Raw genomic sequence first — 60948 nt, forward strand, 5'->3', positions numbered from 1 at the left:
TGGTTTTACAGCTGCAAAGAAGACAATAATACAAAACTGGTTTACTCATGTGTGTGAAAACATTTTGGATTCACAGGCTCTTTAAAATAGTGACTTGTGAATATACAACAGCACAAATGAACAAGGCTAAACCCAGTACCATCGTTTTTATCATCGTTATTATGTTTTTCTTTTTTAAAATTTTTGATTATATAAAGGAATGACCATAAAAAGGTTTTTCTTCTTCTTCTTCTTCTTTCAAATTGTAGAAATATTGATATGTCTGTTGCTGCCCCTTCCCTGTTTTGTTTGTTTGAATGGATGTTGTTTTGTTGAATCAAAAACAATAATAAAAAATAAAAAAACATTAGGGTAACACTTTATAATAACATTCAGTTGTAAGTCATTTATAATTGATTAGTTAATGATGAACTAATCATTTACAAAACATGACTATGTGTTCATAAATTATTAATAAGTGATATGTTAATATTTTTATCTATGTTTTGTATAAGTTATAAATAATGTTCAAGTGATTAGATGATATTAAATTATCTTTTAATTTACATGACTTTACTTTAAGTTATGAATTTTTTGTGTAATATGTTTGCTGTTTATTTACTATTATAATTTGTTTTATTAAAAAATATCATGAAATAATCAAACAGATCCTTGGTAAAAGGTTAATACACTGAAAAAAAAATATTCTATTTTTTGGTTTTAAGGTAGGTTGTTTACAAACAATATATTTTAGCTTTTTTCCAGTACAGTTACTAGTTAAGTTGCTAATTAATATATTATTAATCACTTATAAATAAATGTCAACAGTGTACTATTATCTCACAGTGTTAAAAATACTCCACGTGTCAGAAAAGACAACTGTCTACACCAGGCATGGGCAAACTCGGTCCTGGAGGGCTGGTGTCCCTGCAGAGTTTAGCTCCAACCCTGATAAAACTCACCTGCCTGTAGCATTCGAGCAGAGGTGGGACTTTCAAGTCACAAGCAAGTCTTCAAGTCATATCCCAAATCATCAGAGTTAAAGTTAATGAGATAATTAAGTGACTAATTAAATGATGTCTGTGCATTAGTGCTGAACACCTGCTGTTAACAATCAACATCATTGAAGAAAAGAGAAACACAAGAACTACAACTGACAGATGAAATAAACTAAAAAAAAAAAAAAACATCAACACTCGATGCCACCATAATTGTGGTCAAGGTTTGCTTTAGCTGGTTTCTTGCCCCATTTACTTATTCAAAGTTATTTGATTCTAAATAATTGCAATGTTGTTTCAAAACTAATATTTGTACATTGCCAAATTAAAGCTTGAAGTAGCAAGTGAGCTTACTCTTTGTGATTATAATACATGATGAATGAACATCATGAAATGGTCTTTCTCTTTTTAGATTTTTGACTGACACTCAGCTATTACTGGATTGGATTAAAAAAGTCTCATTAAACAAATGCCTCTGTAATGCTTTGGTATATAGATATATATACATAAAAAGAGAATTATAGCAGTTCAGGCTTTTAGACGTGAACACTTATCATATAATCCTCAACAGTGGTGACAATAATTTTTCATGTTTTATAAATGATCAGTTAATCATCATCTAGTCACTTGTAAATGATTTATAATGCAATCTACAAAACATTGATACAAATATTAACCTATCACTTATTGATCATTCATGAATACATAGTTAAGTTTTGTAAATGATTAGTTCATCATTAACTAATCACTTATAAATGCCTTACAACTGAACTTTATTATAAAGTGTTACCAGCATGACAATAATCCGACCTTGAGGTCATAAACGCATGAATTAACATTTCTGCATTTGACAATTAGAGCATAGTCAGTCAATTCAAAGTTTAGAAAATATATTTTTGTCCCATTACCACTTACATAACGTGTGATGGCCAACCCCAAATTGTGGACCAACAGCATGTTTGATCTGTTTTTCACATTTGATATTTCAACCAGAACACTCTACACCATTGCTTCAAAAAAATCTGATTTTTTCTACAAACACTTTGTAGCAAAAACACCACCCTCAAAGACACATCACACCAATACCACACAGATCATACCCCTTTCTTCAACATTGCCAAAAGCAATATGAACGCTCATCAATGACAGAGCTTCTAACAAAAATCACAGTTCTGCTCTTGTCACTACTGCTTCATGAAGCTTGGTGACCATTGCGAGTCATTTATTTCGAGCCAGTGAATTGGAGTATGTATCAAATGGCCAAAGTCACATGATTTTAGTAATCAAGGCTTTGTTGAATTATAACAGTTCTGCAATTTAAATTATCCACCAATAGGGGTGATCTCTATAAACACATGAACCAGTGTCCATATGGGCTTTACCCAGGGCCTGTTCTTGGTACCTCTGTACATCTGAGATCATTTGAAAGATGCCAGATCTTCTAATCGTGATAACTCATCTCTGGCTAATTTGGTTCTTCAAATGAATTTGTGGTTTTGATTAAAATATCTGGATTAAGTTGTCTAATGCTGGCTGGACACTAGAGGATTTTAAGGTCGATTTTAAACCCGATTTGCATTTCTGAAAGATCGGGGTGTGGCCCTATTTGCGGCTCGTCCCAAATTATTTTTTGTCCAAAAAATCCTCTTTTGTGTGGTGTCATTACGATTATTTAACTGCTCCTGATCGAGACGGAGCGTCGCCGAGCTCAAATCGTAAATATTAAACATGTTTCTGGTCCAAAAGCAAGCCATAGCAATGGCACATATCAGCCAAGAGCAAAGAAATAAACCACACTAGACTTTTTCTGAGACAAAAAATCTTCATATATTATTTATAGAGTCCTCTCAGCTTGTCTAAGCTTGTTAACAAGCAAAATCACTGAAGAAAAGAAGAGAACAGAAAAAAAGTACAAACAGAAACTAAAGAACTACAACTGACAAGCCACAGCCTTAGATTAATTCAAGATTAATGAAGATAAAATACATTAAATCTCTGAAGATCTCAGCAGAGGAGGATTAAACAACTCCACAAACAGCATTACCAGCTTCACTTATTACTAACCAGACTGACTTTATTTCTGTTAGAGGACTACATGATTTCTTATTAAGAATTAACAGGTGTTTAAATTTGTTTGTTTCATTCGAAGTCACCATAATCATGATTTGTGTCATTAATTGGGCTCATAACTCTTATTGCAATTAGTTTATCTTCACTGGTTCTTGTAATGGTGTGTTTATCAAACCAGCAAATAAAGACAAAATGCGATCAGGTGATGATAATAAGCCATTGGGCCACATGTGACTTACTTATGTCATTTGATTCTAACATTTGTGTTGCACCAATAATTTGCAGCGTAACATCAACAGTATTGCAGAACCAGATAAAGATTTTTAAAAAAAAAGACCACAAAATGTAACAACAATGGTGACGATAAAAAGTGTAATGTTGCAATGCATGTTAGGTACCATTGTACAAAACTCCTAAATAAATGAATGAATAAATTATGCAGTTGAACTGTCCTATTATTTTTCTTTAATTCTAACGATCGTTCATGTATTTATTTTGTGTTTGTCTTAGTCATTTGCCAGATTCATTTGCTGGTTCTTGGTGTGTGTTTGTGTATAAATAGCACTGAAATTGAAAATGTTACATATATTACATAGATTACATACATTTGTTGTGAAATCCAATTCCCTAAAATAATTTAAATTTTTGGATTTTTCACTGCTGTGATAGTGTGTAAACATTTGGTTAACATATTTCATTTGAGTCCACTGAGAAGGAATATTTCTTAGTATAAAACTGCAAACACTTGATGTATAATAGTAAAGTATAGTATGACTAACTCAAATCGCTGTAGTTCATCATCAGCTACAGCACACATGTATGTCCTGAAGTACTTAACAAAAATATCATCACTGCATGAATTCCAGCATTTACAGTGATAGCTGTAAAAAAAAAACAGTTTGCTGTATTTTTACAGTACAATTGTATTTATTGATTTACAGTACTTTTGTAAATTTACACTTGAACACTTGGGCCAAATACAGGAAATACATCATATAAGTACACTGTAAAAAATGTACTGTAAATTTACAGTAACTTACTGGCAATTTTGGTTGATAGTTACTGTAAATTTACAGTACATTTTTTACAGTGTACTTATATGACGTATTTCCTGTATTTGGCCCAAGTGTTCAAGTGAGCATGAAGACCACAAGTGTGTGTACAACTTTTCATTACATAATGGGAAACTTATAGTGTTGTAAAAATGCAAGTGTTTACAGAGTTTTAATTTTTATTTTCAATACTTTGCATTTTAAAATAAACTTCTAAATATCTGTTCAGTAGTCCCTATAACAGATGGCACAATTTAATTTCTGGTGCTTCTAATTAAGTGATAAAAAGCAGTTGCAAATGATGTACAAAATAAATATACTCACCTTTGCACCAATTAAACGTGTAGGACTTCGTTTTACTAGCAAATTATATGTAATATCTAATTATTATTAATATTTAACTTACATTGGAAAGGATTTATTTCCAGAACATGATGCATGATGGGATACACTCAGCCTTGGATACCGCTCCGGAGCGGTATTTGAGATAGTGTGGATTTAGTGTGCATTAAGGGCACGGCGCTTCGGCATTTTTGAGACCTGGGACAGTCTTGCACACTTACTTCTGTAGCGCACACACTTTCAAGTGGCCAAGACCTCAAGTGTGGGTATTTGGACAAATCATGAAGCTTTCCTCTGACGGTTTCGGGAAAAACATTCAAATCTTCGCGCGTGTCAAAACAAAAAATAAAGCAGACAAAAGCCTGTGAAAGACACTCCGTAGGATGAAACAGCAACCACAAATTCCAAAGATCGATTCATGTTACGTGCACAAATAAAAGCCTGACAGTGTGTGTGCATGTGTTTGTTTGTTGAATTTCTCTCTCTGTAAGAATACTTTACCCATTAAACTGTGGCATTAAATGCCAATATGATGTAATAGAAGAATAATGTACACACATATATGAATTGCATATGGCAAATTATTTTTTTTTTTTTCCTAAAACAATGTTTATTCTTCATTTTACTTTTATGACTGGGTATTTAAAAATGTAATTAAATAAGTCTGAACGAAAACATACTCATAAAGAAAGACCTGGGGTTTTCGAACATTCCGACACACGCATGTGATTGGACAGAAATTGAGGCTTTGTTTTTCGTTGATCATGTGATTCTCTGAAAACAATATGCGCTCAGGCACAGAGCTTCGTGAGAAATTGTGCTGCTTACTTGATACTCGCTTTGAAGCTTCAGTGTCATATGTAACATCACTAGTAAACACACCAAGACAGCCCAGGGAGCTGCTAAGTTTTATCAGGTCGCGTAAATCAGTGGAAAATTTATAGAAACTATGATTCTGTCTGAAGAAATATCAAGTAAACGTGTAAATATGTATGTGTGTTTATATGTATATGCATCTTTGGACTATAAGTCCTTATTGACGCTGTTCAGTGAAGCTGGGTGGGAGACACAAATGGACGAACCACTGGCGGCGTGTGATGGGGCACACTGAAATGGAATGCGTGGTACCGCCGCTGTGCGTGGTAAATTTCTATTCCAAATATGACACATATGGATTAGTTATTTTGCACTCCTGACATAAATTACTAAATTAGTCACTGCAACAATGTTTTATCAAGATGGTGGTCAAAAATCGAAGCTAGAGTCTTTTCTACTGATTCACAGTTTTGTCCAGGTCAAGTAAGAGTGTAATGTTTTAACGTGCTGTGAAAATGAAACAACAATAATCTGGGGCCATCGCTGATCTTTGACCGTTAAGGAGAAAGCAATAACTCACAGCAGTGTCTAACTACCTCTCATAAAAACATGAATACGTTCATGGCTTTCTGGGGAGAATACAAATTACATAGGTATATTTTCGGATGATATTTGTGAGAATACATTTAAGATCATACTGAAAAACACAACAGAGTACACTTTTGTGCTGTTGTCTGGATATACCCTGACAGTAGGCTCCTGACTGTAAATTTAGGAAGGGCAGATTCTGGGTCTTATCGATAGTTTATGATGAACATTTTTAGGCTTTATATTCTAATCACTGAACACAAGCAAAACTTTTTTGGCAAAGGTTGAAATAGTGTTATTCAGCCTGAGGGTGGCACTCTAATGTTGCTTGACAGGCATTTAGTATACACACGCATAGAATGCTATTTTAAAATTATTTTAATGTAGTATTTATTACCTCCGAATATTGTTTTAGAATATTACAAGTTGTTGAGGAATTCCATTGAGGAATGTCTACGACACAACAGAACTATATAAAGGCTATTCATGTAAGCATGTTTCAAATAAAGAATTTATACTTCATTCGTTTTATTAATGTACACATAGCTGAATTTATATTGTCTTGATCTGTAGTGAGGTTTATTTAACATGAAAATAAGTGGGGCGGTCTCATATCTGAGCACACTGTAGTTCCATTTCTCAACACAGATTTACATTGGAAAATTGTGGGGTGCTGTAGAGCTATATATTTTTTTTATTTTGATATTTACAATATTTCTGAAGGTCTTTATTTCTGTTTTTTTCTGAAATTTTGTTGTCATATTCTAAAGGTTAATCTGGTGTACAGGATGGAATCTTGGGATTGATAGAGGAGCCGGTAGTTTGTGTGGAACCAGTAGAGATGAAGGAGCTTGGAGGCTGAACAGGACCAGCAGGGGAGGAAGGACTCGGGACAGAGCTGGGACATCCAACCAAACAAATGAGTGGACATGAATAGGACTCCATGCCAGGATGTCAAACTGAGTGAGTGCTAATTAAATTATGCTTATCATTGTTTGACCCATTACTTGAGCACAAGATTTACACTAAAGCAGTGGTTACCAATCCTTCTACTGGAGTACCCACAGCAGTACACATTTTTAATGTCTCTCTCATCTGACACAACCATTTCTGGTCTTGAAGTCACTACTAAAGAGCTGATGAGTTCAGGGACGCAGATAGGATTTTTTAACTGGGGGGTCCATCTGTCCAGCAGTCAATTTTTTTTCAGTCCAGAAAAGTCACCAGCTCAGTCATAGATGATAGTACAGGTGCATCTCAAAAAATTAGAATATCATAGAAAGGGTCTTTATTTTTTGTAATTTAATTCAAAAAAGCTTTTTTTGCTTTAATTCTGATGGTTACGACTTACAGCTTAGGAAAATTAAAAATTCAGTATCTCAAAAAAAATTAGAATATTCCATTTGAGCTTGATTAGTTTGATTATTAGTTTGGGGAAGTCGTGGCCTAGTGGTTAGAGAGTTTGACTCCTAACCTTAAGATTGTGGGTTCGAGTCTTGGGCCGGCAATACCACGACTGAGGTGGCCTTGAACAAGGCACTAAACCCCCAACTGCTCCCCGGGCACCGCAGCATTAATGGCTGCCCACTGCTCCGGGTGTGTGTTCGTGTTCACTGCTGTGTGTGTGCACTTTGGATGGGTTAAATGCAGAGCACGAATTCTGAGTATGGGTCACCATACTTGGCTGTATGTCACGTCACTTTTTTCATTTTCACCATACTTGGCTGTATGTCACGTCACTTTTTTCATTTTAAAAGGGAGCCTTTTATTGCATTTTTGTTAGTGATTAATGTATTGTTATTTGTCCAGAAGACAATAATCAACACCCTCCACAAGGAGGGTCAGTCACAGAAGGTCATTGCTGAAAGGGTTGGTTGTTCACAGAGTGCTGTATCAAAATATATTCAAAGAAAGTTGACTGGAAGGAAAAAGTGTGGTAGGAAAAGGTGCACAAGCAACATGGAGGACCACAGCCTTGGGAAGATTGTTAGGAAAAGCAGATTCAAGAACTTGGGAGAGCTTCACAAGGATTGGACTGAAGCCAGACTCCGCACATCAAGAGTCACCTCGCTCAGACGTCTTCAAGAAAAGAGCTACAGCTGTCACATTCCTGAACCAGAAAAAACCTTAGAAGCGTCTCACCTGGGGTAAGGAGAAAAAGAACTGGACTGTTGTTCAGTGGTCCACAGTCCTCTTCAGATGAAAGTAAATTTAGCATTTCATTTGGAAATCAAGGTCTAGCGCACTGGAGAGGCACATAATCCAAAGTCTAGTGTGAAGTTTCTGAAGTTATTGATGATTTGGGTGCCGTGACGTCTGCTGGTGTTGGTTCATTGTGTTTTATCAAGTCCAAAGTCAATGCAGCCATCTACCAGGAGATTTTGGAGCACTTTATGCTTCCATATGCTGACAAGCTTTATGGAGATGTTGATTTAATTTTGCAGCAGGACTTTAGCACCTTCCCACAGTGCCAAAACCACTTCCAAGTGGTTTGATGACATGATATTACTGTGCTTGATTGGCCAGCCAACATGCGTGACCTGAACCTTACAGAGAATCTATGGGGTATTGTGAAGAGGAAGATAAGAAACATCTGACAAACAATACAGGGGAGCTGAAGCCCACTATCAAAGCAACCTGGCTTCAATAACACCTCAGCAGTGACACAGGCTGATCACCTTCATTCCACGCCACACTGAAGCAGTAATTCCTGCAAAAGGAGCCCCAACCAAGTATTGAGTGCATAATTAAACCTGCTTTGGAGATCTTGAACATTTCTGTCTTGTAAACCTTTTTTTGATTGATCTTTGAGAAAATATTCAAATTTTTTGAGATACTGAATTTTTAATTTTTCTAAACTGTAAGTTGTAACCATCAGAATTAAAACAAAAAACTCTTGAAATATTTCAGTTTGTGTGCAATCAATCTAGAACTAAATTACAAAAAATAAAGAACTTTTCCATGATATTCAAATTTTTGGAGATGCACCTGTATATGATCACAGGCACAATTGAGGCAGCTACCAGCTCCTCATAGGACCCCGGGGTCAGGAGTCGTAGCACATACACACACAAGAGAACGTAATCGTTGAAACGTCAAACAAAAAATGGTTACTGTAATCATGCACAAATTAACCATGGATTTACTACTCTAACCATAGTTTAACCATGGTATTTGTACAGCTGTGGTTATACAAATGGTTCACGAGTTCACACTTACATATAATTAGCTGAAGTATTATAATGCATATTTGGCGTGCTGTCCGGGGAAGGGCTCCGAGCTCGGGAATGGCCCAAACCTAGAGTACCCCCCCCCACACACACACACACATAAAAGTGTAAAATGAACTCTAAGTGGAGGAGATGGGGTGGAGGGGGGATGCTGATAAACCATCAATGGATAGGGGTAAGTCAGTTGTATTTATACCCTAGTGTTGATTATCTTAAGTGAGCTCCACCTGTGCTAATTAGGCTAAGTATCTGACGTGCTCCTCCCGAACCTTGTTAATAAAACATCATTTCACGAGTTCACACTTACATATAATTAGCTGAAGTATTATAATGCATATTTGGCGTGCTGTCTGGGGAAGGGCTCCGAGCTCGGGAATGGCCCGAACCTAGAGTACCCCCCAAAAAGGCAATAGGAAAAGGACAGCCGCCAGACTAAGGACCCCCTCACAATAGCATTGAGATCTGGCGGGGGCTGATATTTGGAAAGTCAGCTGGTTGGCAGGCCGGAAGAGCCTATGTACTCCGGTGGGAGCGACTTATACATTTGGTAGGGGTAGGTAGGGCCTACCTTATACAAAGGTAGGCCCTACCGGCTGCTGGTATCGGACTACGTGATTTGGGGCGCCCGGCCGGGAGGGCTCGAGCCGTTGCGCAACCGGAGCACCTCACTGCATTGGAACGGATGAGCCCTACCGGCCCATGAAGGAGAAGCAGCGTGATTGAATAGCCTGACTAGGAGGGCCCGAGTTGCCTCGACTGGAATAGGTCACAGTGTTGGCGTTCGGGCCCTACTGGCTGATGAGCCCCTGCTAATCAGTGGGCAACCAGGGCAGATAACTGACAGAGAGGGCCCATGAAGCCTCCGACTGGAGATCAAGACTCAGGACGACGGACGTGTAGGTCCTCTCAGTTGATCAGATTAACAGGCTTTGGGCCGCCGGCAAAGAGGACTGACAGGAGATCAATACTCATGGCATCAGATGGATAAGACCTGTTTGTGGGCAGCAAGTAAAGAAACCCAACCGGGAGCACTCTCCCCGACATCTGACACGAGCACAATACTCAACGGCATCAGACGGGTAAGCCTCACCGGCCGGGGAGCAGGGCAAGGAAAACCCGACTGCGCAGGCTCTCGCGGCATACGATGGGAGATCAGGACTCAGGACATCGAACGGGTAAGCCTCAACAGGCGGGGGGAAAAGATTTGGACAGCGCTTGGCAGGAGGTCGAGACTCTTAACGTCGTACGGCTGAGCATCGCCACCCATCAAACAGGAACGAAAAGTTAGGTGGCCGTAAGACTCTCGCCGACGTCCGATGGGAGCTCAATACTCAAGGCATCGAACGGATAAGCCTCTCTGACTGTAGCATGGAAAAAGTAAAGTTTATGTGGATGGGAGACTCTCGGTGACGTCCGATGGGAGCTCAATACTCAAGGCATCGAACGGGTAAGCCTCTCTGACTGTAGCATGGAAAAAGTAAAGTTTATGTGGATGGGAGACTCTCGGTGACGTCCGATGGGAGCTCAATACTCAAGGCATCGAACGGGTAAGCCTCGCCGACCGTAGAAAGGAAAAGGTAAGGTTGTCTAGCTGGGAGGCTCTCGCCGACATCCGATGGGAGCTCAATACTCAAGGCATCGAACGGATAAGCCTCTCCAGACACAAGACGGAAAGGTAAAGTTGTGTTGCCAGGAGGCTCTCGCCGGCGTCTGATGGGAGCTCAATACTCAAGGCATCGAACGGGTAAGCCTTGCTGACCGAAGGAGGAAAAGGTAAGGGTATGTGGCCAGGAGGCTCTCACCGGCGTCTGATGGGAGCTCAATACTCACAGCATCAGACAGGTAAGCCTTTGTTGACCATAGGATGAAAATGTAAGTTGTCTAGCCGGGAGACCTTAGCCGACATCCGAGGGGAGCTCAATACTCGCAGCGCCGAACGGGTAAGCCTCGCTGACCGTAGAAAGGAAAAAGTAATGTTGTCTAGACGGGAGGCTCTCGCCGACGTCTGATGGGAGGTAAATACTCACGACATCAAACGGGTAAGCCTCTCCGAACATAAGACGGAAAGGTAAAGTTGACTGGCCAGTATTTGGCCAGACAGTAAAGGTTTTTTTTTTTTTTTTTAAGTAAGGGAGTGTAGCTGGGAGGCTCTTGACGGCATCTAGTGGGAGCTCAATACTCACGACACGGACTGGTCATGTTCGCCGGTAGTCGGATGGAAAGGCCAAGATCGCTTGACCGGGAGGGCTCTTGCAGCATTCGACGGGAGTTCAATACTCATTGCGCGGACGGCTAAGCAACACCGATAGTTGAAAGAAAAACATTCACTCGACCGGGAAAGCTCTTGCAGCACCTGACAGGTAGTTCAATGCTAAGAACAATTTGGGTTTTTTGGGTCTAAATGGGAAGATGCTATGAGGATTACTTTGTGTAACTGTTTAAAAATCCGATGAGCTGCTTCCGATAACGTGTCAGAAAATCTTGGAAAATCTTGGCATTCGAAAGTTAAATGTACAAAAAATAAAATAAATAGAATTTCCTGTGCCAGTGTACCCCAAATAAGTGCTATGAATCTGGATGCATAAGCATAACTCTGAAATCTGAGGTGATGTCGACTTTTGCCAGCATAGTGCTAAGACCCATGAAATATATGTTTTTTTTTTGTTTTTTTTTGAATTTCAGAAATCATCAAGAGTAATCGAGGTGATTATGTTTATACGGAGCTGATGGATCTTTCTTACCCCAGTATTTTCCAAGTAGCCACTCCAGTGGCTAATGCAAAACTGAGAAGGCGGGGCATCAGAAGGGCTGATCGTTAATGGGTATGGACCGGTATGATAGCCTTAAGCCAAAAAATATCACTGTTTTACAGTATTTTATTATTATTATTTTTTTGTTTGTTTTGGTTTGTTTTGTTTTGTTTATATTATATATATATATATATATATATATAATATATATATATATATATATATATATATATATATATATATATAAATGACTGGGTAAGTTATTTGATTTGTTTCCTAAAAAGGAGAAGAAAAAGAAATAAATGAAGACTGACATCTTTATTTAACCTAAATATGTAATTACAGTTAACTTTAGTTATATAATTCATGTACATATCATTTCATATCATTTAGTTATATAACAATAATCATACACATAATTTGATTTAATAACCCAATTTGAAGCAAAAACAGAATGTTCTCACAAGCTTTGTGAAATTATACCGCATAAACTTTTTAGAAGACAGTCAGCTCCCCTCAGAAACACGTTCATATAAACCCCCAAATCAGTATTGGGGATTTCCTCCAATAGTTCGTGCATCATGAACAGTGAGTGATCTGCCTGCTACAGTAAGTCAAAAATTATTATTATTATTATTTGTTTTACATCAAGAGGGCTCGCATGAAAAATGGCAACTTGATGTCCTCATTCAAGGATTTATGATTGCCGTAGCACCTCTGTCGTAAAGAATTGTTTAAAAATTCAAGATTAAGTGTACATTTGAATCAAATGTTTAGCCAAACAAGGATTAAATTACACAGTGACATGGAGAAACAATCATCAGGAAAGTTAGTGCCCTTTGAAGGCTTTTGACAATGCATGTACATTATATTGTTTAAAATGCGTTGTTTGTTCAGTAGAACAGTATTGTTAATTGCTTTTCATACCGCATTTAAACCGATCACCAAGGCCTTATTGCTATTATATGCATTTCAGGTAATTTTAAAGGCTATTGTTTGATAAGGGTGGGGGTTTTTTTCTCTCTCTTCTTCCCCTTGGCTTCTGTGAAAGCGTTCGCTGCTGCAGCAGTGGAGAAATATAGATAGAGGCTCCTGCGGGAGCGGACACTGCAGCGGCAGTGGATAAAATAGGGAAAAGCTCCTGAGGGAGCAGAGAAATATAGATAGAGGCTCCTGCGGGAGCGGACACTGCAGCGGCAGTGGAGAAAATAGGGAAAAGCTCCTGAAGGAGCGGAGGGATATAGATAGAGGCTCCTGCGGGAGCAGACACTGCAGCGGCAGTAGAGAAATATAGATAGAGGCTCCTGCGGGAGCAGACACTGCAGCGGCAGTAGAGAAATATAGATAGAGGATTTTTTTTTTTTTTTTTGCGCGTGCAGCTTTAAGGCTATTAGGTTTAAAAACACATTCATTTCCTCTTAATCACGCGAAGAAAAAAGTATTGAAAAACTAGCCGATGCGCACGTTGGCTTGACTTGGAGAGAGGTGCCTAGTAATACTCACGTCACATGTGAATTAGGTTGCACTTGTTGATTGTTTCTTTGTGGTAAACCTTATTTTTAGATGTACAAAACAGTTCATTTTGCTGCTTGATATTGACAATTGATGTGTCCTATCATATTATTTTAATCTGTTATCTTTGTTAAGAACACTCTAGTTTGTACTGAAGACAGTTTTACTGTTTATTGCACGTTGTTATTCTTCTCGTTATTTACCAATAGCGGCTAATGAAATGGAAGTCTCACCCATAGGCTCGCTTCCGCGTTGAGGAAAAAGGTGGATAATCGATAGTCGTTTAGGTACATAGCCGAAATCATTTTCTCTCAAATCAATCATTTTATCCGTTTATCTGAGTGGAGTGTAATTTAAAATACAGGAAAATAAACTCGCGAAATTAAGAAAATTGTAGAAATTTATTTGGATTCTACACCGTTTGCAACGTGGCTAAAAATAATATCAAGATCCTTGTGTTACAACGTCTTTAACAACTTTCAGCAACCAATAACACCTTTTAGCGACTTACCTAAAAATGTATTTGCAACACGGCCTGTGCTGCTAGCGCGAGCTTGAGGTCCGACTGCTTGATGACGCTGCGGCCGGATGAGCCACGGTAAAAGGTTGAGTTGAAGCGGGAAGCCAGTGAGGCTTTGCTGCGGTGAGATCGGTGGCGCAGCCAAGGCTCGCTGGAAGCCTGCTGCTGTGAGCCAGCGCTTAAGGAAAGCTGGGTTTTGTGTGCCGCGGGGCAATGGAGGTGTCGAGCGAGGCAAGTTCGGGGCCTTGCGAGTTTTGCCCGATATATTGGCTGCCCTGTTGTTGTGGATTTAGGAGTGAGGTTTGGCGGATTGCTGGGAGACTAATAACTTAGATCGTACAGATCCGCATTGTTTACCTTCGCGAGGACAGAGCATCGGAATTAATTGCAGTTTGCCTCAGGATTACATGCGGTCCACTTCCCGATTGGAGGAATTGTAGGCACAGCCTAAAGATAAAAGGACGCCGGGGAAAAATTGGACGTGACGCCGGTAGATGCTGAGGTTAAGCCTCAGCGTCGTGGGTAGCGAGTGGCTGGTCGAGCAGAGCAGCGGCCGCGATGGAGCACTGAGGTGGTGCCTGGCAGAGAAGGAGCGATCCTGGGCCCAGCAGATTGGCCAGAGAACTGAAAAATCCCTAATATAGACCTTGTCTTCTAAATGGGAGTAGCTGAGTCTGCCATATAATGGCAAAAGGTGCAAACCGAATGCTGATAAACCATCAATGGATAGTGTCAGTTGTATTTATACCCTAGTGTTGATTATCTTAAGTGAGCTCCACCTGTGCTAATTAGGCTAAGTATCTGAGGTGCTCCTCCTTGTTAATAAAACATCATTAATCAATACACCAAAAAAAAAGTAAATTTTCGTTTTGTTGTGAGCATTTGCAGCTTGTTTTTGTATTCCGTTGTGTTGTGAGTATTTGGAGCATGTGTGCTGTTAAACTGATGAAGATGTTTTCTTAATTTGCTGGTGCTTTTTCTATTTGAATGTGTTTTGTGAAGTTGCAGGGCGTTGAGCTCTCTCAGCCACCGTGCTACCTTGCCCCTATTTTGAAATCTTAGCCCCACTCGTACATAAGCAACCATGGCAACGACGATCGCGGAAACAAGTGAAGATGACACACAAGCATATTCAAACAAAAGCCAACATGGATAAGTTTTGTGAAACAAAGCAAAATCAACGTTACTCACCTATCAAAAAGAAACAAAGACACCTCGGCGTCCGATTCAAGCCCTTTCTACTCCTTGAGTTTCTCTCCACCGTTGGAAAGCTGCTCCGATATTTATGCGGGTCCTACCTCTTGCCTGATTGTAACCCTTCTTTTTAATGTTTTGTTTCTCTGATATTTTCCTCTTCTTTATCTGCCATCTCTCTCAATCTACAGTCAGTCTGCTAATATGCTAATTTTGAATAAAAGCGTCTGCTAAATGACTACATGTAAATGTAATGTAATATGCGTCCTGTGCACTCAAATTGAGCGCTCTCTTCTCGCTATCAGGACAAGTCACGCCCCCTTACTGCTGATTGGCTACAAGTGTGTTTTGGGACTTTGTCAGACACTGCGGTCAAAAGCGTGTTTCAAAAATCACTTAGTACACGTTTAAGGAGCGGGGGGAGCAGGGTCGCTAGACTCGCCACTACTTAGGCTAATGTACATAGCAGAAATCCTTATTAATCCTCTGTTTACCAATAGAGCCTTTCATTGATACAGTGAGGGGGATGGATCGGATCACTATGAATCTGGGGGGGTCATGTCCCCACCGCCCCTAGTGCCATCTGCGTGCCTGGATGAGTTGAAATCAGGTGTGTTTGATTTAGGGCTGCACGATAAATCGAAATTTAATTTAAATCATGATTAGACAGTAGCTGAGATTGTCATGCGTACACTTGTAAAAAATTTACTGTAAAATTTACAGTAACTTACTAGCAATTTTGACTGCCAATAAGACTGTAAATTTACAAAAGTACTGTAAATCAATAAATACAATTGTACTGTAAAAATACAGTAGAAACGTTTATAAAAATGAGTGAAATTATAAGAGCAACTGTGAACTTGTAATGCTATACATAAATTTTACAGTAAATTAGAAAATGTGTTGTGAAATTCAATTCACTAAATTAACTACAATTGAGATTTTTCACTGCTGTGATAGTGTGTAAATATTTGTTTAACTTATTTCATTTGAGTCCACTGAGAAGGAATATTTCTTAGTATAAAACTGCAAACACTTAATGTGTAATAGTAAAGTAACTAAAAACATGACTTTAACCCAATCACTGCAGTTCATCGTCAGCTATAGCACACATGTATGTGCTGAAGTACTTAATAAAGAGAACATCACTGCATCAACTCCACAGTTACTGCCTTTAAATAAAACAGCTGAACAGCAGTTTGTGGGTCATCACTGACTGAAGCACAGGCTCTACTCTCCAGCACAATGGTGACCCACAAAATTACATTAAACTATTGTCTACTATGGTTTACTAATAACTGGTGAAGCTACAAACCTAAATGTGGCACAAAAGCAGCATGTACATGTACTTGATATTGTTTAATCTCTACTTGAAACAATCATGCTTGTTGCACACAAAATATTCATTTTCTTTGAGCTTTTTTCTTATCAGTAAAGAAGGTATCCATCACCATGCTCGCCTTTAGTCAACCCTCTCTGCTTCTGACAACTGAGGTAGCACTTTTGAATAGCCAAACGGAGTTCTCTTTCTCGTCAATGAGCTCCGCCGTCGATTAGACATACAGAATCGGCTTAAAAACAGCTGTCTGTATCGAAACGGAGGCTATTGCAGACAGTTCTCAGGGACTGCAATGCTCTGTCTGGTTAGAACCAACTCCACCAAGATCATGGTGGGCTTGGGTGAATGGGATGTCTATTCAGAACATTTGCATGGCAGCAGACTGGTCTTCTCCAAATACTTTTGCCCTGTTCTATAATCTGAATGAATTTCAGCTCACATTGCATGTCTATTCTGAGCAAGAGTACCTATAACAATTGTGTCTTGGCACCAGCCTCATGTTATTAACTTGTATTACTGTAGGATTTGCAGTGAACAACTGCTTATGCAATGTTGGCTATTATTTCACTGAGCTCATTCATGTCTTTCCCTTGTGTGAAGCACCTATAGCAAAGTCAGCAGCTCTGATAGTGGCCTGACTGTACCTTTACTGTAGCACCGTGTGATTTTATATGGTCTAAATAATGTCAGCTACTTATGCAATGTTGGGTGCTTAAAAATCAAAAGGGAACATTGCCACACCACACACTGTAAAACCCGACAAGTAACTTAACTCAAACCGTTTGAGTAAACAGATTGTCTTTACTTAAACCATGTAAGCTTTATAAACTTTGCAATTACTATATATTTATATATATATATATATATATATATATATATATATATATATATATATATATATATATATAGATAGATAGATAGATAGATAGATAGATAGATATGTCTTGTCATGCCACTACTTTTATTCTTATATGGATAATTTTGTTTATGTGACAGGATCATTGATGTGATAGAATAAGCCTGCACTGTAAAACCTGACAAGTCACAGTAACTCAAACCGTTTGAGTAAACAGATTGTCTTTACTTAAACCATGTAAGTTTTAAAACTTTGCAATTATGTAATCAAGTGATTAATTAAGTGCTGATTGAGCTTTAGTGATGAACAGCTGCTATTAACAAACAGAATCACCAGCTCCACTTATTAATAACCAGACTGACTTTATTTCTGTCAGACGTCTACAGAAAATCTGATTGAGCATTAACTAAGGTTTAGATGTTGATTTATTGTTTCATTTGAAGTAACCACACTGTAAAACCTGACAAGTCACAGTAACTCAAACCGTTTGAGTAAACAGATTGTCTTTACTTAAACCATGTAAGTTTTAAAACTTTGCAATTATGTAATCAAGCACTGTAAAACCCGACAAGTAACTTAACTCAAACCGTTTGAGTAAACAGATATCCTTAAAAACCTGACAAGTTAGGGTTTACTCAAAACCGTTTGAGGAAACCGATTTGCCTTAAACCATTTAAGTTTTAAAACTAACACACTGTAAAACCCGACAAGTAACTTTAACCCAAACCTTTTGTGTAAACAAATATCCTTAAAAACATGACAAGTTGGGTTTACTCAAACCGTTTGAGGAAACCAATTGCCTTAAACCATTTAAGTTTTAAAACTTAACAGTTATGAGTACTCTGAACTTAATTCCGCTGAGTTCACTGAAAGAAGATATACATTGCAATTAAGTAATTAAGTGATTAATTGAGTGATAATTGAGCATTAGTGATGAACACCTGCTGTTAACAAACAGAATTACTGAAAGAAAAGAGAGAAAGGAACTACAACTGGCTTCAGACACAGCCTCACTAAAACCTGACAAGTTATGTTAACTCAAACTGTTTGAGGAAACCGATTGCCTTAAACCATTTAAGTTTTAAAACTTATAGTTGTGAGTACTCTGAACTTAATTCAGTTGAGTTCACTGAAAGAAGATATACATTGCAATTAAATAATTAAGTGATTAATTGAGTGATAATTGTGAATTAGTGATGAACAGCTGCTGTTAACAAACAGAATTGCTGAAGAAAAGAGAAACACAAGAACTACAACTGACTTCAGACACAGCCTTAGATAAAATAAACTGAAATAAAATACATTAAATCTCTCAAGATCTGATTAAACAACCCCACAAACAGCATCACCAGCTCCACTTATTAATAACCAGACTGACTTTATTTCTGTCAGACGTCTACAGAAGATCTTATTGAGAATGAACTAAGGTTTAGATGTTGATTTACTGTTTCATTTAAAGTAACCATGTTAGAGATCAGTGTTTGCTTTAGTTGGGCTCTTGACCCTTGATTTCTGTCTTAGTTTTTTCTTTGGCTGTTGTAAACATTTGTTTGTAACTCAAAAGCCCAGAGAAAATATCATCAGGTGTTAAACACACACTCACACTCTTAGAAGCTGCTTTTATCCAAAGCAACTTACAATGCATTCAGGTTAACATTTTTTTTAAATCTAACCTGTACCTAGATGTTGGTGTTATACTGTGTATATTGGTGATGATAATCATTGATTATTGAACTGTTTGGAGTAGGTGTTGTGTAATTAGTTGGATTGATTACAGTAAAAATGATTCTAAGAGCCAGTGGTTCTATGATAATCAGTTAATATAAAGAATTTTCCAAACAGTTTGGTTTTCTGTGGTGTTACTTGGTCACACACAGACATCAAAAATCAGCATATGAACCTCAACAATGGTGACCATAAAAAAAAACAACAAAAAAACAATGCAGCAGAGCATGCTGGGAGCCATGGATGAGTTGGAGAGATGGACTACAATAGTACCCAACATGCATTGCAGCATGTTTTTTTTTTTTTTTTTTCGTAACCATTGTTGAGGTTCATATTCTGATTATTGATGTCTGTGTGTGACTAATTGCCGCCATAGAAGACCAAACTGTTTGGAAAGTCCTTTATATTAACTGATTATGAAAGAACCACTGACTTTACGAATGGCTTTCATTGTAATCAACTGAACTAACTATAGAACATCTATTTAGTAAGATTTTGAACTCTGAACAGCTCCATAATTGATGATTATCATCACCAATATGGTGTATAAAAACCAATACCTAATCATATTTTCTCTGGGTTTTCTGAGTTATAACAAACATGTTTCAAAAACACATGGTTACAACGTCCAAAAAAAAAAATAATCAAAGACAGAAATCAAGCGTCAAGAGCCCAACTTAAGCAAACACTGATCTCTAACATGGTTACTTCAAATGAAACAATAAATCAACATCTAAACCTTAGTTAATGCTCAATCAGATTTTCTGTAGACGTCTGACAGAAATAAAGTCAGTCTGGTTATTAATAAGTGGAGCTGGTGATTCTGTTTGTTTAATAGCAGCTGTTCATCACTAAAGCTCAATCAGCACTTAATTAATCACTCACTAAAAGCTTGTAACACTCCAAAGAGAAAGGAAAAATTGAAATCGCATCATATGACCCTTTTAAATCAACATCAAGTAGCAATGAGTAGTAGTTTGACAGAACAACATATTGTCATCTGCCTTTTTTTATGTCAAACATGTCTTGGAAATTGGTAAAAGATTTTTAATATAATACACACACACACACACATAAAGAAGATTTGTAAAGTTGCAAAGACTAAAGTCTCAAATCCAAAGAGATATTCTTTATAAAAGTTAAGAGTCAACCACGCCCTCTTAAAATGGCTCATTCTAACACGCCCCCACATATCTACGTCACGATGTGGGAAGATTTGCATGATGCCACCCAAATGTTGTGGAGGCGCTGTGTGTTTCATTGTGAAAGTGAAACTACTTTGTTTGGCCTTCCAAAAGAGGACACAGCTATAAATCAGTGGTTAAGTTGTATTTACAACACTGTTCCAGAACAGTTCAACCCAAATATTCAGATGTGTGCAACACATTTTATGGAGAATGAGGACTGTTTCCTGAACCAGTAGCCTACAATACATCCGTTGCACAAAGGCTGCTTCTATAAATTGGGGCAGTTCCAACTTTTCAAGGACTGTCTGGCGCTTCTGACTCACAGCCTGTAAGTACGTTTTCATATTTAAAGAATTTGCCACTGACTATTCAAATGCAAGTTTTGAGCTGTAGAGTAGAGCTTGTTGTTTGTTGTTTCTCCGACCACAAATGCAGACATGGTTTTATGTTTTCGCAATGCGATACGCAACACAACACGTAAAAAGACAGTATAAGTCATTATAATCAGAAATTATGTCCCCACTGGATGCAACAAATTTCTCATTTGTAATGGGTTTTTTTTTTGGTTTTGTCTCATCATGCCGGGAGATGGAATCACAGTATGTTAAGGGGCGTAACATTTCCGTCACACGCTTGAGGCATTCAGCCAATCACAACGCACTGGATAGCTGGCCAATCAGCGTATACCACGATTTTCAGAACGATGAGCTTTGTAAAAATCAACGTGTTTCAGAAAGGCGGGGCACAGAGGAGCAACAATAATGTACATAAACTCATTGCATTACACCAAATACACAATATAATGTTCTTTTTAGCAACGTCATATGACCCCTTTAAGATACAACAGCGAGCGGGTCAGCTATAAAGGCCAAGAAGGTGCACTTGCAATTACTTGATGGTGATCCTGATTTGACACCCAACTGAAAATCTCAGGTTTTTAGTGCCCCCATGTCGTTGAGATATAAATCATAATCAATGGTCATTGTTAAGTATTAAAGTTTATTTCACTATTTGAGTACACATGATATGCAAATACATTATTTACTTAGACTCTGAATTACAAAAATATATTAAAAATATATTTCAACCTACAATTATGCAAATACAGACTAAGAATTATGTATTTTACATACAGTACTTTTTTTATCTGTATTTTTATAAATGCACACTGAACTTCACCAAGGCTGCATTTATTAGATTAAAAATACAGTAAAAACAGTATTATTGTTGTATTAAAATAACTTTTCTATTTTAATATATTTAAAATGTTAATGCTGAATTTTCCTTTACTTCATTCTTCAGTGTCACATGATCCTTCAGAAATCATTCTAATATGCCGATTTTCTTTTTCTTTTTTGTTTAAAGCATGGCTTATCACAATCATATTATCTTATTATTATCTATTTTGTGATAGACTTATTGTTTTTTATGAATATAAAGTTCAATAGAATTTTTAAAAGTCTCGAACATTTTAATGTGTCCTTTTTGAAGATTTTTTTTTTTTTCTTTCCAAAAAAAAAAAGCAAATATTACTGACCACACACTTTTAAATGGTAGTGTATATTTTAAACTTCTTACAAGAGACGAAGAGAAGAATCACAGTTTGTAAATTATCCTCAAAGCTGTATTTAAACCCAAAATGTATTTAAAAATCACTGTGTATTTAAAAATCACTGTGACTGTACAATAGTATTGTACACTGTGACTGTACAATACTAAGGCTGGAATGAGAATCTAGTCTGTGTATGATTTTGCATATTGCTTAATACTGTGAGCAAATGTATGTAGTGGATTCTGAGCATTCCTGTCTTTAAACAAGTAATGCTGTTAGTCTGACAGGCAGTGACTTATTCACTACTTAACCTAAAACTGGTTAATCCGGATACACTGTACGCTCAGGCTCTTTATATTTATTCCTCAGTAGTTTCGGTTTCATGGCACCTTGCAAGTCAAGTGACACTAAACCACCATGATATTGATGGCATACAGCATTCACACAGTAGCAAATACAGACAGACCTATACCTCCATAGACTGAATGGAAGAATGCAAAAAGGAAATAAACAGAAGGCTCAGAATATATTTGATTTAAAGCTGAATTGTGCTGTGAACTATGCAAAATCTGTGTCAGTAGAGTCACATGTGTAGTGCATTCACGCATAATTACATGCTTGAGCATTGCCTTTTGCAGTTTTTACATATGAAACTCTTGATGAGTACATTGAGCATACTATATGTGTATACACTGAGAGCACATAAAGGCTTTTGGTTCATTTGATACTAAAACAGCATCTCAGACTTGTTCATTGAAACTCTGCTCTTGGCTCATTTGCAGTTACATTACATTTATAACTAGTGGTGTCTTTTAGTAGCGGTTTGCATCATCGTAAGAGCTGGCATCCATTTCAAAGAATTCCTCAAGTTTCCACTGTAGAGTTTCAAAGGTGGGTCTGTCTGCAGGGGAGTCCTTCCAGCATTCGGACATGATGTCATACAAATATTTTGGGCAGTTAAGAGGGCATGGCATCCTGTAGCCTTTGGGCAACTGTTGTACCACCTGATAGTTTGTCATGGCTGGAGAAAGAGTGAAAAGCAACATTAAAATTCTTCAATGCTTTGACGATGTCAAAAATGATTGTAGTATGCAACAGTGGAAAAGACACTGAATATTAAATGCAGTTCAGTGAGGAAGAGCCATAGTTCTGATAATAATTAACTGATATTAATATGTTTTATAATTTTAAATTGAACACATTTGTTTATTTTTGTACAATTTTGTACAATGAACATCAACTGGCCCTATATGATTAACAGAAGGTTTATGTCAGACACACTAAAGGGCTTTTTTTCCTTTTTAAAAGAGTCAATAGCCTTTAGTTTACGTCACAAGATGATTTCCTAGTTGCTATTTCTATTGGATTTGTGCCCCTGAAGGCTAGACAAATCATCAGTATTTTTTTATCTCTTTTTCTCTATGAGAAAGATGGGTATAATAAGTGCAATTATGACGTACTTGGGTAAGGCATCTGTCCAAACGTCACAATTTCATACAGTAGGATCCCAAAAGACCAGACGTCAGATTTGATGGTGAATTTGTTCTCGTGGATGGCCTCAAGAGCAGTCCATTTCACTGGAAACTTGGTTCCTTCTTTGGCCTCATAAACATTCTCATTTTCCAGCTAAAGAAATTATGCAGTGAGATTAAAAGTACTGTTTTAAAATACAGTTTTTGTATTTTTTTTATACAAAATCAGTGCATACATTATAGTAGTGGTTCTCAGCTGGTTTGCTTCAGAACATGGTGATTTATCGTACAAAAGTAAAGAAAATGTCCTTAAAATTAAATAATACAATGTAGCCTATTAATATTACAATGGATTGAATAGACCCGACAGCATGCAAATTTATTTATGTGACAAAGACTGAATAAGGAAATTGTAAATTTTGTAAATGAAAAAACAATAGAAGTTAGGATAAACACCGGGCAAATATTAAAAACACTGACCGAATACACAACCTTTGATGTTGCTAAGGTTATGAATTTTCGTTGCATTTTATTCTTTGCATTTACCATACATTTTATTTTCTCTACTCTCTGTGACACTATTGTGACAGATCTGTGACTCATTTTTGGGTTGCGACCCATTTGAGAACCACTGCCTCATAGCTGAGGGGTCAAGCCTTTTTATAAAAATGGAGAATATTTCTCACCTGAAATACTCGTGCCAAGCCAAAGTCGGCCACCTTGCACACGTTGTTATCTCCCACCAGAACGTTTCTTGCCGCAAGATCTCTGTGAATGTAGTTCTGCAACTCAAGGTATGCCATGCCAGATGCCACTTGTGCTCCCATTTCTATCTGATCAGACATTTGCAGAAAAGCACCTTTGTCTTCTGTATGAGTGAGACAGAGACAGAATATAGGGAATACATATTATTAAAACATGTAAGATGTGTCATTTCAGATGCACTGATAATTAAGTGGGCTACAGACCCTCCATCAACAGGTTTGTCTTGAATATGTGTAAATCAGTTATGGTCATTAATGTGGGCCATAACTTCAGCAGCACTGTCAGAGACAACAGCCACACAAAATTCCACACAAACTTTGCATGCTTCTGTAGTCAGTTATTTAAACACATTAAAATGTAAATATTTGATTGTGCAAAAGATATGACACGATAAGGTATGATATGACATGACATGTAGACTATGTAAAATCGATATTTTGTTACAGTTTCAGAATAAGCTAACCTCAAAAACCTACGGTTTATGTGGTAAATAACCTACAAAATATTTACCTAATAAGGTGCTACATTTTTGGAACTGATGAAGGATACTGTGGGGGAATGGGATCTTGCACAACACTGGCCCTGATTATCTGTCCAAATAAGCTGCTGACACCAGGAGGAAAAGGTTCTGGGAAATGAGGCAGTTGAAGCGTTCTTTCCAGGTCCTTATTGACCTGCTCATTCTGCCCATTAGTCTATGTGTGAAAGCCTTAAAGCGTTTGGGTGAATGTCCGACAGAAGTGGCAACAGAAATCCCTCCAGAATTGGAAACTTTTAATCACCCTGTTGGGCAATGATTTTAAACACAAATAAGCTGATTGATTTATGCCTTTTAAACTCCCTATTTCTTAATCATGAAGCTCACTGAAATCTTAACGATGGTATTCCAGACTCCTGTTCAAACAGTTTTTACACCTTTTGACTTGAACATCATCAGCTGACAGATAGAGTACGTCACTTCTCAGACGTTCCAAGACCAACAAACACAGATTCAACATGTTTAACATGGCAAAAACAAGCACCGATCAATGTCAATGACAACAGACACACACAGACAAAACCAGATGAACGTTGTTGGTGCAGAGTAAACTGGCATTTACAGTTGCGGTCATAACCCTTCAGCAAATCTGCAAAATGTTAATATTATTAAAAATGTTAAAAATAATTTTACTAAATAAGAGGGCTCATAGAAATTGCATGTGTGTTTTTTTTTTTTTTTAGTACTTCCCTGAATAATATATTTCACATAACAAATGTTCATATATACAGAAGGCCACAAGACAAAATAATAGCTGGATTTTGTGTAAACTTCTGAAAAGAATGAAGAATGTGTAAATCTTTCTTATTTTATTTAAAGATCATATTTTTTCATTTACTACAGCCCTTCAGAAGCTAATGCATTTTTATGATCCCTCTTATTTTAAAAAAAAAATATGAACATTTTGCACATTCTGCAAGGTGTACTGTACTGGATATTAACCTTTACTGTAATGACCACAACTGCATGATACCTGCTACTAAGTGCATTTATGATTGATTTTTAAAATGTGGCAATAATGAAGCATCATAGCCTGTGTAAATAAGGCTCTCTACCTCCCTCTCTCCATCTCTTTTTGTCCCTGTCCAGAAATGACCCCATATGCAATGAAAGCAGTGATTTACAGTAATTTTATCACAGGTAGTTAAGATATTTAGAGGCTGATTTCCCAGAGAAGGATCTGTGGTCCTATTAAAACATCGGGCCCTATCATACACCCAACCCAATGCAGCACAAGGCCCAACGCAGTTCTCATCTTCCCGTCCTGTGCCCATTTGTGCGCCCATGGGCGTGCTGGTCTAAAAAAGAGGTGTATTCAGGCACATTGTTGGTGCGTTGCTATTTTGAGGAACTGAAAATAGACTCAAGCCTGGTGTAAAGTCTGGCTCAATATTTTTTCTTTGTTATTTAAAGAGCTAGTTAGTAACCTATAGGTGGGTGCACAACGCGAATACACTTTGCTTATTACACACACAGGGACACGCAGCAGCACACAAATATTTTTAATAATGAAAAATTACATTCTGCCATGTAAATAGCGAACTCGCCATGGCGCAAGAACAACTGGCTTTTAAAGGGGATGAGAGATGAGACGCCACGCCCAAAAAACACCCATTACTCATTAAGAGATTTAAATGACTGCAACAGCAAAGATTAATAATAAATAATTATTAAATGTAATATCTATAATGAATAATTCTCCCATGTAATCAACGTCACAGCTGCTGCCATTAACTAACTGTGAAAACTATTGATTTCAACCTTTCATTTTGCTCTGCTACAGTTTTGGATGTGAACTGTACAAGAATCTGGTATACAGATGCCCCACATAAAATATATTTTTTAATTATATTCTCTTAATCAAAATGAATAATCTTGATTACAGTGTCAAAGGAAATACCTGGCATAATTGTGTTTGAGAGTTGTGTGAGTGTGTCTTACTTTGCAGATATTCTAGAAGGCTCCCGTGGCTCATGAGCTCTGTGACGATGTAGATGGGTTCTTCCGTAGTGCAGACAGCATAGAGCTGGATCAGTTTGGCATGACGGAGTTTCTTCATGATCTGAGCTTCTCGCAGGAAGTCTTTTGGATCCATAGTTCCTATCAAACATACAACAGACGTACAGTATAACATGCCATGTGCATGTATGTTTGGATTTGTATGTCTTTCATATGTGTATCCATCTTGTCTCTGTTTGTGTGTGTACCTGGCTTGAGTGTTTTGACAGCGACGGCTGTTCTGTCATTCCATATGCCTTCAAAGACCTCGCCAAACTGCCCTGCTCCCAACTTCTTCAAGAGTTTTAAAGAGGAACGCGGGATCTCCCACTGATCCACAGTGTTGTAAGATAGACCATGTGTCTCTGGAGCCATTGACTAAAACACACAAGGAAATATGTATTGGATTGAATATTTGATCAAATCTTGTACAACTCTGTTGAATCAGTCAGTTGCTGTATTCTGCTGTCAAAGATTTTTCTATAATTTCAACATTGTCTCACATTCTTTGAACAAAATAAAATAGATAAAATAAAACAAAACAAAAAACAGAAAATGTTACACACTTTTTTGCAGGGTTCTGCCAAACAAACACAGAGGCCATCCTCTTTTCTGGAGTAGTGCTCCACTAGATCTCTCAGTGTGAAAAAACTACGAGCCTTTGACACGAAGTAGCCACCACTGTCCAGCTTTCTGATCTTATAATGCTTCACTTTTCCGTTGTCCAGCACTGCAATACAGACAGACAGAACATCAAGGACCTCAATCATGATGCAAGATGGGCTAATAAATAAGAAAACAAAGCCATAAAAAATTAAAATATGCTTCATGTGGTAACAAATGTAATAAAGTGATTTTATTAAAAAAAAAAAAGTACTTCGGCATTACTGAATCAACCTAAACATATTAGGTTACACCAAAAAAAAAACTAAATGTTAGAGTAAGATCAGGTAAAAATAGCTCTTTAATGCAGGTTACCACTTTTTACAGTGTAATGGAATGGCTTTATAGTGACCTAAGATTGGTCACATACATTCTGATTTTGATGAACAACAACAGAAAAAAAAACAAACAAAAAAAAACAATCGTGTCAGCAATCCTGGATCGGTACAGAAATGTACAACAACTGTGGGGGGGGGGGGGGGTGAAATATGTATCAACTTACATTTTATACACAAATTCTGTCTATTTCAAATTCTGTCTATTTCACAATTTTGTTCTATTTCACCAACGAAAATTCTAAACAAAGCCACAACAAAACTGTTGTGCATCTCCAAGCAACATATAGTGATGCTTTTCTTGAATCAGATGCTTTTTTTGAATATTCAATAATCCATTCATAAAGACAGTCCCTTGCTTCGTTCATGAATTAATCAGCCGTTTGAATGAATCAGTTGAATGAATGGTTGAGAGACTCACTCAATCAAGACATGCTGCCACCTACTGCCTACTAGTTTTGGTTTCATATTTAAAGTAATTTGTCATCTTTTTTATTTAAAATTAGGGGAAAAAAAGGTTAGAAAAAATTGCATATACAGTATAAAGGTAAAAATGCCTCTTGAAATAAATTCAAGGTGGCCAATATGGACCCTTATTGAAAACATTAATTTTTGTCACTGCTGTAAATGAACCATTGCAGATTCAGAATATGAAGATTACGAAAACCTCTGGGAGTCAGGCTGTCCACAACAGGTCTAAAATCAAGGTACCAGCACAAAAACACACTCAACAAAATATTGTCTAATTATCATTACTGCCAAAATCCCAGAAAATATATCAATATACTGTAGCACACCCCTAACAGTGGAAAAGTTAGCACTCAGCCTGATAATGAAAAAGCACTTTTGGACTTGGATTAGTAATAATTACCTTTATTTTATAACCACAGTAGGCCAGTTCTAAACCACATAAAGCAGGGCAGAATACTAGTAGGCCTAGTTCTCCAACTTTTATGGATGGCAAACAACTTAAAAAAGTACCAAATAAGAACCAAATACCTTAAAACAATTGCCTACAGTTTTAAGTGGTATTCAAACCACGCTTAGTCTATTTCTTTGAAATGTTCTATTTTACTGCCGCTTTCTGAGAATGCCCCACAGCATAAGATTTTGTATTCATCCTTTCCAAAATGTATCCAAGAACAAAGTACAAACTATCAAATTTGGAAAAACAGTGACAATATTTTATTGCTGGACTGAGGAATTAGGCTGAGTCTGTGCTCTTGTGTAGTTTAATTATCTGTCATACAGGGAGTGGCACTGAAATCTTAGGGCACAGTCTAGTGTCAATAAGCTGGTGAGTAATCAACTACTCTCAGTCACATGTTGGCTGACGACAGTGGCTGTTGCTATAAACAGGCACCCTGGCCAGAGTCCTCATCGAGAGTTTACTTCTCATGATCTTCAAATGTCAGTCATGACTCTAAGACTCTGGAATGAGGAAACATGTGTATCTTTCTTTTTTACTAATCGGGAAGCTGACACACCAGCCTTGGTTTCCAAAAAAAAAAAAAAAAAACTTTCTTTAACATTTTCTTTAACTTCAATTTGTGCTTTTGATGACAGCTAAATGTAACGTCACATCCGCATTTTAGCATTAAAAATGCAAACCACTGACTGTGAAACTCCAGTTCAATTACTGGTTACATGAATGAAAATAATGCCAAACAAATGATAATGAGTCCTTACATAGCAAGAAAATACAACAGATCATGTGACCTTAACCAACAAGTTCTGCAAGTTTCAGTGCTGAGAAACACAAAAGTATGTTGTATATACTTAAATTGCATAGTAGATAAAGATACCAATATTTCAAGTCTCTTTACTTGTGACGTAAGCCATAGGATGTCAAACTTAACAAAACATCTGATCTGAGAGCAATAGACCTCTTTAGAGTTTTTTTTTTTTTAATTGACGTCAAATGTAGCTACCTGAGAGTGAAAGCTCCCCTTGCTGGCTTTCACAGTTTCTGATTAGAAAAGCTCCATTCTTGTTCTCTTGAGACGTCAACATCTTCTCAGCCTCCAAGCACTTTGTTTCTGGAAAATACCATCTGTAGTGGAAGAGCAGCACAATGTTATTTGATCTAAATATTAACCAGTATTAGAGGTCAGACTAAAGTTTGTTTCATAGGTCATTTACAAATTTTTTATTTTTCCTATTCAGCAAATGTCATGTTAAGAATTTTGCATATTGTTCGGCCCTTGCAGTTCATAATAATGCTAATACATTTCAGTGTTTGGTTTTAAAGGCGTTTTTTTACTTCTGTTGAATTTAGTAAGGAATTGGTTACCACCTTATTATATCAGTGGTAACACCAGCACATATCATGTGTTCTAAACTTCTGAAACAAAAACAGCTGAGAACCACCCGGGTAATCTAGGGTCCATGTCTGGATAACAAATGAGTATGTTCAAACAAAGACTACTAAATTTATATATAATAAACTAACCTTTGGTTTCCTCAGTGTTTATAATTGTTGACACATACACACTGCAAATGCAGAGATCTTGTGTCCACTAGGTTTTGTCTAAATCTTTCAACACAGAGATCATACAGGTACAGATGAAGGTTTGCTGACACATGATGCCGTCACACCAGCAATACAATGAACTGTAATAAAGTCTTGACAAATTTCTACATCTGACTACAAAGTATGTCAGATTGCTACAAAACATTCACACTCAAGCACATTGTGCACTGTAGTTGGTGACAGGCCTGGAAAAACTGGAAAGTTTTCTCTAACAAAGTCCATTCGTCAGAAACTATTCAGCGCGCCAAAGTGACACTCAAAGCATAGTGGCTTTAAGTCAGAGATAATATCACACATGACAGCTGCTGATCATCATCAGAGTTACCGGGTCTGCCTCTGACCCCTTTACTTAACTACACTTAAAATCAAACAATTTATTTGATTTTATTTTTTTAAGAACTGATTTTATATTTTTATACTAGGTATTATTATTAGTACTTTTTTATCGATTTATGGCACCTATTGTGCACAAAGCCTAGGAATCATTAACAGGCTCATACTGTACTTCCTGGTTTACCAATGAACATTAACTAGCTTCCCTTAAGAAACAACAGATAATACAGAGAAAGAATCTGTTGCCAACTGCTGCCAGGAATCCTCATAATATCCATCTTGCTGAATGCAGAGGGTCAAAATTAGGGTCTGTCTATGCACACAGTACAATACATTGTTAAACATTACAATATGGGTAATACAGTTAAGAGGACTTTATTCAGTGTCAGGTGTCTACTGTACTGGTGATATAAATTCAAAAGTAATGACTTTATCTCTGTTATCTCTGTCTGATGTGATGACTACCTGTGATTTTCATGAAGAGCAGGGGTTCTGGTAAATAGCCCATAATTTTCAAGGTGTGTTGAGAAAAAGGGATGCTGGTAGATCATTCTGACCACAACATAGGCCTATTCTGGGAAAATCTTTCTAACCAAACCACATAAATGCGAACCTCTGTTCCCAACTAATCCCATCTTTAATATATATATATATATATATATATATATATATATATATATATATATATTATATATATATATATATATATATATATATATATTATTTGCATACCATCACTACTGATATAGCCTACATACAAAATTAATTTAATGATTTACTTTTAATGGTACTTTTCAGGGCACAGAAACTTACGGTTCAGCGTCGAGGCTTTCTATGGGTGCAACATAATTCGCAGGAATGTAGCCCTCTTTGTTCGCTGAAATCCCGGTGATTCCTCTCGCGTACCACCAGTCTTCCTCTTTGCGAAGTGGTTCCAGTTTATCCCCTGCGTTAAAGCTCAAATCATGCTCCGTGCGCGCCGTGTAGTCGTACAGCGCAACATAAACGTAGCCGGGTTTCTCCCCAGGTGTCGGAGGTAATGCCATATTGGCCCTTTTCAGAGCATCTTCGTTTACAATCACTTTAATATCCCGTTTCTCGGTGCCAGATGAGGTGTTGTTCGCTGGGTCTCTGAAACACGGGAAAGTATTTTGACAGCACAGTATGAACCTCTCTCTGAAATCCCCCATCCTTAAGTTGTTCACCAGTCTATATCTATATCAGGTTAAAATGAAGCAGTATATAGCATTTCATTGATCCATAGGGTTTATTTCATTCCAGTGAATTTTGCGTGAACCCGAAACGAAGCGTGTCGTCCATTCTGTGAGCTTGTTAAAACCCTTGGACCGGTGAAACAAGATAGCACAGCCCTGTCGACAGTAAAGCAGGCGATTTATTGCTTGCAGTCAAAATCTGTTCGTATTTCCTGGTCACATTCCCCTGACAAAGTTCAAGATCATTTCCCGCTTCTCGGTCCAGTCAGTGCCGTTTTACAGAAACATTCTCTATGTTCAATGTTTTAGACGAGCTCGTAACTGCAACAGCATAAACAAATACTGGATTCTGAGACAGGTTTGTCTCTTCAATACGCCCTCAGGCTAGGACACCCTAATGCTGGTCACATATACAGTGATTAAATCCAGTTTACAGTCGAGCTGTTTGGGGTTTTATAAACAGTAAGGTAAGTTGGGGCACTGGGTAGTGTTGGGGAGTGGATTTGGGATCTTTAATTATTTTTTAATTTTTCTCTTTTTTCTTTACTGTAAAATATCAGCATTTCTTGTAACACAAACAAGGAAGAGAATTAGATATAGGGAAAACATTTTAGGGAACAACATCAACTTGTTGAGTCATCCTTATGGAACAAAAATGTGGGAAGACTATACTGCAAAATATAATGTGATATAATAGCCTACATATTAGTACATTTCCATATAGCTATGGGAAACTAATGCTAATATTTTTCAGTATACTGCAATATATGTATTGATCATGTATGGCTATATATTGTTAGAAATACAAATATTTAGAAATGAAGACAAAAATACAAAAAAACAAAACAAAAAAAAAACTAACCAATGCTCCCGAATGCAACGCTGCCGTATGCCTCGAGTTTGAGCTCTGTCACGTTAATTATTTATCGTCTATTTTTTAATCTTGAAATCTATTTTTTATACAATATTTTTTTTTTTTATATAGTGTGTGTATATATCCTATATTGTTTTTTTACAAAACAATCAGAGCGCCTTGTTATCACTAGTTTTATTTTGATTTCCTTAGTCCGCTAGTAGCTTATAACCCGTTAGCATCGCCAGCGCGGTTGCCGCTAATACTCTATTCACACACATTACCATTGTTACTTGCTTTAATGGCGGATGTATGTCTACCTTTGAGTGCAGGTGATGACACGTTTGAGCTGCATTAGGTGCAGGTTGAGCTGGAGGCCTTGGAGAAGCAGATTCGGGTCCTGGAGCAGAGGCAGGCCCAGCTGAGAGAGCTGCGCTGGAAACCTCCCGAGCTGACGCTCACAAGTCCGTGGTAAGTATACAGTGCGCTACTAACAGTAACACCACCTCTACCCCGTGTGTTTCTTTGCACAGGCCCGGTGCACCCAGGACGCGATCTTTCCAGATGTCCTTCACTCCGGCACCGGGACACCACGGACCCTGGGTGTATCCGCAGTGGAGGACGAGAGCCAGGCCCCGGGCGACAACCTCTCCCCCTCCGGTCTTCGAGATCTCCACACGGAACCACTTCGCTCCCCTCTGCAAGACAGAACACGACGCTGTGATCGTCGGAGACTCCATCGTCCGACATGTCCATGCTACGTTAGCCGAAGGTAAAGTGCACACTCACTGTTTCCCTGGTGCTCGTGTTCTCGATGTTTCTGCGTAGATACCCGCAATCCTGAAGGCTGACGACAGCCCCGGAGGGGTCGTGCTTCATGCCGGGGTTAACGACACCACGCTGTGGGAGAGTAAGACACTGAAGGGGGACTTCAGGAGCCTGATCGAGATGGTGCACAGCACAATGCCCGCGGCCACGATCATCATGTCAGGACCATTTCCCACGTATCGACAAGGACACGAAAGGTTCTGTAGACTTTTTGCATTAAATTAATGGTTATTGTCATGGTGTAAAGAACAGAGACTGCTCTTTGTTAATAATTGGAATCTTTTCTGGGAGCGTCCTAGGCTTTTTCGCGCTGATGGCCTGCACCCCAGCAGAGTCGGAGCAGAACTCCTCTCCGACAACATCTCCATGACTCTACACTCCATATGACTAGTAAGCCAATTCTCAAAGAACTGCTATGATGGCTTTTGTTTTCTACCCGCTTAAATGTTAGAAGTACCTGCGCTGTCCAATCTATTAAGACTGTGTCTGTTCCCCGAATAGTGAGGTCAAAATATAAATGTAATGTAGGATCTAGAAAAAATCTTATTGTGATTAAACCAGAAAAAAAAAAAAAAAAAAAAAAAAAAAAAAAAAAATTAAGTTTAGGCTCATAAACATTAGATCACTCACACCCAAAGCAGTTATTGTAAGTGAAATGATCACAGATAATAGTTTTGATGTACTCTGCTTGACTGAAACCTGGCTAAAAAACCAAATGATTATATTGGTCTAAATGAGTCTACTCCACCAAACTACTGTTATAAACATGAGCCCCGTCAGACTGGTCGTGGGGGAGGTGTTGCACACAATATATAGTGATATTCTCAATGTTACCCAGAAAAACAGGGTACAGGTTTAAATCATTCGAATACTTTTGCTTAATGTTACACTGTCAGATATGCAAAAGAAATCTATCGTATCTCTTGCTCTGGCTACTGTGTATAGACCACCAGGGCCGTATACAGAATTCCTAAAAGAAAAAGAGATTTCCTCTCAAACCTGTTGGTTACCGCTGATAAAGTGCTAATTTTCGGAGATTTTAACATTCATGTTGATAATACTAATGATGCATTAGGAATTGTGTTTACTGACTTAATAAACTGTTTTGGAGTAAAGCAAAATGTCACCGGGCCCACTCATCGTTTTAATCATACACTAGATTTAATTATATCGCATGGAATCGATGTTTCTGATACAGATATCGTACCTCAAAGTGATGATGTTACTGACCATTTGTATCGTGCATTCTGCGTATTGATGATATTAACTATATGGCTTCGCGTTATCGTCCGGGCAGAACTATTGTTCCAGCCAACAACAGGTTTATTAGATCCTGTACCCACTAAATTACTGAAAGAGTTGTTAGCTGTAGTCGAAGAACCGCTTCTCAATATTATTAACTCGTCGTTATCTTTAGGTCACGTCCCAAAACCATTCAAGCTGGTGGTTATTAAGCCTTTTATTAAGAAACCACAACTAGATCCTTGTGAACTGGCAAATTACAGACCCATTTCAAATCTTCCATTTATGTCAAAAATTATTGAAAAAGTTGTGTCTGCTCAATTGTGCCCCTTCCTGCAAAAAAAAATGATCCCTATGAAGAATTTTAGTCGGGTTTCAGGCCCCATCATAGCACAGAAACTGCACTTGTTAAAATTACAAATGACTTGCTTCTTGCGTCAGACCAAAGCTGCATCTCATTGCTAGTCTTACTTGATCTTAGTGCTGCATTCGACACCATAGATCACGACATACTCATAGATCGATTACAAAATTATACAGGTATCCAAGGGCAGGCTTTTTAAGATGGTTTAGATCCTACCTGTCCGATCGCTACCACCTTTGTTTATTTAAATGGGGAGTAATCTCATTTATCACCAGTAAAATATGGGAGTGCCACAAGGATCTGTCCTAGGTCCTCTGCTATTTTCAATATACATGTTGCCTGTTGGTAATATTATTACAACATACGGGATTAGTTTCCACTGTTATGCTGATGATACTCAACTATGTATATATATCAACGAGACCAGATGAAATTTCTAAATTATCTAAGCAAACAGAGTGTGTTAAAAATGTAAAAGATTGGATGACCAATAAAGTTCTCCTATTAAATTCAGATAAGACAGAGATATTACTTATTGGACGAAAAAACATTACACAGAATCTCTTGGATTAAAATTTACAACTAGACGGATGTAGTGTTACTTCCTCTACAGTCAAAAATCTGGGTGTTATAGACAGCAACTTGTGTTTTGAAAATCATATTTCCCATGTTACAAAAACAGCATTCTTCCATCTTAGAAACATTGCCAAGCTACGAAACATGTTACCTGTTTCTGATGCAGAAAAGTTAGTTCATGCATTCATGACCTCTAGACTGGACTATTGTAATGCACTTCTAGGTGGTTGTCCTACATTTTCAATAAACAAGCTACAGGTAGTCCAAAATGCAGCGGCTAACCAGGTCAAGAAAATATGATCATATTACCCCAATTTTACAGTCTCTGCACTGGCTACCTATTAAGTTCCGTATCAGTTACAAAATATTTTTACTTACTTATAAGGCCTTTAATGGTTTAGCTCCTGCGTACCTAACTAGTCTTCTACCACGCTACAATCCATCACGCTCCCTAAGGTCACAAAATGCTGGACCTTTGGTAGTACCAAGATAGCAAAGTCCACACAGCAAAAAATCCAGAGTGAAATCAACTCTGCTGGGAGTACATGTGAGACCATACTCAAGAGTGTGAAAGTGTTAAAATAGGAGTGTTAAATTAACACTGAAGCAGAGTTAAAGTTAATGAGATAATTAAGTGATTAACTGAGTGATGATTGACCATTATTGACGAGACCTGATGTTAACAAGCAAAATCAACAAAGACAAAAATAAAAAAAATTTATGTCACCATTATAGTGGTCAGTGTTTGCTTTAGTTGGGCTCTTGACCCTTACATTTTTAAAATTAGATTTGGTTTGGCTGTTATAACTCAGTTGTAATAGAGAGACGAAAATAAAAACATGATTATGTGATATTAGTTATGTTTTTACATAATAATTATTTGATCTGAATCACCAAACTTATTTAAAGCCTAAAACATAAAGGACATTACTAAGACAATTCAGGTAATAATTTATTCATGCCACAGTGCATCATGGGAGCCATGGACGAATTTTGATAGGTGGCACCCAGAATACACTGCAACACAAGTCTCTTGCAACATGCTTTTTTGATTGTCACCGTCGTTGAGGTTCACAGGTTGATTCTTGATGTTTGCATGTCTAAATGAAAGACTCTTTTGAAGATTTTTGAACAAACAACTTTTAAGAAATTCCACAGATTGTATTTAAAATGCTGGTAATCCTATGCTGAAGAATCATTAGGCCGCAATAATCAACAATGAAAGTTTAACTCAGTGATTCAGGAAAACCAATACTTTTTGTTTGCCCGTCTGTTTTATAACTCCATTACAACAGCCAAGCAAAATCTGACTTTAAAATATTAAGGGTCAAGAGCCCAACTAAAGCAAACATTGGCCACTATAATGGTGACATTAAAATAGTGATTTTCGTCTTTGTTGATTCTGCTCGTTAACATCAGGTCTCGACAATAATGGTCAATCATCACTCAATTAATCACTTAATTACCTCATTAACTTTAACTCTGCTTCAGTGTTAATTTAACACTCATATTTTAACACTTTCACACTCTTGAGTGTGGTCTCACATGTACTCCCAGCAGAGTTAATTTCACTCTGAATTTTTTGCTGTGCACTAAAGGTGGTAGAGCTTTTTCGCATTTGGCTCCCAAAATCCGGAATAGCCTTCCTGATAATGTTCGGGGTTCAGACACACTCTCTCTGTTTAAATCTAGATTTAAAACACACCTCTTTGGCCAAGCATTATTATTCTTTAGCTTGGGTAAAACTAATTAATTTTACTTGGCTGGAACAGCAGCTAAGCTAATTATGTCTCTATTTGTTTCTCTGTTTTGCCACAGGATTTACACAAGCTCCAGTCTGGATCCAGATCCAGGGTGGGGGGGGTTATGGTTTGCGGCACGATGTATGTTAAAATACATCGTGTATACACTCACTAAACAAAGAGTGACAGCTTTTTAAGTGGTAATGAGCACTCTTTGCAAGCTTTCTAGTCTATGATCCATTTAAAATGTAGAACTTTTTAGAACTGCCCTCGGCAGCTACACATGCCAGGATCTGCCACTGCCAGATGCAATTAGAAATTTAAAAAGTTAAAAAGTCTATCGCAAAACATCACGTAGACACGCCTCTGTAAATATTGTAGAAACTTAATTTTCTGTAAAGTTGCTTTGCAATGATTTGTATTGTAAAAAGCACTATACAAATAAACTGAATTGAATTGAATAGCATTACATGTAGTATTCATAAAGTTTTTTTATAAAGTTTTTTTTATTTTTTTTATTATTGTTGTAAAATAATTAATTTTAAGAGTGTGTTTTAGAGGTGTCTTTCTTAACTTTCTAGTAAAGGAGAGTAAATGTTAAAATTAAATGTTATTTTATGTGTTTTGCTCAATATTAATATAGGTGGAGATCTTTTAGTATTAAATATTCTATTATTTTGGTATTTAAAAGGTTTTTTTTTTCCTGATGTCACATTATTCAATGACGTTTCTCAGTAGTTGCTTCACTATTGTGACAGATCCATCCACAAACAGTAATGAATATGAAATAAGTTATTGATTAATTTTCATGCTTAAATAATGCTAAAACAAAATATTCATGTTAATGTTAAGAATGTTTCGACTAACTTAAAGTCAGGTAATTCGTTTATTTCATATTTTAGCTTGCCATCATTTTGACAAATGCTTTCTTTTGTCACACTTCTGACATTGCTAGATCAGAAATTTTAATATGAATATGCAAGGTCCAAGATCCCAAACAAATACTAATCACTAATCACCATTATGGTGACTTCAAAACAATTACAGTAGTAAACAACTAAATTTCTCACAGTGGTACAGTTAAAGATAAATTTTATAATGTGAATTATAAAGCAGTACATTACTGTGATGTTAGCATCATTCTGCTGTTCATTCACAGTCATTTGTAAGAAAATGATCCAGCATGCATTGTTTTTACATGCATTGTTATTTCTGAATACAGCAATTTATTGTAAAATAATAGGCTACATTTTTTTCCCTGTGAATTCCTGGCACAGTGTGTATGTTATTTAATTTGAAAAGTAATGGCTGTGCACTCTTCAGCATAATGATGGTCTTTTTGCTTTAGCACAAGTGTGCTTGACTTGTGCTATTACTGACTAGCTATATATTAAATATATATATAATGTAAATAATTATAAAATGTAAGAAATGTATTAAATTATCTGTGTGTATACTGCAAGTGTTAATATATGTTTAATATAGTTATACACACACACATTACCATCTCTTATACCATGCACATTGTGTATTACTGAATATAAAATTGCATACATTATAAGTATTGTCACATGTTTTTTAATATATGAAGAGCGGCAATTCCTTATATATTATTCAATATATTGTAATATATTAACAAAATATTTTATTCTGTATATAATATATTATTCTCTTTTCAATATAAATCATTAAATATATTGATCATTCATATATAAGGAAATATATTTTCTTTGCATAAGGGAATATATTGATCATAAATATATGGAAATATATTTTTGTTCTGTAAGGGCAACTTCTTTGATGTTTTCCCAAAAATGTCAGTTGTTTTGCCAATTTAAAAAGCACGAGTTTGGAAAATGAGTGAAGGAAACCAAAGAGGACAATAACTGCAGAAGTAGGTGGAATGAATAATAATTCTATTAAGACTGCCCCACCTCAGTGGTAATGACACATCTTATTTAGGGTTTTCTGAGTAACAAAAGCATAGTAGCTTACAAATCAGTTATTTGTGCTCTCAGAGGAATAGTATACAAAGTAATATAAATGGGCTGCTTTTACAAAAAGATCTGGCTACTGTCACAGAGTCACCAGCAACACCAGATCCTCCAGCTCTACCTACACGTTCTACCATCCTGTTCGTCGAATCCATCCCAGTCATCTGCCATCATCTTCTGTCTTCCTCCCAGCACGTCGTGCCTCAGCCTCACCCTGCAAAGAAACCTCAGTGATTGTTCAGCTAAGTCTTTCTAGATTATCAGCTCATTATCTCACCTGTGATCATCACTTGCTTCTCTTCTGAAGCCTGTAACAAAGCTCTGTGAGTCCGTCAGTTACTTGTGTTAGCTTCTGTTTGCTGACAGCTAGATTTTTAAGCCCCACTTGATGTGGCAATTATTACTTATTAGATATATTAAACTAACACCTATATTATAAATATCATACTATTATTATTATTACCAATATTTTGTTTAACAAAACAGATTGCTAATACTGACAACAAAGCAAAACAAAGAAACGGCATAATTTTTCATGCCACAATGCACTCTGAGAGTCAGTGGCAGGTCTACTTGTGACTGAGAGTAAGTAAAGAGAATAACTAAAGACTACTCAAAAGATTTTTTAATTTATACTAATGCTCACATTTTCTGGTTTCCTATACAAACACAAGTTATCTATACAAAGTTGTATCAAACTTTATTAACTCAGAAATTATTAACTACAAATTTTAAGGCTATCAGTTCAAATAAATGTATTACAATTTATAGTGATATTGTAGAGACTTTATGGAGAAGTAACAGCATGTTAAGCACACAAACATACAATGTTGACATGTGGCACAGTAGGCAACAGATGAGTTCCCTTATCTGCCCTTGTTTAACACAGGTGGCTATATGTATGACTCTTTATGTTCTCATACGTTCCCCTACTTGTGACACTTCACTTCACTTGATACTTTCAAATTTGCAATAAATAGCTGTTTGCTTCATTTGTGGCTCACCAGTGCCCTCTATTGGAACTTATTCTCTGCAGCATTCTCAGTTTTGTCACGTTCTTTGACATCTTCACCCCAGTGACACATTCTGAAGTTGAACCAAAATCCTTTTCAAGGAAAGTCTGTTCACTCTGTTCAGCTCATCCAAGACCAAGTCCTATCTAAATGAATGGAGGAATCCTGAAATCTCAAAAACTGCCCTATGAACTCACAAATACATTTTCAAATCAGCAACAAAATCGGAAATTAACTGCCCCATGAATTTTGTTTATTATGCTCAAATAGAATTAAAAAAGCTTATTTTTCAGGCTAGACCAGCCAATGCACATGCGATTATAACTGCACTTAGAAACCTCAGGTTTCTATGGGATCAGCATTTGGCTCTTTCATTTAGAAGTCAGGACTGTTCCGCCATATTGCGCATTGCAGTTTCTCCCATTCATAAGTTACAGGAGTGAACCCTCTTTGTATTTGTGTAGTCTTTGGTTGGACTTGAACCTCAGTACTGTTTTATTAGAGTAGCCTTTAAAATCTACTTTAATTAGTAATTGCTAATTTGACAGCAACTGATGTCTGATATTTCTGTTTCTGTCTGAATTCAGTAACCACATCAATTATTGGTTAATTAACTTTACCATATTAATGACCATATTGACCCAGTTCAACACTGCATTTGCTCTCTATTAACCATTGACACTTATTTTTTACAGTGCTGATTACTTAAAGGCCTGAATGGTTTAGCTTCTCAGTGATTGAGTGAGCTCCTTTTGCATTATTGTCCTTCACATCTATTGAGGTCTCAAAATTCTGGCCAGTTGATAATACCTAGAATATTAAAATCGACTGTGGGCAGTAGATCCTTTTCCTATTTAATGCTCAAACTCTGGAGCAGACTTCCTAACATTGTTTGGGAGGCAGACACACTCTGCCAGTCATCTGCTACTGGCTTAACAGCAGCTCTACCTTCATGTTTCATGGACAGACTACAACTCTTCCTTCCCATCTAAAATGCCGGTGTGATGTATCCTGATCAATATAAAACTTACTTCCTGGTTTTAGATAAGCCAGCTCAGTCATTTCCGGTCAACTGTCAAAATCAGCTGCGGAGAGCCTTTTGCACTGTTTCTCTATATCATTTTTTGTTGGTCTGAAAGGACCAAACGTGCAGGTATACTGTTAAAGAAATGACAAATCCGAGTGCAAAAAATTGCACAAGTGAATTCGCTAAATTGTTCCACGACTCATTGCTAGGATTGACAGTGATAACGGAACAAAACATCCAACAAGCCGATGTCAAAAATAGAGCTGTGCATTAAGCGATTCAGACTAAATTCAGAGTAACAAAACTACAACAGTAACAAGTCTGTGTTGGCTGAATATTTATATAATGAGTGATCCTCTGCTATTGGTTTTAATGATAATTTAATGTCATTTTCATCTAAAAGTCCTAGATTTAGGCACATTTTTTTCATGTCATCTTCATGAATGAAAAGTATATCTTTAAAGTGATTTTTACTGCACTGCTGTAAAAATTGAGATATAATAAAGTCTCAAAAATAGCATAAGTGGTTAAAAAATGAAGGTAAGTTATTAATATCAAGAATACAGTTATGATGTCGTTTAATAGATAGCATCGCTAGCTAGCTTAAACAGTTATGGTGTTTAGATGTATAATTACGTGTACTCTCCTGGGATTACCAGGCCTGACATATAAAACTAGCCTATATGTTGTTAAATAACAGGAAACTTTATTGGAATATACTAAATACAATGAAAGAGCATTATTAATAAATCTATACATTCAATTTTTCTATTAACAATTACTAAGGGTGGACACAAACCTGAACAGTCACACCCCTCAGTAAACCCAAACCCCACCCACCCCAAAGGAGGAGAATAAAACTTAAGTACATTTTCAATAAATAAATAAAAATGGACAATTATACAGAATTAAATAGGACAGAAAGAAGAGACTACACAGAAAATAAAAATACATGTTACACATCAGTAAAGATAAGTGTTGTATTTTTGACAAAATCAAGTAGAGGACCCCAGTTTTTATAAAATCTGTCTTTGGAACCTATTAAAGCAAACCTTTTTTTTTCAATGTATAGAAAAGACAACAAATCTTCTAACCATGAGATTTAGAAGACTTCCAGTGCAATTCGTCTGTGAGCTATCAGTGAGGCAAAGGCAAGAACATCAATATACTTTGAGTATTTATTCAAATCCAATGGGAGACCAAAAATAGCAATTTGGGGACATGGTTCAAGGGAAATATTCAAAACTTTAGATAAAGTATCAAAAAAGAAATACCAAAAATCTTCCAGCATTGAACAAGAAAAAAAAACATGTGGGTATGATCAGCAGGAGCCATTGAATGCTTATTGCAAGTGGCATCCACACTCGGAAATAGCTTACTTAATTTGACGTTTGTAAAATGAATTCTATGAAAAACCTTAAATTGAATCAGATTTAATTCCCACCAATCCGAATCCAAAATACATCTGAGTTCTTCTTCCCACTGATGTTTAAAACAAAAAAAAATGAAGGGAGAACGTAAGGGAGAATTAAATTATATAAAGAGGATATAGACTTGTTTCTGTATTAGACACTTATCATATAAGGAGGATTCAGGCAAGACTGGAAAAGAAGGACAATGAGAATGAACAAAGTTACGTACTTGAAGGAAATATTGAATATTGAGTGGTATATTGAATTTTACTGAAAGATCAGAAAAAGTTGTGAAAACGCCATTAATAAATAAATCAGAAAAATATACAAGCCCTTTGTTTTCCCATGAAGCATAAGCAGAATCTAGAGTTGAAGGAATAAATAAATGATTCTTGTAAATAGGGCCATAAAGAGAAAGAGCAGCAAGTTTAAAATGTTATCTGAATTGCCTCTGTTAATGCCGCTATCATTATTTATGGTGTTGCAATTATTTTGTTTCTCAGTTTCTGACAAGAACAAGATAGGAGAGGTTTCTGTAAGGGTCTCAAGAGTCTCTACCTATAGTGTATATACCACAACATCAAATGAGCTTCACCGGAAGTTTACGAGTTGGCTTATCTATATGCAGAAGTTCTAAAGAATGCTCCGTGCATATGGTCACTTAGGCCAGAGGAGACCTGGTCCCCTGACTGAGCCTGCTTCTCCCAAGGATTTTTTCCCCTCCATTTCTGTCACTAGATGGTGTTTGGGTTCCTTGTCATTGTCGTCTTTGGCTTGTTTAGTTTGGTTTGAAAGACACTTATTATTCAGCACTATTATTGATTTGACAGCACTGACAGTATCGGATGACGACAAAAAAAAAAAAAAAAAAAAAAAAAAACAACACTTTGTGACAGTCCACTTAAGACATTCTACTAAATATAATTAACTTTGCAACTACATATAAACTACCAGTCATTATTAGTAGAGGATGTCTGCTTAAAGGGAAAATTCACTCCCAAAAAAAAATGAAAATCACCCCATGATTTACTCACCCTCAAGCTATCCTAAGTGTATATTTTCTTTCAGATGAAATACAATCAGAGTAATATTTACCCTAAAATACCCTGGCTCTTCCGAGCTTTATAATGGCAGATGGTAGTCAAGATTCTGAAGCAAAATAAAGTGCATAAATCCATCATAATCAAAAAGTACTCCAGCTCCAGGGGGTTAATAAAGGCCTTCTGAAGCGAATCAATGCATTTGTGTAAAAATAATAGTCATATTCAAACTTTCTAAACCGTAATCTCTAGCTTCCGCTAACTGGAACGGCACTCTCTCATGTTTCGCGCGTACGACAGTTAGAAGAAGCTAGAGATTGCGGTTTTTGAATGTGCCTGAAAAGGATTCGCTGTTTTCACAGCATTGACGTTTGCTTCTAAATGCAAGTTTACAATCAGCTCAAACGTGCCTAAAAACACAATTGCAAAGCGCAAGATCTTACATTTTACTAAATTAAATTTCATAAAACATATCATTACTCCTTATTTTGAAATGAAGAAATCATCATGTGCTCCGAGACGCAAAAGCGTTGTCTGATTCATGAACGAACTGATTCAATGAACTTGTTAAATCTTATTTATTATTGATTTTTTGACAGCACTGACAGTATCGATGACGACGAAAAAAAAAAAAAAAAAAAAAAAAAAAAAACCCCTTTGTGACAGTCCACTTAAGACATTCTACTAAATATAATTAACTTTGCAACTACATATAAACTACCAGTCATTATTAGTAGACTGTCTGCTTAAAGGGAAATTCACCCAAAAATGAAAATCACCCCATGATTTACTCACCCTCAAGCTATCCTAAGTGTATATTTTCTTTCAGATGAATACAATCAGAGTAATATTTACCCTAAAATTACCCTGGCTCTTCCGAGCTTTATAATGGCAGATGGTAGTCAAGATTCTGAAGCAAAATAAAGTGCATAAATCCATCATAAAAAGTACTCCAGCTCCAGGGGGTTAACAAAGGACTTCTGTAGCGAATCAATGCATTTGTGTAAAAATAATATTCATATTCAAAACTTTCTAAACCGTAATCTCTAGCTTCCGCTAACTGGAACGGCACTCTCTCATGTTCGCGCGTACGACAGTTAGCAGAAGCTAGAGATTGCGGTTTTGAATGTGCCTGAAAAGGATTCGCTGTTTCACAGCATTGACGTTTGCTTCTAAATGCAACTTACAATCAGCTCAAACGTGCCTAAAAACACAATTGCAAAGCGCAAGATCTTACATTTTACTAAATTAAATTTCATAAAACATATCATTACTCCTTATTTTGAAATGAAGAAATCATCATGTGCTCTGAGACGCAAAAGCGTTGTCTGATTCATGAACGAACTGATTCAATGAACTTGTTAAATCAATGAACTTGTTAAATCAGTTCGCAAATCGCACCAAACAATTCATTTGAGAATTGGACTGATCCAAATGTAGTTATCTTTTCTCGAGTTATCAACTTACTGATTCAAATGATTAATTCAAGCGAGTCTCCAGTGAACTAAACTCACAAGTCTGACAAGAACCGGGTATCCCCTGAGTGGACGTGTGACTGTTGCTGCGAAAAATTAACCATGTTTTAAAAAAAAAAAAATATGATTACTGCACTTTTACTACGATATAACCATGATTCTTTTTCATAAGTTACTAATGTAAAATTTAGGGGTTAAATATTGTAACTGAAAATCATATAGGTTACAACTGTCAATTGTTTGTGAATTAAATCTGATGTAAAGGCCTATTGAAATGTCCACTCCACATCAATGTCTGTGTAGGTTTCAGGTAAAAAAAACAAACAAACAAAAAAACACCCTCAAAATAACACCAAATAAATTAATGCATGCATATTCATCTTCCTTGCTGTTTTATTAAAATGTTAGCCTGTTAATTAAGCCCTATAAGTGACGTCTGTTTTTATTTTTGTATTTTTTGTCAACACACATTACATAATATGTATCTGGATCCACTAATCTTTTTTACTGACTAGTGCTAGCTACTTGACAATTCATAATAATTCATAGGAAGAGTGGCGGGAAACCGCCCCCCTTAAAGTGCATATTGCAGGTTAAAAAAAAAATTCAAATGAATATATAATCTTGTATGAAAATACCATATGAACTGTTAATGCAGGATTTTAAATTGTTTTACTAGACATAAGGGCACAAATTTAGAATAAAAAGTGATGGTTTCTTTGACTGCTCTCAAAAAAACGCCTTTTTTCTAACATCGCGTCATATTACGTCACGAGAAGGAGTGCTGCACTCTGCTTTGAGTGGGTGTGAGTCAGTGTGTTTTCGGTAGGTTGCACTAACTCCAGCCTGTCAGGAAATCGAGTCCACAGGTTTCCTAACAAGAAATAGGACAGTGCCTGGGTGCGTTTGTGCAGGTGAAAAGACAGGACTTCACTAATTCATCTGCTTCGAGAAATGTGGTGGTGTGTAACTTAGTGATCACTTTACACCAGAGGATTATCATCCTGGCGATATGATGCAGTTCAACATGGGATACCGAAGCAAGAAGCGAGTGAGACTCAATGCTGATGCACACAGCACCTTCATCGGGTCCCGGTCCGCCTGTGTCTCGGCTACCAGTGGGAGACGTGATGCTCACGGATCCGTCTGAGATGCTACTCCACAAAAACGTGAACTGTCCACCATAAGTCTTGTTTTTAAACATTTGCTACCTACCAAATCAGTGAACATAATTATTTAAATAATGAGACACAACGAGATTTGTATAGGTTGTTGTAAAGCACCGCAGCTAGCTTGTAAGCATTAGCAATAACGTTATACAGTATATAAAAACATTACCATATGAGAAGGCATAGCTGGTAGGTTAACCTCAGTTTGCTAATATTATAACCATCAAGTCTAGGTACATTAAGGTTTTTTTTTTTTCATGTGTTGTGTTTATAAGGCTTTGGGAGACACTGCAGGTAATGAGGGAGTGTGAAGATCTGAAGTAGTGAAGGCCACCTGTTATTTACCACCTCTACTGGACTGCAGCTTCCACTCCTAATGGAGATGCAGATGTGTTTGTGTTTGCATTTATTTTATTTATAAAGCACAATTTAATACAACAGCAGTTGCCCAAAGTGCTGTACAATAAACTTCAACCTAATACCAAGAATACATAAAACAAATAATACAAAAATAACATAATACACAATTAGTCCAAGTTCAAAATAAAACATGCCTCTGGACCTAATCGAGATTAAAAGCACGGGATAATAAATTAGATTTTAATTGAGCTTTAAAAGTAGATATTGATGGAGCAATTCTGATATGCAGAGGTAATTTGTTCCACAGTTTAGGTGCAGCAACTGAGAAAGCCTGATCACCCCTAAGTTTCAGTCTGGATCTGGGAATTGTCAAGAGCAGTTGATCAGAGGACCTAAGAGATCTAGAAGATGTGTGCTGTTTTAATAAGCCAGCAAGGTATGTTGGAGCCAGGCCATTTAATGATTTAAAAACAAATAATAAAAGTTTATATTCAATTCTGAAACGTACAGGCAACCACTCAAGTGACAATAAAATTGGTGTAATATGCTCATGCTTGCTTCTACTTGTCAGTAGTCTAGCGGCCGCGTCCTGGATTGCCTGCAAACGCAGCATGCTGTCTGACTGACTCCTACATGATGAGAGTTACAATAGTCAAGCCATGAAAAAATTAAGGCATGAATGACTTTCTCAAGATCATTAATAGAAAGAAAAGTCTTTACTTTCGCCAAAAGTGCCAAAAGATGTGATGGAGGCCATGTGGAAAAGCAGGGTCAGCAGTGAATGTGATCTAAACTTTTGCTTGCTTCTCCCAGCATATGTATCAGGCCTCATGGAGTCTCTGATAGAGGAATACTGCAGGTCACCACAGGCTCTACGAGAACGCAGCACTGTCTTGTCCTCCACTACACCTGCTCCTCTTTCCAGTTCCCTCCAGAGGATCAACAAGATGAGGCTGTTGTTGTTTATCTAGCACAGCATTCATGATTTCGCACACGTTAACAACACATTAGTGTGATACCCAGACTGAAAGATTGTTAAATGTTTTTAAATGGGTCAGAGGGTATATTTTTCTTTCAGTAGTATATGTTTGGTACATCTACACATATATAAAATTGTTTTCCACCACACACATATATATATATATATATATATATATATATATATATATATATATATATACATATATATATATATATATATATATATATATATATATATATATATAAAAATATATATAAAGTCCTCCTTCCTCTGGAAACTGTCTAATAATGGCTGACACAACACATGCAGGTTAGGCCTTCCTGATGTGCCTGCTCAGAAAGCCATAGCCCCAGCGAACAACTTGCCTGTATGTTGTCAAAATGTCTTGTACCAATGGCATCAAAAAGTGTGCCTTACAGGTAGTTGTGACCTAAATATAGGCAGCTTGTAATTAAAAAAAAAAAATAATAATAATAAATAATATAATTTCAGATGTTTTTAATATTCAAATCTTTAATTTACTATGTATTTATACATAAAAACAATTTAGCTCAGAATAATTAATGATCTCTGCCCAAAACATACATGTGTCTGCTGGCCTGGAGAGGTCCATGCTCCTGTCTGAAGTGCACATAGTCTGTCTGTAGCACATATGGGTTCAGACAGCAAGCCTCAAAGCCTGGGTGCAGAGTCAGACGCTGCACAGTAAGTGTGTGGGTCACATTCTCCACTAAGACCCAGTATACTACCTGCAGCACTAACTTTCCTCAGTGTGACCATGGCCTCACATTTCCCACACATAATAAAACAAAAATGTGTTTATCTCTCTTTCTCTCTCTCTCCTGCGGTGATGAGAAACTGCTATTTCACGTAATGTTAGAGTTTGATATTAACGAGTGTGACACGCCTGATCAACACTTATTAGTTTCTGTTACCGGTAAGTGTCATAGTACTCATAGATGACCCATACTAGCTTTGCTATTGCCTGATTACATATTGTTAGCTAACGTGTGTATATTTGTAAGTTAACACTGGTCTCTCACCAAGATACCTGCCTTGTTCTCCTCACACAACTCAATTTGTCTGCTCTGACCGTTGCTCTGTCTAATCCTGGCCTGTCCCTGCTCTCTTGGCCGCATAGCAGGCTCATAATTTTATCTGTGGTCCATCATAAGTGTAAATAAACACTAAAATTTCCTCAGCGTCCGAACTGTCATTGCAATCCATTGTTTTTTCTATGGACCGGTTTTGGCGATTTTCAGATGCGGAAGTAAAATTCCTACATTATTTTTCTATACATTGACTCACTGGGGTCTCTAACCTGGAATATGCACTTTAAGGGTGAGAGTTAAAGAGCATGTGCATGATGGAGAAGGACAGCATAATCTGCAAGTAATCCTGTAAGACAGAAACATTATTACATTACATGCAACAGTTTATACATTACTGTGGGTTTCCTTTTTTTTTTTTTTTTTTTTGACCATAAAAGCAGCATCTCTAAAGATGTTGCATTATTAAATGTTAACAGCTGTAGCAGTAAACGTTGCAGGATTGTCAACAAGTACACTTGTGCAAAATAAGAGTTAAATTGAATTATTAAGACTTTGATGTGAGACTGTGTTTAGGTTTCTCTCTAATGGGGCTATGGGGAGTTTTTGAGACAAAGTTGGTAACACTTTACAATAAGGGTACATGAATAATCATGTACTAATGCCTACACTCTAAAAAATGCTGGGTTAAATATAACCAAAGTCTGTTTAAGACAAGCCATGGCACTCGGCAGCCATCTTTGAAACACCTCTCGGGCATCCAAGTGTAACTCCTATCTCTTTGAATGGGGAAACATCAAATTCTACAAAACTGTTCACTAGGCTTGCGATTAAATTTCACATTTGAAATCATCAAATAAATCTGATAACAACTGTGTCATAAATGTTGTTTATTTTGCTCAAATAATGTTATAAAAAGCTTATTATTCAGTGTGCGTGTGCAGTCCTGAGCGCACGTCTTAGAACACTGACGGTTTCTATAGGAACCGGGACGCTTATAACAGCAGCTGCAGTGACGTGCTGACTTTACCAATTAGCGATTGGCTCCTTTATTCAGAAAGCGGGCTTCCTACGATTGAGCGGCCATATTGAGCGTTGCATTTTTCCCCATTCAAAACTATATGAGTGACATGTCTTGGGTATGTGCAGAGAATGTCTAATATGGCGAGAAGTTTCACTCTCACTACACTTCCGGCTTCTGAACTGGTTGCAGTTCCACTCTGATTCCATATGAGGGCGCTCACAGGACGAGTGCAGAATGAATGGAGGTCAATGGCGGTATAAACCTCAAAATCCACTTTTCTCAGGATATAATTTTTTGTCTAGTAATTTCAATGTTGTATTCGAAAGGAGATGCAAAGAAATTACACATTGCTGGGTGTTAGATTTTTTAGAGTCACTTATTTGCTATAAAAAGTCTTTTAAAATGTCAATGACGTCATATGTTATACGTTCATTAGCAGAATGCTAGCGTGTTATGGGCAACAACAACTCAACCTGTAAGAAATCGAAAGGACATAAGTACTCGTTCATTCAACTTTCGACCTATAACCCATGTTGAACATGCAAAACCTACATTCAGATCTGAGATTTCTCAACGGCAATCGGGTGAAAGGGACAAATTTAGCCGTCTAGCCGCATAGACTCCCATTCATTTTGCACTCATGGCGATCACCCCCAGTGGAACTCTGGTGGAACTGCAACCAAAAATAGGTACAATAGGACTTAATAGGGAGTGGGAAGGCTCTCCGTAGACGGGCTCTGGTATGTGCTAGTTGCATATCTCCGCCATCTTGGATTTCCGGTCTTGCGAGTGTGTGCATAGATACTTCCGGTTGTGCTAAACGCCAGTGCAGAGAACAGGAGAAATCCAAATATTACCTGTTTACATGATTTATAATATCACTTCAAATGCAAATAAGATCTACACTGCTATTATTACTATACTATAAATGTTAACTGAGCCAGTGGATTTGAAACTTGTGTATGTTTGGGTCCGTTGAATGAATTAAATACACTAATGTCCCCTACTGTTCACGAAATTAAAGTTGATCTCATGGTGTGTACACACAGATACATAATGTATTTTTACCATACCAATTATGTAAATGTACAAATTACCTAAAATGTTTGTATTACATTGATTTTTTAATTTTTTTTATTAATGAAATACTATTTACCTTGTGAGACGTGGGCAGCGGTTTATCTTCATAAGTATCCATTTCTCAATTGTGCACATACATTAGTTTGTTTCATCATTTTCACAACATATTTTATTATTTTACACAGTTAACTTTGCATCAAACATATATTAAATGAAAAAAAAAATGGGCTGAAAAAATGATACAACTAATACATGAATAATTTTAATATTTGTTTTATCTGATAATTAATGCAAAAGAATTTGTAACAATATACATGCGCTGCTTATAGACAGATCATGATTTATGCTGCAGATCTTTCAGAAAACAGATAAACATTGATAAAAACAAGAAGGCAAACACTGATCTTTTAATTAATGCAAACCAAACACTGATCTTTTAATTGATGCAAACCTACCATAATTGCATTACGTTAAATTGTACAATTACAGTTATAAATTATGTTATCAATTAAAGTTAACAAAACATACATGCTTTATCAGAAATCTCTGAGCATCTCGTTTGACAGTCAGAAACCTTATGATCTTATAGATAACAGTTAGAACAAAATCATCTCTCCCAAAATGTAAAGTATTGCATATTTGAGTGGTTTGTGTTTAAATGAAAAGAGCCCTGTGGAATGATTAACCGCTGACGCTGATCCACATAACCAACAGAAGAATAAAGCAATCTTGTATCTTGATAAATTTCCACAAAGAGGTACGCAAAAATGTAGGAAGAATGTTTCCTCGTGTCTTTGATATACCACTATCCGCTGTTAAATTTGAAAAACATTCATTATATACATCTAGCCAAGTTACGTATATAAGTTTCCCTTACAGTAAATGCGAGCGTCACAAGACCGGAATTAAGTATGCACACACTCGCGTCACCAAAGCTAACCGGCGCCATTTTGTGCACCTAGCCCATTCTATAGTCTTTGATATAACCCAGCTATTTGGTTGTTTTGACCCAGCGGTTGGGTTGTTTTGACCAGAGGTGTAAAGTCCAGGGATCAGAAAGTAAAAGTCCTGCCATATGTTTATTCCACCCAAGAGCTCAGATTTCACTATAATAACCCAATAGCTGGGTTTGTCCCTCTTAAAGGGGTCATATTTTCCTTTCTCTTTGGAGTGTTACAAGCTCTTGGTGCATAAAGAAGATCTGTAAAGTTGCAAAGACTTTTTGGTTAGGTCCGAACTTAATTCTTAATTCATTACTGAGATCCAGGGCAGAATTCCTGATTCAAAGATGCAGGCAGAATTATTATTTTCAAGGAAGTAGACCCAAGCCACCTTTTAGCTCTAAGAATACGCAACAGTGAAAAGTTTGCTAATATTTCAGCAGTGAAATCCCAATCCGGGCTCATTATCACAGACCCAAAAGACATTAATATTTCTTTTAATTCTTTTTACTCTAACCTCTATACTTCTTCTGCTGTTGGTGACCCTGATTCTTTTACATCTTTTTTTGTCCAATCTTGATCTACCTAGGCTGTCAGATTCGGATTCGGATTACCTGGCTGAACCGATTACTCTTCAGGAGCTGGAGTCAGCAATCTGGTCTATGAACAAGGGGAAATCCCCAGGTTTAGATGGTATTCCAGTCGAATTGTATTCTACTTTTTGGTCGGATTTAGGCCCCCTTATGTTAGATATGATAAATTTTTCAGTTACTCAAGGCTCATTTCACCCATCTATTAATATAGCTGTTATTTCTCTCTTGTTAAAAAAAGATAAAGATCCGACTTCTTGCTCTAGTTACCGGCCACTTTCTTTGATAGGGACTGATGTTAAATTGTATGCTAAGGTACTGTCTCATCGTCTAGCGAAATTTATGAACAGGCTAGTTCATCATGACCAAACAGGGTTCATTAAATCTCGCTCAGCTTCGGACAACTTACACAGGTTATACCATATTATTCATCCTCCCCTTGTGCAGTATTATCTCTAGATGCAATGAAAGCTTTCGACCAGCTAGAATGGAACTATTTATGGGCGGTTCTACAGCATCTGGGTCTAGGATCGAGTTTCATAAACATGATAAAAGTTCTGTATGTCAATCCAGCAGCCTCTGTTCTCACAGGTTCTGTTTGCTCTAACCCATTCTTTATACATCGAGGTACTCGTCAGGGTTGCCCGCTTTCTCCTCTGTTATTTGCATTATCCTTGGAACCCTTAGCTCAAGCGGTCCGACGATCTCAAACTATTTCTCCCATAATTATAAGGAATACTCAGCATCATATTTCTTTATTTGCTGATGATATCTTATTGTTTTTGGAGAAGCTGTCACATTCTATTCCTCATGTATTGAATTTATTTGACCATTTTGGATATCTCTCTGGGTTTAAAATTAATTGGAGTAAGTCATGTCTACTTCCCCTCAATTCTAAATTTGATCCCACTTCCCTTTCGGCATCTATTCCATTGGTTCAAAACTTTAAGTACTTGGGGATAAATGTTTTTCCTTCTCTGCAAGAAATCCTTTCAAAAAACTATAATAGTATTCTATCCAAAATATCCTCAGATTTGGAAAATTGGTCTCGTCTTCCTACTTCTCTTCAGGCTCGTATATCGGTGATTAAAATTAATGTTCTCCCATGTATTAATTTCTTTTCTTCCATGATTCCTCTCCCTCCACCAGTTGGCTACTGGAACAAACTTGATGCATGTGTTTCACGGTATATATGGAATGGGAAACGTCCTCGTATTAAACTGACTACCTTACAATGAAGTAGATTACATGGAGGTCTTTCTCTCCCTAATTTTAGACTGTATGCTCAAGCCTTTTCCCTCCGCCCTTTATCAGTTTGCTTTGACCCTGATGCTTCTGTATCTTGGAGAGCAATTGAGGAATCTATTGTGTATCCATATAAATTGAAGCATCTTGTTTTTTCTGGGGTTCTGCTTAGGCAGTGTAAATCTAGGTTTGGTCCCATTGTAACCCATCTCCTATTCACATGGAGGGATGTTGAAAGACGTTTACATCTAGTTACAATATGGCATAAGCATTCACCAATTTTCCACAACAATAATCTTTTATCAGACAATACTCCATTTCATTGTCCGCAATGGACTCATCATAAAGTAAACACTCTGGGAGATATCTATGATGATAGTGGCTTACAATCCTTCCAGAATCTTAAAATTCAATATAATCTGCCAGGCACTTCCTTTATGTATTTGCGCGTTAGATCGGCCCTACGGGCATATGAGGTGCCTTGGAACTCTCAACTGCCTATTCACCCTTTGCGCAAACTAATCCTTCCCTCTGAGGAATCTCCCTCTTCTGCTTCAGTCATCTACCTTTTTCTTCTTGAGCATTCATACAAACCTTTATCTATTACAACTGTCTGGGCTAAGGATCTTAATGAGGATGTACATGTTTTATTTTCGGATCAGATATGGGGAATGTTTAAACTGTCTTCTAAAAACCCTAACCACCAAATGATTCATTGGAAATTGCTGCATAGGGGTTTACTTGACTCCTATGAAACGTTTTCATATGAATCTGTCTTCTTCTCCTAAGTGCAATCTCTGTTCACAAGTATCTTTAGGCACATTTTTGCATTTTTTTTGGGAGTGCCTCTCTCTCTCTCCTTTTTGGTCTCAGCTCTCACAGGACCTTTCTTATTTGTTGGGTATTGAGATTTGTTTGACTCCACGCCATTTTTTCATGAATGACTTTTGGGACCTTACCTTGTCCGTCCAACAAAGAGGTTTACTGTTAGCTGCTCTCACTGCAGCAAAAAAGTTGCTAGTCAATCGTTGGAATCCTCCTCACACAATGGACAGATGAACCTGGGCGGTATATTTGTTGGACATTATCTTGATGGAACTCTCACACTTCTCGTATACATGGGTCTAATGTGAAAACTGTTAATTTATGGCATTCATCTTTTAATGTTGTGTCATCTTTTCTAAAATCTTTGTAAATATTATTTTATTGTATTTTATGTATTAATATTACTTAATTTATTTTTATTATTATTATTTATTTTACTTTATGTATTTATTTATTATTTTTCTTCTCTACCCTAAAGTCTACCAGGGGTGGGATGGGTTCTAAATTTGTACAGTTGCTTCTTTGCTTGATACTACTGTTCACAGAAAAAAAAAATCAATAAACAGTTGTTAACAAAAAAAAATAAAAACAGTATAAGTCATTATAACCAGTAATTATGTCCCCACTAGATGCAACAAATGCCTCATTTGTAATGGGTTTAATTGGTTTTGTCTCATAGTGCCAGGAGATGCCATCACAGTATGTTAAGGGGCTTAACATTTCCGTCACACGCTTGAGGTATTCAGCCAGTCACAACGCACTGGATAGCTGGCCAATCAGCATACACCTCGCTTTTCAGAACAATGAGATTTGTAAAAATCGATGCGTTTCAGAAAGGTGGAGCATACAGGAGCAACAATAATGTACATTATGTGGAAAATAATGTGTTTTTTAACCTTAAACCGCATAAACACATTGCATTACACCAAATACACTAATCTTTTTAGAAACGTCATATGACCCCTTTAATACAGCACTGGTTTATATTTAACCCAGCATTTTTTAGAGTGTAAATAATGTACAGTAATTAACAACGTGTTTGTCGTTTAATTGTATGCCTTGATTAGCTTTATTTGGACGCACCATATTTGACCTTTATATTTTACCTGTGTGTCTTTACTTTTAAGTCCATATACCTTATGTTTAATTATGTAAATAAATAATAAAATAACTATAAATAACCTTTATATTTGTTTGTTGTACTGGTGGTTTAAATGAATAAAGATGACTCTTACTGCATGTTTAATGGTGTTTTATTTGATGATTTGTTAATGTGTCATTGTGTCATCACTTTACTTGAGGGGGCCCAATAATAATTAATTAACTGTTAACTACTTACTAAACTCAGCTCATGATTTATTTTATATTTTCTATCAAATACACATTTACTAACACAGTGAGAATTGAGCCCGATTAAGAGATGTGGTGTGGCTTTTAAAGAAGTCAGAGATTGGAGGTACAGAATCATCACGGCCTGCGTCTGGATGGAGAGTGAACTGTACTGATACCCACCAAACTTTCTGACACCTCACCTGCATGTTTCTACTTTGGTAATTTCTTTAAGAATCATTCTACAAATATTCTTTGTAGGTTTTGAGTTATTTATTTATTTTTTAAGATGCAAATAAGTCACAGTAGGGTGAGTTTAAAGGTAAAGAGAATAACACAAAACAGACAGGATTAGTTATTAGTGTATTTAGTATTTTCTACACTTGATGAGGAGAATCATATTAATCCAGCCACTCAATAATGAATATGTCAGAGTATTTCTTATTCCTTCTTTAAAAAGCAGCTTGATTTAGTTTACCAATAAATGCTAATTAATGCATTAACTATCAAACATGTACTAACGTGTAGTTAAGGCTGCCGTTATTCATGCGTGAATCCATATGACTCATTATTAGTTCATTATTAGTTGATGACTGGGGATCAACATCCAATGGGGAGGGGGAGGTGGGCACTCTGGAGGCATCTAGGAGCAGGGTTACCAGACGAGAGGCCTCCAGAGCGGGTGCCATGGTGGATCTGTCAGCTCTGGGCGCAAGGCGGAGTAGGGAACACAGTAGGACATGACGGAGTAGGGAACACCGGAGGACATGGCGGTGTAGGAGACACAAGAGGCCCATGTGGAGTAGGGAAGACAGGAGGACATGGCGGAGTAGGGAACACAGGAGGACATGGCGGTAATGGCAGTTCAAGAGGTCAGGGCAGAGTAGCCTCCAAGGCCGTGGCCCCAGTCCCTGCCTCGGCCTCTACGGCTGGAGCCCTACTACCCCCCTCACTTGGGGACGCTTACAGGTTCCAAAGCCCTCAATGGATCATGACAGGAGACTGGAGCCCTCTCTTGGCTTACTTGAAGCTCGGGAGCCCTTCCTGGGCAGAACTGGGGATCGTGGGCCCTCCCTGGGCTGAACTGGGGATTGGGAGCCCTTCCTGGGCTGAACTGGGGATGGGGAGCCCTCCCTGGGCTGAACTGGGGATTGGGAGCCCTTCCTGGGCTTGACTGGGGTTTTGGAGCCCTACGTGGGTTTGACCGGGGATCTGGAGCCCTCCGTGGGCTTGACAGGGGATCTGGAGCCCTCCATGGGCTCTGCTCTGGGGCTGGGCCAACACTGGAGCAAACTCTGGGGCCAAGGCCGACATCCTTCTCATCACCCCTAGTTTCCTCTTCGGGATAGAAGGGAAAAGGCATGGGCTGGGCCAACACTGGAGCGAACTCTGGGGCCTGGGCCCACACTGGAGTGAGCTTTAGGGCCTGGGTCGACACTCAAGCGAGCTTTGGGGCTGAAGCTGACACCCTTCTCCTCACACAGTGGGAAAAAAGGTAAACAAAAGACGGTTACTGTCTGGTTCAGCCGTTCTGTCACATTTCACACACGAAGAACACAGGAGTGAAGGAGCGAGGAGACACGGAGTAAACAAATCAAAAGGGTTTTATTTACAAAGGCACACAGGGGATCACAGGACTCAACACATCAAGATGACAGGATGATGTTTGACGGCTGATATAGACTCAGGGAAACACAGTGTTTAAATACAAGGTCAAAATAGGATAATTAAACACAGCTAGAACCAAATAAACAAAATTGGGGACAGGAAAAGGAAAACCAAATAAGAGCATGGAAACACATGGGGAACAAAACACACACAAAACCTTGCCCAGAGTCTGACTGTTCGCTAGAGATACCATCTCACGGCACCTTTTGCAAGCAGTGTTTGTACTTCGGACCAAAGAAAATGCACTTCATTGTCCCATACCAAAGTCTGAATAATGCATCTGAATGAGGCGGCCTGCGAGCGAACTGGAGTGAGTAACCTCTTATTATAGTGCTTGAACGATCCAGGATGGGTTCTCAGCCCAGAGCCAGATGGCAAGTGGTTCTATTTTACGAATGGTAGTTTGCCACCATGGGGCAGGGAACTGACTTTTGTGGTAATGAGGAGAGAAGAATTGCTCTTTTGGGTCCGCTATCACAGAATCAGTTTATTTTGGGCACGTGCTGAATGAGAAGGACGTGTCCAGCTTGAATAGATCTTCCATCACTCAGTGTTGATGAGAGGGATGGAGAGAGAGTGCGAGCTTTCTCCTAGGGAGTTCCTGCCTCAATGAGAACTGATTCTTTCCTTTTCCTCTCAGCACAGCCTTGGCGTGCCTTGGCTAATTTCAAAATAGCGCACATATATACTGTTTTACAGCTACTTGGATGATAGGCTTGTTATATTTGAGACAGCATTCAAACAGTAGGGGCTAGAAGATTTGGTATTTTAAGCTATTATTTTAATTAGAAGAAGTAATTTTCAACAGCAGATAGAAATATCACATAAATATCTTTAATATCCTTAAAGAATATCAAGAAAATACTATTTAGGTTTGTGATAAAAAATAAATAAATCTCACAAGAGTAAAAAGCTTTTAATGTATTTACAATATCAATGATGCTCAAGCATACATGGGGATAGGAAATACACAGTAATGAATAAAAAATTAAGCTCTAGAGTACAGCGGATGCATTACTTGATTATATTCAGAATTTTTGTTATATAAAAAAAAATCGAATAAACAGAGTTGTCAATGCCAAAATGAAAGAAGGCCAAACAAATATGAAAGTACTTTATCTATCTATCTATCTATCTATCTATCTATCTAAAGCTAAACACTCATTACAGGACAGAATGGTGTGGTTGATAGTGTCAAAAGCTGCAGTTAGATCAAGGAGGATGAGGATGGTGAGGTGACCAGCGTCTGCAGAGAGGAGGATGTCGTTAGTGACTTTGAGGAGGGCTGTTTCAGTGTTGTGTTGTGATCGGAAACCAGATTGAAATGGTTCAGAAGGTCATTTGAGCAGAGGTGAGTTTTAAGTTGTTGGGCGACAGTGCGTTCTAGTATCTTAGACAGAAAGGGGAGATTGGAGATGGGCCAAAAGTTTGACATGATGTCGGGGTTGAATCCGGGTTTTTTAAGGATGGGGGGGACAGCAGCCAATTTGAGTGAAGGGGGGATTGAGCCAGAGCTGAGAGAGGAGTTAATGATTTCTGTGATGAGTGTGGAGATAGCAGGTAGACAGTCCTTGATGAGGTTGGATGGAATGGGGTCCAGGACACATGTAGATGTTTTCATTCCTGTTACAATTTTGGACAGTTCCCCTGCCGACACAGGGGAGAACTGAGACAGGGACTGAGAGGTAAAGGGGGGAGGAACAAATAATGGAGTGAGAGGGCAGGTAGTGGTGACAGAAGAAGAGGACAGGTTGTTGTAAATGGTGTCAATTTTGGTCTGAAAACCAAAAAGAGTTACATTTATCAGTTGTGAATGAGTTGGTGATATTGTCACTGGGTTTGAAAAGTTTATTTACTGTGGAGAAGAGAGCCTTGGGGTTGGTGGAACCAGGGTGTATGAGGTGCGAGTAGTAAGTGGACCGGGTAGTGTTAAGAGCTTCCTTATACTGCTGAAGGTGATCTGTGTAGGCTTGTAGATGAACAGTTAAACCAGTTTTCCTAAGGAGTCTTTCAAGCTGACGCTTACGGGATTTCATTTTGTGCAGATCAGGAGTGTACCAGGGAGCAGAGTGAGTGAATGAGACAGTTTTAGTTTTGGTGGGAGCCAGATGATCGAGACAGGAGAAGAGTGTTTCATTGTAGTAGTTGATGAGGTCGGAGGGGTTGTCAGTCAGCGGTGGGGGGGAAAAGGATAATTTGCTGACAAGAGAGGCTGAAAGGGCAGGAGTGGAGATGGATTTAAGATTTCTGAAAGAGATTGTGCGTTTGTTTTTGGTCGAAATAGGGAGATCAGTGTTCATGGTGATTGCCAGATGGTCAGAGATGTTGAGGTTAAAGCTGGGGAGGTGAGGTATGGTGAGACCAGTAGAACAGACCAGATCCAGGATGCGACCGCGGCTGTGCGTAGGAAAGTTGACATGTTGGGTGAAGTTGAAGCAGTGTAGCAGTTCCAGGATTTCAGTGGCAGATCTGCAGTTAGTGTCGGTGTGAATGTTGAAATCTCCCAGAAGCAGAACAGAAGGTGAGATGGCAGATAACTGAGTTAAAAAGTCAGAAAAGTCAGAGAGAAAGGAAGGATTTGGTCTGGGAGGCGGTAGATTATGGCAGTGACCAGAGGAGTGGGACCAGAGAGTTTGAAAGTGATGTGTTTAAAGGACTGAGCAGCAGGGATGGAAATGGTGGATGTTTTAATATCCTTTCTGTACACTGCGGCAACACCACCTCCCCACCCCTCAGGTCGAGGTTTGTCCATGTAAGTATATCCTGTGGGTGTGTTGTATTTGTGTGTGTGTTTGTGCAGAGGTTTGTGCCAAGTTTCAGTGATACAGAGGAAATCCAGATTATTGTCAGTTATGAATTCATTTAAAATGAGACTTTTATTGTTGAGTGAGCGGGTATTGAGCAAAGCCAGTTTCAGGTGACGTTGCTTCATGATGGGTTGAGAGGACCGGGGAAGGGGGCGGAGATTAGATAGGTCCACATGCTGTTTGTTGTGATGACATAGTGATGTAGTTGCAGTGCGCGAATTGGACCAGATGGATGGAATAGAGCTTGGGGTTGAAAAGTTGTAATTGAACATACGACCAGAGCCTCTGTGTGGAGGACGGCGAAGTAGTCCAGTTTCTCGGAAGAAGTTAATGCAGTCCAGACAGGGGTTGTTGAATTGGCGGAAGTCAGCAGCGGAGCAGAGCGGTGGCATGATTCAGGCACGGTACGCTAGCGCTAGCTTGCACTCAGATGCTGGGCATCGCAGTTCCAGTCTGATTTCAGCAAGTATGTTTATCCTTTTCCTCGCGATCAGAGTGTTGTTCATCTGGTCAATGGTCGCAGTTGAATCGGGCTCTGTTGAAGAGTCTTCCAGCAGGATGCGTTGCAGGCGCCATACCACATAGTGATGCAGCTAGTCAGGATACTCTCGATGGTTCCTCTGTAGAAGGTGCACATGATGGGGGCTGGGGCTCTAGCTTTTCTCAGTTTGCGGAGGAAGTAGAGACGCTGCTGTGCTTTCTTGGCCAGTGCTGCGGTTTTCTCGGTCCAGGAGAGGTCCTCTGTGATGTGC

The 60948-nt window shown here is 37.7% G+C and overlaps 1 protein-coding gene and 1 pseudogene across 1 annotated transcript; both read right to left on the minus strand.

Annotated features, from left to right (window-relative positions):
* Nucleotides 1–22048: 22048 nt before the first annotated feature.
* Nucleotides 22049–32001, minus strand: LOC109070224 (tyrosine-protein kinase SRK2-like). The gene is made up of 8 exons (XM_019086817.2): nt 31161–32001; nt 29413–29534; nt 27050–27213; nt 26693–26861; nt 26427–26585; nt 23869–24050; nt 23171–23336; nt 22049–22731 (listed from the first exon to the last, which is right to left on the minus strand). The coding sequence occupies exons 1-8, from the start codon at nt 31535–31537 to the stop codon at nt 22523–22525; spliced, it is 1548 nt and encodes a 515-aa protein (XP_018942362.1). The 5' UTR covers nt 31538–32001; the 3' UTR covers nt 22049–22522.
* Nucleotides 32002–46858: 14857 nt separating this feature from the next.
* On the minus strand, nt 46859–60588 carry LOC122148897 (annotated as a pseudogene).
* Nucleotides 60589–60948: the final 360 nt, after the last annotated feature.

This window comes from Cyprinus carpio, chromosome A20, assembly GCF_018340385.1.
Source record: "Cyprinus carpio isolate SPL01 chromosome A20, ASM1834038v1, whole genome shotgun sequence".
NCBI classification, from domain to species: domain Eukaryota; kingdom Metazoa; phylum Chordata; class Actinopteri; order Cypriniformes; family Cyprinidae; genus Cyprinus; species Cyprinus carpio.

Excerpts from the sequence above, each read along its gene's own strand:
- LOC109070224 (XM_019086817.2), bottom strand. The coding sequence starts at position 31,537 with ATGGGGGATTTCAGAGAGAGGTTCATACTGTGCTGTCAAAATACTTTC. Across the intron at positions 26,586-26,692 it reads TGTCAAAACACTCAAGCCAG|GAACTATGGATCCAAAAGAC; the intron begins GTACACACACAA and ends TATGTTTGATAG. Across the intron at positions 23,337-23,868 it reads GCTTGGCACGAGTATTTCAG|CTGGAAAATGAGAATGTTTA; the intron begins GTGAGAAATATT and ends TAATTTCTTTAG.